We start from the raw sequence: 72089 nt of genomic DNA on the forward strand, positions 1-72089 counted from the left end.
CCTCTGCAGTAAAACAGGAAAGGTGGCTTGCACAGTACCTGCAGTCCTTGTTCTGAAACCCGTGTGTCCTCAGAGGAGAGGTTGAGCTGCAGAAACATTTTTTATTTCAGCTCAGAAGGACCAGATTTGCAGCCTAAGTACAGGCCAAAATTGCAGCTCCCATACTAACATGAAACTTTTCTTTCCTGCTACGTCACTGCAAAAATCAAACTTTTTTATCCAGGGACATTGCAAAAAATAGGCTGCAAACATGGAGGTTTCTGATTGCTTCAAGCATTTTAGGAGATGTTGCTGCAGCTCCAGCTATCTTGCCTTAAATATTGCATTTAAGTGTCCTCCATAAATGACTTTTGTCAAGGGAGAGTCTGAAAGAGATGCCATGGAACTGATCTTAAATTTTCTCTTCAATGTTTATAACCTAAACATAGCAACAGTAGAAGACACATGAAAAGGTCTCTGAATTTTAACCTGCCAGACCCAGGAAAAGCCTCATGCTTACATTCAAAATACTAAACCTGTACTAATTTGCATGCAGGCACAGTGATGACCCCGCCAGCAGGCATCGATACCTCTGCTCTTTGGCAGATGGCACTGAAACCTCCCAGTCTCATGGCAGAAGCCAGGATCTTGGAGTCAACAGCAGATCTTTCCTGAGGGACCACAGAATCATACTTCTCTTCTTTTTCAAATCTCCCAGCTCTAAAACCAAAGCAAAGCAGTTCCCACGTCTAATCTGCTCCCTCACACATCAGCAAACCTTTGGATTTCACCCAGATACTTTGACTTGGAAACCTTCAAGTGACCCAGATATAAAATGCTTTACAACCTGGCGCAATGGCTGAGAGAATATACTCACCCAGTTCATCCGCAGCACAAAGGAAGGGAGAAATCATGTGTTACACCAGCTCATGCATCTGGAAGAAATGAACAAGCTTCAGGGCACACAAACTCTCCATCAGATTGTTTTCAAGCAATTAAAAAGACCAGACAGAGATCAGACCTCCAGTGCTAAGAGCAGAGTCCTCTCTATTACAGCACTGGGAGATTCTGCTCCTTCCACAGAATCACAGAATCACAGAACGACAGGGGTTGGAAGGGACCTCTGGAGATCATCTAGTCCAATCCCCCCCCGCCAGAGCAGGGTCACCTAGAGCAGGTTGCACAGGAATGCATCCAGGTGAGTTTTGAGCATCTCCAGAGACGGAGACTCCACAGCCTCTCTGGGCAGCTTGTTCCAGTGCTCTGCCACCCTCAAAGGAAAGAAGGTCCTCCTCATGTTTAGATGGAACTTCCTATGCCCAAGTTTGTGCCCATCACCTCTCGTCCTGTCACTGGGCACCACTGAAAAAAGACTGGACCCATCCTCCTGGCACCCACCCCTTAAGTATTTAGAAGCATTCATAAGCTCCCCCTCAGTCTTCTCTTCTCCAGACTAAAAAGACCCAAGTCCCTCAGCCTTTCCTCATAAGAAAGATGTTCCAGTCCCCAAATCCTCTTCGTAGCCCTTTGCTGTACCCTCTCCAGCAGCTCCCTGTCCTTCTTGAACCGGGGAGCCCAGAACTGGACACAGTACTCCAGATGTGGCCTCACCAGGGCACAGTAGAGGGGGAGGAAAACTTCCCTTGACCTGCTAGCCACACTCTTCTCGATGCACCCCAGGATGCCTTTGGCCTTCTTGGCCCCAAGGGCACATTGCTGGCTCATGGTCATCCTGTTGTCCCCCAGGACTCCCAGGTCCCTTTCCACAGAGCTGCTCTCCAGCAGGTCAGCCCCTAACCTGGACTGGTGCATGGGGTTATTCCTCCCCAGGTGCAGTACCCTACGCTTGCCTTTGTTGATTTTCATCAGGTTCCTGTCCACCAGCTGAGAGAGGAGGACTAAGTGACATAGCAGGCATGGGAAAAAGAAGCTCTCTTCTCTTGGATAACAGATAACACACCCTCAAAAGCAGAAGAAAGAATAGGATGGGTAGATGACAGCTAGCAGCTGCTGTGCATCCTATTAAATCATTCTTTTTTCTCAGCTCTGTTCTGAATATACTGCTGACCACCTCATAACATCGTAGTGGCAGCTGGCAATAATGGATACTCTCCCAGAGAGTCGTGGAAAAGATCAAGAACGGACAAGTCTTTGGATGATAAACTGAAAGGAGAAAGTGGCAGTTCTGGGCAGCCTGCTTGTGCCACTGCTGCTGCGGTGTATAAATCAGAACCTCCTTCTCCAGAAACACTGACTGAGCACATTTCGCCAGCCTTAAATGACTTACCAAACAATTCTGCTTGAGAAATCTACACACCTGAGCAAGTCATATGCATTATTTATGGCAATTTCTTTGAATTCCAGATGCTCATCACAATTCATTTGCATCTCATTCAGCTCAACTCAAGATAGCCAAAGGCTGCGCAAGGGCTTGAATTTCAACCATATGCCAAGCCATCATGACCAACATGACTCTGCTAGCACCTGGAAAGGTCACTAATGGTTTGCTCTTGCGGCACATTCCTGTACTTCTTGTGAGCCTCATCTGACCTCGCTTGTACAAATACATGCAAGAAAAATGCTGATGACTTCATTTACCCTAGCATGGAGAAGAGAAGAAGCAAAGCCACAGCATCTCATCCATGCTACAGCTTCTCTCACTGCTTTGGGGTGCTTTCAGAGGTGTCTATCAATGACATGGATGACTCTTCCTCCAGGCGTATTGCAATTACATGGGTTTTAGCTTGGGTTCAAGTCACTTCAAATCATGCTACAGCTGAGTCCTGCAACAGGTGAAGACAGCTGAGCTCCCCATAAGCTCAAGGCAGAAGCTTTGAGACTTAGTTGTAGCATGTTAACAGTCACAATATGGAGAGAAAGAGCTTGTTTCATAAACTCTGTATAATCAAGTGACTCTGAGTGTCCAATGCAGCGCCTGTAAGTTGCTCTGTGTCTCAGTTTCCCCATCTCTTAAATGAAGCTGATGTAATTTCTTTTCTCCAAACCAATATCTGCAGGGCTTAACTGTTGTCTGAGACGCTCAGCCTTAGGTCAGCTATGGAGTAAAGAGCCAAGCAGGACTCTCAGTCTTGTCTGAAGCAGGGTAAACCGGGGTAATTTCCTCCTCATAATCTTCTCTGGATTTTCCCTCTCCTTATGAAAAGCAAACAACGTCCTACTTTGCATCAGTACATCTCCTAAATGAGTGAACCACACACAGCTCACAAGGTCCAGACCTCTCCAGGGCTGGTAGGCAGCATCTGTCCGTGACACAGCCCTTTGGACAGTATAGTCCTCTCCTGGCTCTTCCCAGGCTCCCAGATCATGCTGTTACTTGGTTGGGATTTGATCTCTTGCAGCTTTACACAGCCAGATCAGGGAAATGGATTGTGTCTATTGTTTATGCTCAAAAGTGATGGTTTTCTAATAGCTCCAGGATGCCACCTGACATACACAATTTTTCTCCAACGCCTGCTCCTGTGCCTCCCAAAAAAACCAAACACTGAATCACTGTTAATTGAAAGTAAATTGAGTTTGAAAAAGAAGGAAGACATCTGCATATGATGTTGTTTTATTATTACAATTAGGCAAATGAGGTTTTCAAGCAAACTTGAAATAAATTTGGGAGAATTTATGCCAGCATTAGGACAAACATAATAAAAAGCCGTGAGCAGGTTTATTGCAGCAAAGCAAATCCATTTAGTGGTTTACTGGGATAATAATGGTAGAGTCAGGTACTGTCTTCAAACGTTCACAGGGCCAAAAGCCCCTTTACAAAGCTGGGTTTGGTTTGGGAAGATGATGAGTTTTTTGCTGTGTTCATGGTTCTTTGGGAAAGAAAGCCCAGATTCAGGCAGCTTAAATTCCCGGCCTAAATTCCCTGTTAGTTAGAGACTAGGTGATGGTGAGCTCAGCCGCTCAGACAGCCTAAGGAAAGTGCTGCGGAGGGAGCTATCGAGAGCCAGCCCGTAAGGAGCGCTGGGTGTAAGGACTTGTTGGGAAATGAGTCAGGCTGAACCAGGGCTTCAGATGTTTACAAGAAACTGGTGTTATTCTGTGAAATTGTCCCTGAAGGGCTGGAAACTTGCAAACACTAGTAAGATTTTAAAGTAACAACATCTCCCAGCCAAAACCTGTGCCTGCACACATACACAAGCACAAAGTGTGGAACTCTAAATTAAAACCAGAAATGTACTCCAGATATTTGACAGATCTCTGCATAAATAACTGTAAAACCCTCTTAAATTTTATTGTAAATGATCTCCCTGCAGTGACAGTTGTACTTTCCCTTTTTTTGAGACCATCCTGCATTACAGCCAGCCGGGATCGCCCGCCGCTCCAGGGTGGCACCGAAGACCCTGGAGAGCTGCTGAGCTTCCCAGGACAGATCGGGGCTGTTCTCCATATACAAGCCACCATGGCCACTCAACAAGCAGGTGTCAGAGGTTAACAGGAGCCAGGCATTCTGCCTGTGCCTGCTTGATGTCAGCAAGGCTGCCTTTGCATTGTCAGAGCCTGCATCTTTATTTGTGTTGATAACTGGAATGAGCGTGTGCACCAAGGGTCTTAGGGAAGGAGGGGAAATACTGGGAGCGTACGTATCCCGCTTGGTCTGACAGCTCTGCACAACTCCGCATTGCCAATGCTGAGCTCAACCTCGTTTCATGGGGCCGTATTCAGACCATGCCGGACGGTGCAGCTGGCACCAGCTGGAGGCGGCAGCTTGAAGAGAGCGATGCAGGATGCAACCCAAAGCACCCGTCCACATCTTCCTCCGCAGACAGTGTGGAGTCATTGGCAGGGCACTGCGCACTATCTCCCTGCTTTGCCTTGCGTGCCAAATAGCCTGACTTTTACTGCTCTTTTTACCCCTGTACTATAAAAGGTTTCTAAATGGAGCCAACATTTTGGATAGGTTTATATGATAAAATCTAGCCTGGAATAATTCACAGTTTGGTTTTATCTTGTATACGGTCAAGCATCATGGGACTGAGGTTTTTCTTTACTCTAGTGCCACAACACTAAATGTGTAAGCCTTAACACTATTCTCCTCTTCTGTACCATTGCATGTAGCACGTCCTCAGCCTCCACCACTGACAGACTCCCCTGTGGATCTGGAGGAAGGTAGTGGAAAGCTCATGCTATGTAGGAAGATGGATCTGCATGGCACTTCTTTTGACAGGAACCAGGCCTACGTTTGCTGCTAAACTTGGATGGACTTTGACATTAACGAAGCCTACAGTGTAGATCCAGATCAGCATTCCTCATTTCAGGGACTGCTTTGGGTTCAGGAATCACAGAATCACAGAATCACAGAATCACTAAGGTTGGAAAAGACCTGTAAGATCATCAAGTCCAACCTTAAAAAAAAAACAAAAAACAAACAAACAAAAAAAAAACAAACACACCACACAGGAAGTGGGAGCCATGTGAGGGAGAAAGTTATCTGCGGAAGAACATCCTCATAAAAATGTTTAAAAATTAAAGAAACATGGAAACATTATAAAATCAAACATGCTGACTGCTAGTATCCACAGTTGTACTTACCAGGCTGCCTTTTCCAGCTCACTTATACCTGTCCTTTCAACTACGATTTACAGGGTAAACAGTCTAATGACGCAGAGCAGAAAGTATAGTTCAGGATGCTCTGCCAGCACTGTCTCTAACAACATCTGTGCATTTTGAGATGGTCACAGATACCTGCCAGGCTGGGTTTCATGCCACCTAACACAGTTTACTTGATCCGTTTTAGATGTAGATTTGGACTGAATCACGCCCTGGGTGTGCCTGTTTCCCTCCAGCGACAGTAAAAGGGTCGAGGCTTTGGCGTGCATAGGTAAAGATGTCTCATTCAAGACAGTTGGATCCAAATGGAAAAGCTGAGCTATCCACAGGGCATGACACTGACCTATATCTCATGCCCCACTCTCCCTGTCACTTGTTGAGTGAACTTCAGGGGCTTATTTTATTTCTGCCTCTTTCTCCTCCAACTCTTAGAGTATCTCTTCTTCAGCAGATGTTCCCCAGGGTTGACTAGAAAACGTGTGTGAATACCCAAGCAAAAATTAAAAAAAAAGAGCGGGCACAAAGAGGGACAGAAAAGGTTTGGGAAGAATGGCCATTCCCAACAGAAAGCACGGACCAAGTCACTGTGGTCTGGGGACGAGAGAGCTCAGTATGGGTGCAAGCCATGCTGTGCCAGCCGGCTTCAGGATCAGAGAACTGGGTTGTTTTGTTTCTAGCTCAGTCTAGTGGTATGCTTCACAGACCCAGAGCTACTCATTAGCCACCTTCGTTCAGAGCACCACATTGCCCTCCTTAGAAAAGTGCTCACAGGAGGCTGCAGCTCCTCCTTTTGCACTGCAGCCTGGTATTTACAAAGGTTTTCTGAGAGGCAGATGTAATCTCTCTTCTGGCTTCCCAGGAGAGCTCCCAGCTAGCAGATCTATGGCAAGGCCACAACACAGACCTTTTGCTACCTCTATCTACCCAAACAGAATTTGTGAGCAGAGAAAAAGCCAGAGTGAGCCTTATTCTTTAGCCTAAGGATACAGGAGTCCTAGTTTCTTGCAGCTTGGTCATATGAGAGTGAAACTGTGGCCTGAGGAACAGCAGCAGCTTCACAGCTAACAGGGTTTTGCTGCAACCTTAAAAAAGAAAAAAGAAAAAAAGCTGGATTGTTTACTGTTTGGGGATGGAAAAAAGCAACTTTCTGTCATTTTGACAAGGTCACATGAGAGAGGCCCCTGAAAAATATTTGCAAAGTTGCAGCTAGCAAACCTTCCGAGTGACGAAGCCATAGCAACCCATGCCAGAGACCAAAGGGTATGATCAATGTTTGCAATTAAAATCTCTTTTGTTTTGTGCTATTCACATACAGAGACCCTTACATTTTGGTCAATAGAGCGTACTCCATGAAATGTTCAGCTCAGGCTTTGTTCTGTGCCGTGTTCATTCTCTTAAGGCAGGAAACAAGAGCCATCCCAGACAGAATATAGTCTGAACCCTGCTTGCTATTGTTTGCAGCACCAGCAGTGAACACAAGGTCCCCCTGCCTTTATTTTTTAATTCCCCACAATACACCCTTCAAGATGAAATTAGCAATGTATACTCTAATTGTGTTTTCAGAGTCATAACAATACGAGCACACGGAGACAACAATGCAACGACTCATTATTAAGGAAAAAAATAATTAAAATCTCAACAGAAAAGATACTTGGGTTGGAAAAAAAAAAGTAAGACTTTGTGCTTATTTTTATTTCCCAGCTAGCCTTTTGTAACAGCTTTTCCTAATAACAGGTTGGTTTGATTTAAACACAAATGAACAAGTAGTATGTTCTCCAGCACTCTAGCTGCGAAAGCCACAGGGAAACTATACCAAGCAGAGCTCCTCAGCTTGTAGCAGACTTGCCCCAGTTAGCTTTACGATGTAGCAACCATAACCACTATATCTTTATATGACGTTTTGCCCTTCCTCTCCCACATCCCACAGGGAAGGAAGGACCTTCAGCACTGCAGAGTAACCCTCTGTCATTTGAACCATACGATCTGGTAGAAATGCAAAGCTATTAGCACCTAGCAAATACATCATCCTCCTGAAAAAGAGTAAAAAGAAAGAAGAGTCTGGGGAATTCGGGACATACCAGCTTGACTTCAATGCTCAGAAAAATCTTGGAATGAAGTCAAGCAATCTGACTCTCAGCACCTAGAAAATAACAAGGGGATAAACAGCATCCGGCCTCAATTTCCCAGGAACAAATCACGTCCAACCAACCTAATTTCCTCCTATGACAATGTAATGATCCTTGTGGGTCAGGGGAGCAGCAGCTGATGTAAGACAGTTTAACCTCAGTAAAGCTCTTGACATGCTCACGCAACATCCTCTCCATCAATAAATACCTTAGCTACTTGATCACCCTAGGCTGGCAATTGATCTGATCAAGTATCAGACAAATAATTGGGTTTAGTTGGCTACGGTCCATTTGGGGGTCCCTATCTACCACATTTCATCTTGCTTTGTCAAATATTTCAGGGACCCGCTGAGGGAGAGCAGAAAGGCAAAGAAAGAGTGAGATAGAGCCAGCGAAGGAGTTGGAGACTTGGCTGGACTCTGGAACAGAACCAGTGCTAGGAAAGACGTGAGGGGCATCACCTCAAACCAGTGGTCAGAAGCACTGACCATACACAGATCTTTCCCCCAGAGTGCTGGTGTTGAGATGCAGATGCTCAGGGAAGCCTCCAAAGTATCAAAAATACCCCCAAAACCATGTTAAATGTCTGTTCTGACACCTGCAGTTCTTCCTGTTGAAGCTACACGATGGAGCTGAAGACACTGGTTAGGTCAAGGATAACAGGTAACAGACAAGTGCTCAGGAGCTTGAAGCTACATCCTGCTGGTTATCGTCCCTTGGTGGAATGCGGGACAACTGATCCTGGCTTGCTGCTTAAATGGAAAAAACAGGAAGACTCAAATCACTGACTAAAAGTGCAGTGCAGACTTCTGCAAGCTTTTGCAACCCCACACATCAGCCTTGGGACTGATGGAGAAAAATCACTGCTGGATTGGGGGAAAAAAAAAAAAGATTAAAAAAAAAAAGATCTTTCACATCTGGCTTCAAGACACATTTAAAAATAAAATTTGAAACCCCAGACATTGAAGTAAAATACCAACTCCCTTCCCTCCTGCACTCAAATCGGGAGCTATTGATGGCTTAAAGACCTTGTCTTAATTTTCTCCATGACTAATCTATTCAGTTTTCACTTAAGGAACCCTCAATGGTATAATGAGACAGCTGTTGCCTTCTATCCCTCCCCCAACCCCCCCAGCTAGGAAATTAAATTTAAAACCACTGCTTTAAATAGGCCTGGCACTGTCTCATCTCTTGAGTTGCTCTGGGAGCATCTTACCCGTAAGTGCAGGTGTCAGGTCAATCAGAATTCACCCAGCTCTTCGGGTCTGCCTGAGTTGGTAGTTTGCAAGGAAATAGAGATGTAAAACTTCTAGATCCTACTCCTGTGTGCTGTGGGTTGAGCTGGGCTTTTTTTGTTTATTTGTTTGTCTGTTTGTAAGTGGCAGATGGGCTTCTGTTGGGATTTTAAGATAGATTATGGGATATTGGAGCACGAAACTGCCATGGGCTTCATGGGGGCAGGTTATTTAGAACCTGGCAAGTTAAATGGGATTTGAGGTGTGAATGCTGTGTACCATCCTGGAGAAAACTGAAGAGTGAGACATGAGTGGGAACTGAGGACAGATCCTGCCTCAGTGCTGAGCTTTACATGTTCTGGATCTGGCCCTAATATAGTGTCTGGGGGTCTTTTCTAAGCCAACACAACAGCATCTACATTCCTGTATGGTCAAACTCCTTGTGGTCCCCTTTTCCCTGTGTAAAGCATGGATGTAAGTACTGGCAACCTTGATGGGGTGATGTGAGTCAAAAAGCTCATGGGGTTTGAGTTCTGCCCACTGAATACTGGAGAAGGAAGCACATACAAAAGAAAGGCTTTGCTTTGTGAGAGACCCCACTTTTGACCCTGCCACCTGTATGGCCTTGGATAGGCTATTTCCCCGCTCCTGAGCTCTTTCTCTTCTTTGCTGGACATGGAGACATGGCAACAAAGCCATGGTAATACCTACCAGAGGGAGACAGGGCTCACCTGTGAAACCAGGGGTGAAGGAATAAGCCCCAAAAGTAAGGTGAAAGTGCAAGGCATTATCCAGGAGTCATGAAGTTGCCTCTCCTTAGTTATTCCAAGCTGCTGCGGACTAAAGGCTTGTGCTTTGCTGTTGTTTCACAGGGCCTCCAGAATGGGGTCTGCTGGCTGAGAGTGGAATCCTGCACTCCCATGGCCATCAGAGAGGGTGCAAAAGCTGTCCTCACCCTGTAGTTTTTGAGAGCTGGCCTCAGAAAAGCAATTCAGTCAAATGTGCCTTGGCAATTGCTCCCCTAATGACTCTGAAATTAGTAACTTCAGACAGAAAATGATAGACGTTTTAATGCAACATGGGGAAAATATTCCTCTGCTTCTTGCTTCTATGCTCTGATTAGGAGACAATTACATGAACAATAACACAGTTTCTGCAGATTTCACCTTTTACATGAGCAATGTGTTTTACACTCTCACCCTGGCTCCCCCTTTCATGCTGCTCCCCTCTCTTCCTCATGCAGTTCCCTTCTTTCACTTATTTTTAACTCCCTTTGATCTCTCTGCACAGTGTCTTGTAGGCTGTTTAGCTCACTTTTCAGCTTAAGTCCAATCAGCTCCATTAAAAGAAATCTTGCTTGAAGGAAAGAGATACAGAGCATGGGGGATTTACACTGTCACAGTCTGTCCCCAGCTTTCTGAGGGGCTGACTGGAGAGCTTCTGGATCAGACTGCCAGGCAGAAGAGCAGTCACGACTAATTGCCATGGCTGGGTTTGCAAAGGGTGTGAAAATGAGCATTGAGTGAGCCCCATGATCATGAAGGATCATTGACTTTGGGGAAGGAACAAGGGAACTTCCCTTCAGGGTTAAGCCAACTGAAGCATCCCCAAGCTGGTTTTACTCATTTGTCCCTTTTCTGTACATACTTCACACAAATTCACATCCCATATTCACCTATCCTTATATTAAGAAGTTCAGAGCATCTCCTGTAGAGGAGGCAAACAAGCATTTATTGCCACTTTCTCATGAAGAGCTTATTCCCATTCATTCTCATGCCTTCATGATCCTTTAGCTAAAGCAAATCCTCACCCTTATTCCTTTGCGGTGTATCTATCTCCAGTGCAAATTCACATCCCCACTCAGTAACTCAAGCGCACCCCAGATCCTCCCAATAACTCCAGCAATACCAGGGGCTGCTTCAGAGACCCCAGGCAGCTGAATAGTCAGCTGTCCCAAAATAAGACATCCTGGAAAAAAAATATATAGACTTCTCACTGACTTTATTGACCTCCCAATTAACTATGTTATATCAAGAAGGGACCCAGATGGTCAGCTCAGCAGATGCCCCAGGTCCATGGACAGCTGTATTCCAAAGGTAAAACAGACATCGCATTGCATATTTTGTGCCATATCCTTACTGACCATTTCCTTCCTTATGCCATATCTTTATGACACATCCTTATGGCATATGGAAGGAGTTGGTCAACGTTACAGAATAACCTACTTTGCAGTCGTATAAATCACTACAGCCACGATTTACCTGGAAGGTCACTATGTCCGCAGAGGGACACAGAAGAGCTTTCAGGGAAGAGTAAGAAGGATTAACTTGCTGAGAAATATATCCTGTAAATAAAGCCTATGAAATTATACTTTGGCATATTAGAAAGGGGAGGAAAGGGCACAGACAAGAGGATGTACGTAAAATAAAGCAGGCAGGCTAAGTACGGCTCTCCTCTCTGTCTTGTACAACAAGAATGAGACAGAGATATTCGATGCAAAGGAAATCTCTTGTCATCCAAAGTGTAATTAGACCGAGGGACTCATTTCCATAAGATGTCAATGAGGCCAGGAACTCAGCCAGACCCAAAGATGGCTTGGACATTTATAAGGATAACCCGAACATCTGAAGTTGTAACAGCTAATGTTAAAAAAACTCTCAAGAGGGATCTAACATCCTATGTTTCAGATTTTAAATTAATCTCTTAGGTATTAGGAGGATACCTCATTATGGGGGAACAGATTCCTTTCCCTCTCTGTCTTGGAGCATACTGACAGTTTTCTTTGAAACTTGTGCCAATGACCACAGCCAGAAATAGTGTACTACATTAGACAGCCCAGATCATTGGGTACTGGGAGAATCCCCGTGTGACAGGGGAGAAGATATCCCTAAACTATGTACACTTGATGTTCTAGCTCAGATGCAAAAGGGAGCAGGAGGCAAATCCTGCACAGGACTGTAAAATCATGCAGCTCCCAACTCATGTTTTTTCTATTGTCATGGGGGTTGCTCACACCTGATTTCCCCACGCGATGAACCCTTAGGTCTTGGCCACGACAGCAAGGATGTATCTGTGCGCCTCAGCCCATGAGGAACCCATCACTTCACCTTGACGATCTTGTGGTCCATCCTGCTTTGGGTGTCCAGGAGCCCTCACTTAACTCAGTCCTTCCAGCCAAGGGGAAACATCAACCTTCTTTGTCTTTATTCTGCTTCGGCGTTACCAGCCCCAGTGCTCTCATGAAAATTTTAGAGGTTTATGGCTTGAGACAGAGCATTACCTGGTGTGGGGGCTGTGGATAAATCAGCCAGTGCAGCATTACACTAAACAGGGGGATTTTACAGCTCAGGAATTTGAAGGCCAATGGCTCTCATTGCAAAAAACTGTATCATACTGAAATCAGCTTCATCATTTCAATGTGTTCAACCAAGCCCGGAGCAGCCCTTTGATCCTGTGACTGAGGTGACCTCTCAGGTCCCCAAAATAAGAGTGTGCATCTGCCTATGGCATCCCTTCCTCGGCAGGAGGGAGCAGTGCGGGAATGGTCATTGCCTGATGTTTGCTGGTCTTCCTCAGGTGGTTTTGAACAGCAAAATATTCCCTGGGATGAGAGCAGTCCGTGGTGAGACTGCTGTAGGCTCAAACATCTCTCGCTCCAGGTATCTCCACCCAGCAAGCCTTAGGACTTCATCCCCCATGTTTCCTCTTGGCCGTCCACTGTCCAAGCACCGTTTCCTCTTCATGGTGCATAAAGAGTCCCTGAGAGCTTTACAGTGCCAAGGAGCAGTTTTTAATGGACTGCCCATTTCCCAGTGGAAAAGGCCAAAAGCCCACAGCTTTGGTTAGGTGATGGGAATCTTTAGGTGTATTCCAGTTACAGAAAAATAAAAATGTCCTTTATATCAGGGTAACTAATCCTGCTTAGGCTGTAAAGCTCCGGACGAACAGTCGATTCTGCTTTCTTGTCAGATCCTAATCTGACATGCTGATAATGAAGAAAGGGAGGAGAAATCACAGGGAGGAAATCAGGAAGAAAGCTGTGTCATGGGGGGGGAGGATTTACAGAGGAGGGGGAGAAGGGGAAGGGGGGAAGAAGGAGGGAGCATGGACAGGCTTTAAAATGAAATTGAATATTAGGAGGTGGAAAATAAAATGGAGACAGGCTGCATTGAAAGCAATACAGGCTGGAGACGGAGAGAGACAAAGAATGACAGCGGATCAGTTTAAGCATGAAAGAATAGAAAGGAAAAGAATAATAATGCTGGCTTGTAAAGCTGAAATCAGATTATAGTTTCCTCCAGTGAATTAACTCTCCTGTAATGTAGTGCAGGGGGCTTTACAGAGCTAGTGTGATTTCCCCATTGGGTGGCACTGGGACATTAAACTGAGACGCGTGTGTGTGTGTTTCATTATAACCCTGCGTATGTATATGTTAAATCTCTCAGAGGGCGCCCGTGCATGAGACATGTTCTATATATTTCTGTGTGGAGCAAGATGTTAAATGTGTTTGGGGTTTGGAGGAAGCCACATAGTGAAATGGGTGTGTGCATATGTGTTTGTGAGAGTGCGACATTAAATTTTGCTGTGTGTTTATATCAGGCAGTAAATCATAGCTTGCAGAGCCCCCCCAAAACCCCAGGGCTTCTCCCCAGGACAGGGCCGACAGGGAACCATCTGCAGCTGGAGGTCCCAAGGACTCAAGAAGCTGCTGGCCCCCTCCCCAGCAGGGGGGATGTCCCAGCGCTGGGATGGAGGAGTCAACTGGTGACCAGGTGGATGGCGAGGGAGCTCACGGCTGTTTCTGTGTTCCCTCACCCAGTAGACTGAACAAGGGTGGAGATGTGGTGGGGGCACTGGGGAATCCAGCTTATAACCACAGCATCCCCTCCCTCATGGAGGTTTGACTGGGAAAGAGGAGCCTGGATGGGAGCCAAACTCCTTTCCTTCTCAACCATACCCGTAAGTCCCAGAGCCAACCAAGTCCGGCCTTTTGGTTCTGGTTTCTCCAGCTCTCTGGGATTCCAGAGCAGGCTGAGTGGGATGAAGCCCAGCTCAACAGGCAGCCCTGAGATCTGCTCCCTCTCCACTACCTCCCTCCTGCCAAATCTTCTCACTTGCTACCTCATGGCCAAAGACATAACCTGTTAATCCTGCCCAAGCAGGCTGCAGGTGCCTACTTTGACATGATCAACGCAAATACCTGATCTCTCCCGGTGGTTATCTGTCACAAGGGGACATGTAGAAGCCCTCATTTTCATGAGACCTATGAGACTCCCTCTCTCTAGGGTTCCCAGTCCATCAGGTGTGAACGGGAAACTGTATAAATCCAAGTGGAAAAGAAGAGAGGGAGTAATGGGACTAAGGGTCAAACAAAGACAAGGGTGCTCAAAGAGCTGAAAGGAACTCTCAGTAATGATAAGAGTATAATCTAGGATGCTAGAGAGATGACCGGGAAGACATACAATGTAGTGTATAAAATCACGAGTGTTAAGGAAAGGATGAGTGGATAATGATTGCTCATGGTCTTTTCCAGCACAAGAAGCTGGTGGTCCCAGAGAAGGTGTAATCAAGCTGTGGAATTTCTTGCCATGGATATATAGTTGGTATTTAAAGTTGACAAGGGTTCAGGGAAGAGCAGAGAAGTTCAAAGAAAAATCCAGTGAGTGTTATTAAATCTGTAGAGAACATATCTAGTCCTGAAAGTCCCCGAGTCTCAAATGGTTGGAGGCAGGGGAAGTACCAGGGAGGAAACACCACAAGCCCTCGCCTTGTCCTTATGCATAATGTATGTGCCTATAGCTACTTTTGGAGACAGTGAGTTAGAAGGAGCGACCTGCGGAGCTGTTGGAAACTGAGTCACACAGATTACAACTACCTGGCATATCTAGGCAGGGCTACCTCCGGATCTAATATGTTCCCCTCCTGCTTTGAGCAGACAGGACCTCACCTGCCCAAGCACACCTGGGGAGGTGTCTGCAAGCTACTCGAGAGGCATAACATGGTCAGAGAGCAGGAAAGACTTGCAGCAAAGTAAATGTAACTGGAGAGGCTGAGGCTGGTGTCTAAGTACTGCATAACCCTGGGAGGTCTGAGAAGGGTTAGAGTCGTAGCTTTTCTTTGTTAAAGCAAGACTGTGCAAGCGTGAGTGGTGTTACAGTATTTGGAACCAGAGCAAGACTTGGCTTTTCCCCACAGAAACACGGTTTGTGGATGGCAAAGAGAAGATTTGACTCTTGCAGCGTTTTGTGTGTGCCTTTTGCTTGGTCCCCATCTCTTCTGTATTCAGGACACAAAGCAAGCCCCAGTGTGCTTTAGATAAGGGCAGGCCCATCCATACCTTTGTGACACTGTGTTGTGATACAATGACATGTCCAATCCAACTTTCTTCAGCAACTCTGCAGGACAGTGTGCCTGAGAAATGTATTGTTCTCTGCAGTAGCCGTGGGATAATTAACCCTGTCATTTGTGGTTATATGGAGTGCTTTGTTCCACCAGCCTGAGGCTCTGGGTTTTGGTATTGCTTCTTTTTCGTAATTTCCTCCCAGATCCCTCTATCTGCTAGGAAACAACGTGATAAATTACTCTCTGCTAACCGCTCTCTGCATTTCTGCAGCACCTTGCGAAAAAGTTATCACTAGAGGAGCTGCAGATGATGCTGAACTTCAATTAGGCCTCAAATTAGTTGTGCAGGGTGACATTTTCCAATCACGCAACATTAGCATCCTCCCTAATTATGAAAATGTAAAGCTAACTTCTGTTTCATAATAAATTAGGCTTGTTCTCTCACTATCTAAAACACACAAGCACGTGCACAGTGCGATTTCAACTGGGTCTTGCTTCCTGTTTTGCCGATGCTCGGGAACAGTCACAACCTCAGTAATCTCCCTTTCCTCTAAAGGTCAGACATGGTGGGAGTGTGTCTGATAACATTGGGCAGGGGAAGGGAAATCAGCAAGAAAGTGCAAAAAGACACTGACGGAATAGGGCTTTATTAGCCCATTTGGGCTGGTGGGCACAGCCTTAGATGTTCTCACCCCAACCAGCACCTTTCTCCAAGGAGGAGGGGGAAGGAACAGGAGGAAATATCCCTTCCTCTCCTTCCTCCATGGAGTTTTTCCACCTCTGGTTTACTCAGCCCACTTGTCCAATCCTGAGAGAGGTATTGGATCCTCCCTTCCATCACAGTGTTGGCATACCCACAACAAAGTAAGATTGCAGGTATGCTACGACATACCTGACCATATGTATATTCCCAACATACCCAGGCGGCAGAGCATACAGGTAGAAGGTTATAAGCAAGAAAGAGGGGACAAGAAGAACAAGCTTTCCTATCAGTTTCTGTAAACATCACAATTACTCAAGAAAAGAAAAAAAAGTCAGATTTTTTTGTACAGTCAGAAGAATAAGAAGAAAGGTCCTTCCTGGAGCCTTTCGATAATGCTTGGGGAATGCCTCTCTCTATTTAAGAGATGACACTTAGAGATGCCTCATTATAGTTTACTGCTGGAAAAGGGATCAGTAACCACCTGGCTCTTGCCAGAGAAGTTTTGCAACTCTGCTGTGTGTTTCATGGAGACCAGAAGAGATTGTATGTTGAAGGCAAGTGTCATGCCTCCTTTGTGCCTGTCTTAAAGCAGGGTCTGAGCCACAGATCCACCCCTTCAACCCTCCACAGCTCCCAAGCTATTCCCTGTCACTAAAAATAACAGGACCTCTACGAACAGCCTGGAAACAGATGGGTTTTCATCCTGGCTGAGTTTGTGTTATTGAATTAGTAGGTTCAAGCAATACTAAAGATGCCTGAAAAACAAGGCATCTAATTATTGCATCTCTGCATCAGAAGTAACGGGGAGCTGCAGACAGTAGCTGACAAGCAGCTAAATAATAGACTAACAAGCAGGATGGCTGGAATCTGTCACGGTGCTAATGAAGGTCAGGATAAGACACCTGCATATTTTAAAGAATGAGATGTGTGCATCTGAAAAAGCCCAGATGTGACATTTAAAGACAGAGATCATAAACTGAGTGCAATCACTGCTAAGAACTGGAGCCTGGGAGTGCACAGGATATATGGATAAAAGAATTAAAAGCAATTAAAGAAGTGAAAGTAGAGAAGGTTTGAGGTCACTGGAGAAATTGGAGAACCAGTAGCCTCTGGAGAGCCAAGAGTAGTCCAAGGGAGAAGCCAATTCTGCTGTCTAGTAGCCCCCACGACGTGATTGACATTTTCCAAAAACTAAAGAAAGACAGACTGGACTCAGCTTGCCATCTATGGAAAGGGGGAACAGCTGAAGCGAGAGAAGGCTATTTGCAGTATACTTTTCTGTAGAGTAATCTAATTCACCATGAGCACACTGCAGAGGCACTTAAATAGGGCAAGGGAAAGGACTGTGTAAGCAAGCTCACTGCAAAGCGCAGGGAACAAAACGGTGGAAAGCACAGGCAGGGCTACACAGAGAGCAAGCTGCAAAGAGCAGCTCCCCTGCTTTCAGCTGCAGTTTACATTTGAAGCCTCATTTATTGCTGCAAAAGGAAAAAAATCAACTTTGGTTCAGTAATCAATTGAAAGCTAAGCCTTTACTTTAGGGGCCTATGATGTTTAAGGGGTAATGTCCTTCCCAAAACTACCTGCATAAGTACAAGAAAGGGTATTGGGCAAACTCCATGGTCATTCTGGTTTTGCTGGGCAATGAAAGTCCAAGTTGTGGGCTGTTCCCAGCACAGCCACAGCTCTCAGTGTTCCTTCTCAATCCCATGTGCTGTGTATATGCAAAAACCTAACAATAACACAATAATGCAATAATAAAGCAAGAAATGGTAGCAGGGAGGGAGGGAACATTTGTTCTCCTCAGACAGCAGGATGTTTCCTCTGCCTGTTCTTTTCCCATGATCTGAAATAATTCGATTTTTATCTGCCACAGTCCTTTTATTTTTGCCAATCAATTCAATTGCAGCAGCAAGCTGACAAGCATTTTGAATAATGAGTTTGTTTTCGGGGTCGAAGGGTTTTGCTTGCTCATCCTGGCTTTGGAAAGAGCTGCCTTTGTGTTAGCAATGCCAAGAGGGAGCCAGAGCTGCAAAGCACACTAGGAAGGATCAATACTTTAAATGCATTAACACTGGTGAGTTGCAAATGAAGTTAGCGGCTGCTGAGCATCACTGATTTCACAGTAAGTCTCAGTTCAGTTGGTTAATTTCTCTGAAGGATCAATGCCACAGCTGATGGTTACTGAAGTTTCTTCCTTCACCAAGCACAAGGGGGTTTTGAAATGAACTCTACAGGGGATCACAAACCAACTCGTCCGTGTAAATAAGAGAAGCATGGGTGTGTAATTCTCTTAATCTGTCAAGACTAGCACAGCAAAGACATGAATCATAAAAGCTGAACTAAACCAGCTTCAAGTTTTGGATCCAAATTTCACAGTTCCTCTCATTATATGGGGTCAATCAAAACTGCCAGACCCAACCTCACCCTAGCTTTCAAGGAAATTGGACTTGAAAGCCATGACTTCTACCCAAGCAGAATGCAAATTTTGTATAAAGTGGGCAACTCTTGCAATATTGCCTCTTTAATGATGTAAAATTTTTTAGGCAGTCTTATGGAGATCCTATAAACTGCTGCCTTTATATACATTGGCTTTTTTTTCAATGGTGTTGAAGTCAAGTCACCCTTACAGAAGCAAGCAGCCTGTAGGCAGAGCATATGACTCCCACTCCAAGCAAGATAGAAAGGGGATAGATACATGGGTGGAAGAATGCAGGCAATGGTCTAAGATGAGATGGAGGAATGTATGTTGGGAGAAGGAGAGAGAGACCCAAAGACTAGAGGGAAGGAAGAAGCAATGACACAACCGAAGTGAAGAAATTTTGCCTGGGAAGACAGCAACTTGGGGAATCATCAGTAGGAAAAAGGGAGAACAGAAGAATTCAACCCGTGCTAAGGATATTGTACGGATATTAGCAAAATAAACTCACCAGTCGAGGCTCAAGGAACCCAGGAACTCGGTGTGATGAATTGCATTTTGAGCTATGTGATAATTAAGCTAGTCTCGACTTTCTGAAGGAGGGTCTAACTCTTGTACTCCCAGTTCAGCCACGAGGGCTTCAGCATAGCTTTGTATTTATCATGGATTTGGGTCTCCGTCATTTAAAGAACAGGAATGCTTAGCACAGGATTCCAGCTGAATTTAGGGCCCTAGAAACTCAAGTCTGCAATCCCCTTACCTCTCCTCTTAGGTACCTGAAGAACTTTTCATCTTACCTTTCGGGCATAAACAGAAGCACATCTACCTAGGAACAGAGCAATGGGAATGTTCATCCAAAGCAGACATAGATACGAGGCCTTGTCATTGTTCTGATTTTATTTTTTAATTTTTTCTGCTAATTGTCACAACTTCAAACAGACAAAATTCCCAGCTTTGCCTGCTGGCAATTACTATCTTTCAGCAGCCTTCATAACACTACCCTGTCACAAGAAATACCTTTGCTTCTTTCTCGTTGATTATTTCCAAGTCCAAAGAAAACAAAAGTTATGGGGCAGACTCCTTCCAAAAAAATACAGATTTAAATAATAACTGAGCTTTCCAAGTTTTGGAAATGGTATTACAAAGCCTTTACTTCCCCATCTCATGAAGGCTTGAAACATACTTGCTTCCTTTTTCAAACATAAGACAAGACTCATGAGTAATCTTGTGATCCCTGTAAAGGTGGTGGATCTTTAAATAGAGTTGCTTGATGCACTTGAAATTTCTTGACTAAAACAAAAAGGAAAAAAGTAGACACTTTTTCATGCATATTTTCACCAAAAAAAAAAAAAATCTTATATTTTGGGATAGGTGGCCTTAGCTTAAAAAAGTATAATGAGACTTGTGATAAAATTGGAGAGCTGTCAACACTGTGTGTTCTTGCTATACGTTAAAAATCACTTAGAAAGGAGAGGGAACTAAGGCTGTTTTCGTGTGTGAACAGAACTGGTGGGAAATTTGCAAATTACTGACAACATTTTCAAATTTTGACACAAAAAAAAAGAAGCAACAGAAAACTTTTGTCCCCCCCAGCAGTTTGTTTTTGCCCTCCCCTTCTTTTTAACTCATCTCTAGATGATGCACTAGGTTATTGTTCTCTCACACTGACAGTAGGAAATTTTCAGTCTGAAGGGGAAAATGCATTGTCATTGCCATCAGCGTCAGCGCTACTAAAGCCTTCACCTCAAATTCCATTGAGCCGTCAGCATAAGAGGTCCTATTCACCTTGTATGGGATCACCCATGGCTCAGATACATCTTCCTATGTTCAGGAGAACAGGGACGGAATGCCTTCAGGGACAGGTGTCCTTTAAGAGAACATGGCCCAGAACTTTTAGCAAGACAAAAATAAGACTTCCTAGTCAAGGGATTTGATTATAGAATAGCTGTAAGAACTGCCAAGCCCCTGGTCCATCCTTTATACCGGGTTGTTTTGCCGGTCATGTCTCCCTGAGAGACACTGTTGGCTGGACCTTTCCATCTACATGACAGGAAGACTTCGGAGCTGATGGTCATGAAACAGTGTTCCCAGAGAATAAAATTCTTCCTAAAGCTCATTAGCTGGACGTTGGCTGAGAACTCTGAGAACAGAGACTGTGTTGGGTTTTCTAATCTCTTTTCTGGATGGCCTCATTGCCCACAGAGATGCACAAGACTTTGGAGAAACACACAGAGGTTCAGGTCACAATGCTGATACTTCCTGGAAACCACAGCCACAGACTAATTGTGTGAGGACATGTTTCCTTTCATCACTTTGGAGTTTAGCACCTGGACACCTCACTGAATGTCTCCCTTCCACTTTTATATCCTTTCTGCAATTGATGCAGGGGAATGAAAAGAAGAAGGTTTGCAGTAGCTACAATTGTGAGAAGAAAGCATGCAGGTAGTTAGAAGATAAGGACTGCAGGGTTTGAAAGGTTTTTAGGTAGCTTAACACTTGCTTAACCAGCTATTAATTAAACAAAGCATGCATATTTTTTACAAAAGTACCTCCAGTGCCCCCTAATGCTCTTCCTAACTATTGGTACAAGTCTGAATCAGGGAACAGGGTATTTTCAAAGTCCCCAGCATCAACTGCTTGATCCTCTGAGGTGTACCAGCCAAGTTCTCAACCTTGTCTGACCCCTCTTAATTAATGGTGTCCAACAATATCATTGCAAAAGGTGGTTGAGGGATTTTTCTCTCAAGAAAAGATCCATCAGTTATTTTTTGATAGGAAACCAGGTAATCCTAATTTCTCTGGGGTAATTATTGCAGACAGGCAGAGGCAAAGAAGTTGAAGTACATTTATTTCATCACAGGAACAATGTTAATTCAAAAGCCTATTAAAAATGACAGAGACAGGAGTAGTTCAGCCTCCTTCATCCTTCACAGCTTTACACTTTCTTAAATTCTTTCCCGTGGGTGTTGTATCTTCTCTCTGAACTAGGTAGCATTTTGTATCAACCCAGTCTGACCAATGCTGAAAAGTCATCCTTCACTCCTCATTTCCCAGGCCACCAGCAAGTGAAGAGATGACCATCTATTTTCTGTTACATGACACCTTCCACGCTCCCACCAGCGCCTCCCTCTAACTTGGTTTAAAGTAAACACCTGCTGAAATGAAGAAGTGCCATAAAGTTAAGAGGTGTACCTATTACAGATTTTAATTTCTTGAATGTCCAGCTCATATTGGAAGGCCCTTTCTCAACTTCCCTGTCAAGAACAGCACTCCTGCTCCTGGGTTAGGAGTCCTTAACGTGCAATGTATTAATGCTGGTAAGTAAAACCAACTGATCTTACCTAGGATCAGTGCCTGACAGAGAAACTAAATAGACCTCTTTAGCAACTGGATGGCCTTATATTTCAGTGGTATTGATCTAGTGAAGCTGAAGTCTTATTCTGGCCATATTTCTGCTTGCAAAAATCTTTGATGCCATGCAAAATTACTCAGCAGACAAGTTGTGAATTACATTAGCAGACTCCAGTGTTAGAAAAGATTCAGTTTAACCCTATAAAAATGGCACATGTGGTCTTGATTCTATGCATATTAATCTAAATCAGGAGAAATTACACTCTCTGTAGAATTTGTTTCTTCAAATGTAAGAATGATTAGAATCAGGCCTCCAACAATAACTCCATGTCATCCAGGATGGGCTTACAAATGTCAGTTCAAGGTACTGGGACATGAAATCTGCACTCATGTGTGGACAGTTTTGGCTTACTGTTACACCAAACACAGGACAATTGTTAGAATACAGTTTGGAAAGAAGCGATATAGGTTTTTATTTCCTACCCAGCACCAGGCATTGAAAAAAGCATGATAACATACAGTGGATGTTCAGTCCTATATGAAATTAATTATTTACAAATTGACTTCTTTGATCCCCATTACCAACGGGTGCGAGCATGTCATACCCTCCCATACCTCCAAACTACCAGCAACTCCCCTACCAGATAATGTTGAACAAGGTTATGCATTCACCTGCCAGGAGTGGCACGTTATCACAAAATCAAAGTTGGCGTAGGTGTTAAATCACCATTCAAAGCCAAGAAGTTCTTTGACTTCTCCAATCCTTTATCATGATCTTTAATATGGAGCCTCCTAAACTCACTGCCACCCTTCACATCTTTGTAATAACCTCTAATATTCATAGTAGCTCTCATCCCTGTGATGTCCTCATATTCAGACCATCTTTAGAAAACATATGTTACGTTCAAAAGCTTGTTTATGGGTAAAGAGGAACAACACCTTGTATATATAAGTAAGTAAAGCCAAGAATTTATTGTTAGTGTAACTGAAATGTTAAGAATATAATCATTATTAGCCCAGAGCTAATTGTTACAGAAGAAACAAAATATTAATGCTGTTAAAACTGTTGTTCAATCACTTATGGGTTTCTCCAATTTTCCTGGTGTTCTGCTCACCCTTCCGTGGCTTCTCTGGCTTGGTGGTTTAAGACTGCTGGTGGTGGGTTGTTACAGCATCTAGAGTCCTTCACTGGGAGGAATATGGTGTTCATGTTCATGTTCAGGTAGTCTACTTAGACTTTAGTAAAGCCTTTGACACCGTTTCCCACAGCATTCTCCTGGAGAAACTGGCTGCTTATGGCTTGCACGGGTGCACTCTTCACTGGGTAAAAAACTGGCTGGATGGCCGGACCCAAAGGGTTGTGGTGAATGGAGTTAAATCCAGTTGGCAGTCGGTCACAAGTGGTGTTCCCCAGGGCTCAGTTTTGGGGCCAGCCTTGTTTAATATATTTATCAATGATCTGGATGAGGGGATCAAGTGCTCCCTAAGTTTGCAGATGACACCAAGTTGGGCGGGAGTGTTGATCTGCTGGAGGGTCAGAAGGCTCTGCAGAGGGATCTGGACAGGCTGGATCGATGGGCCGAGGCCAATTGTATGAGGTTCAACAAGGCCAAGTGCCAGGTCCTGCACTTGGGTCACAACAACCCCAGGAAATGCTACAGGCTTGGGGACGAGTGGCTGGAAAGCTGCCCGCAGAAAAGGACCTGGGGGTGTTGGTTGACAGCCGGCTGAATGTGAGCCAGCAGTGTGCCCAGGTGGCCAAGAAGGCCAATGGCATCCTGGCCTGTATCAGAAACAGTGTGGCCAGCAGGAGCAGGGAGGGGATCGTGCCCCTGTACTCGGCTCTGGTGAGGCCGCACCTCGAATCCTGTGTTCAGTTTTGGGCCCCTCACTCCAAGAAGGACATTGAGGTGCTGGAGCATGTCCAGAGAAGGGCGACGGAGCTGGTGAGGGGTCTGGAGCACAAGTCTGATGAGGAGCGGCTGAGGGAGCTGGGGTTGTTCAGTCTGGAGAAGAGGAGGTGAGGGGAGACCTCATCGCTCTCTGCAACTGCCTGAAAGGGGGTTGTGGTGAGGTGGGTGTTGGTCTCTTCTCCCAAGTGACAAGTGACAGGACAAGAGGAAATGGCCGCAGGTTGCGCCAGGGGAGGTTTAGGCTGGATATTAGGAAAAATTTCTTCACTGAAAGGGTTGTCAGACACTGGAACAGGCTGCCCAGGGAAGTGGTTGAGTCACCATCCCTGGAGGTATTTAAAAGACGTGTGGATGAGGTGCTTAGAGACGGGGTTTAGTGGTGGACTTGGTAGTGTTAGGTTTACTGTTGGACTTGGTGATCTTAAAGGTCTTTTCCAACCTAAATGATTCTATGATTCTATGATTCTATGTTGATGGTTTCTTCTTCTTCCCTCTAGGATCTGTTTGGGATCATTGTTTGCTAACAGACTTTCACACCTCTGTATTTTCTTCACTGCTCCTGTGTCTCTGCGTCTGGATGCCTCCATCATCATACCAAGCCTGTATTTCTCTACCCTTCATTATTGTTTCAGACTTGTAAACATCTCATTCTACATAGAGCAACAGCCTGTTACTGTTATCTGTATAAATATATGAATGTGCCATACAAAGATAAACAGAAGTAAAACAAATTAGCCATAGACACCTGGTCAATTAGAGAAATTTCTGTGGCAGCTAAACCAAGTAAAACAAAGCTACAGACAGGTCAAGAGAAGTTCAGACACCATCTGCCTGTGAGTCCTTAGTCCTGTGAATTTGCAAACTCAATAGATTTTATGGTCTGCTGTGAACAACGGCAATACTGTATTACAGGGCTGCACATTCTTCCTTTGGTCCATCCACCTGCTGTTAATGCCATTATTTGGGGGGCAGAGGGGGTGTGTTCAATTTCTCATCTTACATTAGGAGCCTTTTCCCCTAGGCTCTCAGCACAGTCAATGAAGAGAAGCAGCAGCCAAGAGACACCTGGGCAACCAGAGCACCCAGAGGTGTAATACTGACTCTGGCTGATGCCTGGAGTAAAGCACTTTGAATGCCATCTTCAGTGTATGGGAAACACACGGAACAATTCCCAGCTCTAGAGCTCGTCACTTGTTCAACTAGTGCAACTAACTGCTCTCTGCCCTGAGGTGCTGCTCTACCCATTTTACAGCCAGACAATGTGAGAAAGCCTTTCTGATGGTGGAAGCCTGAGCCATCTACTTGCCAGAGTCTCTACTCAGTATGTCCCCATGCTACTGCCCGTCTCTCATCTAAACACTTCTACACCTCCCTTCCCACGACAGCTGTCAGTGGGCCCTGGTCCACTGGTTAAGGTCCTGCCTGGCTGAGAGGGGAAAAACCAGTTCAATGCTGTGATGCATAGAGGGCAACATATTCTGTAGGCTGGGAAATGGAGGAGAGAAGTAGTTGTGATTCAGAAATGAGAGGGCTTGAGAGCAATGTGGGTGGATGGCAACCTCCTAGTATCTTCCAGACAGCAATCTGGCAGAAGGGAGGGAATTAACCTGAGACACCAGCAGAGCAAGAACCTGTAATCTGGAGCAAGGGACGGACAAACTCAGGCTGCAAAGGAAAAGAAAGCCAGGGAAAGAGAAGGGGTAGATAGAGCTGGAGAATTAAAACAAGCACCTCCAAAAGAAACAAGAGAGCACAGCAGGGAGGGGACAACCCAGGATGGCAGATGGGAAGATGGTGGGTTTGGTCATGTTGTCAGTTCATTGCTTGGACTCACAAGCTGCCAGATAAGAGACGAGCAGTTTTGGTTAGATGTAATCTCACAAAGGGGCTAAGGGAAAGGAAAATCTTAATTTCGTGAACCCTCAACTTCATTTACTCTTTGCTCCATTCTCACTGTGGCAAAGTGCTTCAGGAGTTTGGCTGGATGAAGAAGAAGAGGAAACCCAGCAAATGTCAGGCAAATCTGGCCTCCGGGATGGGGTAACACCATGCTGCTCTCTTTAAAAGGAGGGAGGACAAGAAGAAGGCATAAAGGTGGGAAGCCCCACAGAAACCTTCAGAACTAGTTCAGCCCCTGGAATAAAGTGAGCCCACTGGCCTCATTAAACAGGACCATGCTGTGGGGTGGAAACACCTTTATAAAAAGCAGCGGCTCCTTTCCCACACCTGTGAATAGGGGCAATGGCATTGACCTTCCTTTGGAAATATACACAGGGGTTTAAGGACAGAAAGCGCTGCTTCAGCACTGTTATTTTTATTCAGAGGGAGTGCTTCAGAGGAAGAAGGTTTTTTAGCACTTTTTTAAAATTTTTTTTTTATGGCTGTTCATCCAAGTCCACTAAGGGCATTCAGCTCTCATCCTTTCTGGGCTGTGTAAAAAAGCACATGCCACACCTGTACCTCTGTGTCTCACCTGACAGTGCTTTTGATTCGTGCGAGAAACTACTTAGGAAGTGGGGTAATTAATTAGAAAAGCCCCAGCAGACTTGGCATAGGCTTTCAGGATGGTGCAATGTTGCTTTCCTCTCTTTGAAGGGAGGAGGACGTCCTTTAAAGTGTTTAGAGAAACGAGCTGCTCAGCTGACCCTCAGCAAGGTCCTCCCTGAGTCCTGGCCACTTCTCACTTGGAGATTTCTTGGTTCTGCCCTTTCTGCCAGGGGAGAGGGACTGAAGCCGAGGGACAGAGACATCACAGGAGAGATTGCTCCCTTCAGGTTTCCATCACTATTTTGCTGATTCAGAGATACAGGTATTTTGTTTGGATAATTAGCTGCAGCTTTTATCTGAACTGAGCCTCGGGTGCTCCCAAATTTTTCCCATTGCTGGCTTCTATGCTCCTACTATGGAGTCATGGGATTTATTTATTTCTCCTGTGTCCTGTTACAAATTCAGATCAGATAGCTGGGCTTTTTCCTGAGCTGACCTGAGTTCAGTGCGATTTTGCTTCCTCACTAGAACCAGGTGGATCAGGAAAGCATCACAGGTAGAGACCACACAGGCTAAATATGCAAGGTTCATTCTGCAGAGACCGGGAAAGCAATCGGCTCCTTCAGCCTACAACTGCTTTCTCCTCCCCACCTTATGTGATACCCAAAGCCTGAATTGCTCTTTAAAACATTTAACTGGGGGAAAACATTTGTTTCCCCCGATTTGTTTACAGACAGAAGAGAATATTTTTGAAGACTAGAGAAAACAGCACATTTTGCCCTGCAGCAGCTATGGCGTGCTTTACATTAGAGAGAGATTGATAACTTTATAGCACAGCACTCCCAGCCCATCTCTGAAACACTAAACACCCACTCATTCCAGAGCCAGTCCATCTGCACACTCCCTATATAACAAGGAAAGATTTACAGGGCTGGGGCTGGTGAATCAATACTTCTGGCTGTAGCCAGCACAGGGTTTGCCTTCTCTCACTTGTAGGAGAGTGGAAGAAATGGGTCATGGAGGTTGACTGGGGGATGCATAAAAGGTCATCAAGTTTTGGAGAGATTCTGATAACAGTGAGGATGACCTTTGGGAATATACCTTAATCCATTCAAACAGCCGTGAAATCTGAGGTCTTATCTGAGTACACGGTCCTTCTAGCTAGAATCAAGAATGCTCCTCCAGTTTGACCCCACTGCAAGAGGCTGCGTGCCCAGCCCTCGAGCCAGAGGAGAAGCAGCTTGGGGCAGGATTTGGGCTGCCAAGAAGTTTTATCCTCCTCTTGCATTAGGGTGTTGGTTTGTCGACCAACTCAAATGCATTAAGGATGTTACTGGGAGTACGAGTCCAAGGGAAGGGGAGGACAGGGTGAACTGATGACTATTAAACTCCTGTTGGTCTGAGCAGGAACTGAAATGGTCTGCAAAACATGCAGATTTGGGGAATCCCTGAAAAAAGGGAGGGGATGCAATCCTAGGCTGGAAGCCTCTCAGCATGGGAATGGGCACTGCTAGGACTGTCCATGTACTTGTAGAGAATAAATGGGTGGTTGAGGAGAAAGCTGGAGGGATCTTTGTGTGCAGAGCTGATAGTTTCAACTCATTCCATGGCATATGGGTTCAGAGCATCTCTGCACCAGGGTTTCTGTACCACACCTCCAACATTACAGTGTTACCAAGGGATGGGGAGGAGGGGGAAGAGAGAGAAAATGGAGAGAGAAACACTGTTACCGGAGCTGGCATTTTAATATTGAAAGGTTGTGAAATCTAATAAGAGCTACAAGGGAGGTTGATGTATTTTTTCCTCATGCTAAGATGAAATTGGGATTCAATAAGTAAATGTGACAGAATATGCAATTTCCCATAGATTTCATGCAGCAGGGCGCTTCCTGCGTAATAACCTTAAACCAGCATTTTTTCCCTTACCCCAGCTAAGATCTCTTGCCTCCATCTTATCTGAATAATAGTTCATCCCCATAAAGTGCAGCCTGCCACTTTAGCTGCACCTTATCACTCCCTGATGGTACATGGCGAACAAAAGTAAAAATTTTTCCCCCTTTTTTCCCCATAAATGATATCTTCCTGCTTCTTCCTGTAAGAAATAAGCCTGAGCTGTGAATGCATGAGGGAAGAGTAATTCTCAGTTGGCTTAGGTCTCTTTTATGGTGCTCAGGTGTAAAGGGCCTTTGAAATGTGTTTCATTAAGATCTCTTGGAGATGCCTTTTGCTTTCAAGGCCATATTGACCACTGTAGAGATGATGGGAAAACTGCAGCGAACCTGTTCCCGTCCCCTGGGAAGAACCCCTCACGTAGATGTATTTTTCAAAGTGGCATCACATGTTGGACACAGGCTCATGACCTTGATCCACACAGTCTAACTTTGGAGTTGGATCTGATTTTGAGGTTGGCCTTGCTTTGAATGGGAGGGTTGGACCAGATAACCTTCAGAGTTCACTTGCCACCTCAATTATTTCATGGCTTTGTGCATAGTTATGCTTTAAAACCCCTGGTGTGAAGGGTGAACTGGAGGTGTGCGCAGACAAAGGGCACAGGGACATAATCACAAGTGCTCGAATGCCTGCATTTTCACCCATTATTGCCTGTCAGCAGTAATGGCCTGTTGCTCTAACCCTCCCCTTCCCCAATTTTGCAGAGTGAGCTTCTCCCACGAGCTGTTCATATGCCCTTAACTCCCCCTTCATTGCGAAAAAAAAAAAATGCTCTTGCTTAACCTACTAACTGAGCTTTATTTCTACATGTGCCCCCGCCAGGACCTGAAACATGTTCGCTCAGATTGCTGCCCATTCCTAATCATCTAAAGCAGTGAAGTTAAAAAGGATTATTAATCAATAAACAATCTCACTTTAAGCAAACACGTTTTACTTTGCAGCTGAGGGGAGGTAGGAGCACACAGGCAGCAGTCCAGGTTAACTTCTTGAGCTGCCCAACACTTTGATCGCTTCGCATGGTAAGAGCATCCTTCCTCCTGCCAACCCCAGGAGGTTCTGATTGCCAGCATAGGCAGCACATCCAGAATGAAGGGACACCCAGGGTAGCTAAAAACTACCTCCTTCCCTCTCTGCTCCAGGTACAGCACCAGCATAGCAGAGAATTAAATCCCCATCACTACCAGGTTTGAAAGCCGCAGTAATAAAACGTGCATAATGACACCCTCCCTCCTTCCTCGCCATCAAAAGGCTAGGTCTTTGTTATTGCAGGCAGTTTGATTTTGTCTTATCGCTTTCAAGCTGAGTATATGATGATTTTATTGGTGCACAGTGTTATTCTGCCTGCCCTTGGGAGGCAGAGCTTTAGAAGACGGCGCTGGTGAGACAGGTGAATAGCGTTTTTCAGCTGTCCTCCAGCCACGTTCAATTAAAAAAGAAAACCCACAAAAGAAATTAGCTAATATGCAGCACAAAAGGAAACCTTGCGTAATTAAAACAACGGATAACACCATCTGACATGAGAAGGGTCAGACTTGGATCTGGCACCGCAAGCAACGGTGTCTCTCTCCTGCTAACACTTGGCTTGAATTTCAGCTCGGGATTTGAGTGTCTAAATTTAATGGCCCATCTGATTCAATGGAACTTATTGTCATTGCCAGTTAACTTGAGTTGATATCAAGATAACAGCTTATGAGCAGTTTCTGTGTGGTCCTGATCACTGGTATTGATTTCAATAAGGTATGGGCTGGATCCTTGACACTCTAATTCTGAAATCAATGGAGCTGGGACGATTCACTCCGCCTGAACGCCAGGGAAATCAGGTACATGCCTTTAACAATAAACCAGCCATTTAAATTATTTGTGCAGTTCTATAAGGAGCCCTGGCAGGCAAAGCAGAGACCCTGCAGATGTAGATAATATGCTAGCCAAGTGAAAATTCAGACGTCTTGTGCAGAGGGATGGAAGGATGGGAATTTACTGATTCTCATTCAAAGCACTGTCCGGTGTGTTTATTGAAGGGCAGTGAGTGCGACTCAGGCAATCTCATCCTGGGGGATGTGAGCACTTGGGCAGCAGAGCACTCACATTCATTTGGGAAGGAGGTATTAGATGTAGGGGCAAAGACAAAGTGGCTTTGAGTTGTCAGTCCCGCGTGATTATTCACAGCATATTGGACCTAACACTGATAATGGCTCCGGTTCCTCCATCCCATCCCCAGGCCCAACTTCCCCCACAGTGCAGCAAATAAAGCAAAGCAGTGCAGAAGACATTAAGGAGAGGGCAGAGCAGGTAAGGAAGGAGCTGGAGATCCATCTGCCATTCCTGGTGGAGCACTGTGGAGCAGTGCATACTGCAGCTGTGATGAAAATACATGACTCCTAATTATTCAGAGCCCTGGATGAGTGGCACCAAGGAAGAGTTCTCTCCATAAAGACTAAAAATGCTCTTTTCCCTTTCATCTGATTCAGGAGAAAGTGTGATGCCTCCGGATGAGAGTCTGAGAGCCTTCTCCATGGGCAAGATGGAAGTAAACTTATTTGGGTGTGGTGCCTGGCTTAGGGCTGGCACTTGTTACCAGAGCAATAGCGCTTCTGGAGGACACCTAGCCAGCACTCCCCAGAAAATGACCCTTTAGTGAGGGCTGCAGCACAATAAAGAGAAAAATCTCCTGCAATGAGGCCTCTGAGATGTTTCTTTTCTGCCACCCCAGCAGACAGTGATGGTTACACACTGAGGAAATACCTTGCTACAATCAAACGACTCTCTTGTACCCTCTAAACAGGTGTTAGCTCAGAGGTCACTCTTAATGCTTTTTCCCCACTTTTTTAAGAGGATGAACAGAAGACGTACACTGATTGCTGCAAGTCTTGGATGCACTAAAGAAACTCAAACTCCAGCAAGCCCAATGGCCTCAATCAATACCTCCAACCTCATTTCTCCTTGCATTTAAGCACTGGCCATTTCTTGCAAGCATGAAAGCCACACACAGATCATGTAGGCAGTGATGCTCCTTGACCCTGCCTAATTCTTTCTGGACTTGCTGAGTACCAGATGTGAGCCATCCCAGTGCACAGTTCCTCAAAGGGGATGCTGTAAGTGTTATCACCTACTGGTACCCCGCCACATCTCTCCTTATATAAAACTTATTTTACTCTGCCACTCCTCCTCAATGTCAAGATCTTAATTAGATTAATTTGGGAGCTGAATTCCAAAATAAAGGATGCCAGACTTTTCACGTGTTTGGCTGGTACTCTGGTAATCAGAAGGCTTCCTCAAAGTTTGGTCCATCACTCTGAGCTCTGGACATGGATTTCATCAGATGGAGATCTCACTGCCATGCCTGTGCCAGTGCTGTAGCCTAATAAATAAAGCTGGATTTCCCTGCTGTTTGCTTTTTTCCTCCCTCTCTCTAGGAAACTTGAAATAACTCAGACGGTGTGGCCCATGCTGGTCCTGAGGCCAGTATTGATTTATTCAGGTGGGAGATAACAATTGTTTTTTAAGGCAATGGCAGTAGTCCAATAGCTGTGAGCATGTGGGAATGACAGACGGTCATGCTCCATATTTATTTTCTCTCAGTGGCTTCCAGATCAGCTCAGTTCTCTTTGGAAAGCAAAAGAAGGGGTTGCTTTTGCCTTACTCTCCATGCTGGGAATGGCACCTGGCATGTGAATAATCCATCTGTCTGTCATTCAGCATCCATCAAGGGAAGAGGTTCTGCAGCAGGGACTTCAGCTGCAGCTTGGAGGATAATGTAGAGGCAGTATCGTGGGTTATGGTTCTCCCCTGCCTTCCCAGCTGCACAGAGAATGCAAGTGAAGCAGAGGACTTGGGGGGTGAAGGAAGAACAAATTAATGACCGCCTGAGTGCGCCCAGCTCACTGGATCGTCTTTCCCCTGAGTCTGCACTGCAGAAACGTTTACTGAGCTTTCTACCTGTGATCTACAGCTGGACACAAGCATAGTACTGCAATCTCTCTCTTTCTCTCAGTGACTGAATGCGGCTCCTTTATAAACTCCCAGTTTGTTTCGCTGGGCCTGTGCTTGCTCTAATAAATGTTCTCCTTTGTTGAGGAACCTGAAATACTTAACCCACTCTATTTCCATCCGCCTTGAAGGTTTACACATTGTTTGCAAATGAAATTTCCTTTTCCGCTGCCAAAGTAGTGTCTTTTTCCCAAAGCATCAGACAAGGTGATGCGCAGGGAGAGGTGGAGCAACACAGCTAACCACCTTGCCTAGCTCTCTCTGTTCCCTATGGATATGGGAAGTGACACATTTCCACTAGGTAATTACATGTTGTTATTTCACTGTGCACCATGCGACACTTTGTGGGAAACTCTGAAGTCCTGTGAAACATATTTGAGAGAACTAAGCTAAGGTGATAGCTGTGAAGACAGATTATTCCCCTGTAACCTAGGAGTGACCTTCAGAAGTGTTACTCGGGCAATCCATAGCATTTTCTTCAAGGTCCCTCAAAAGATGCAATTTAGGCAAGCAGAGCTAGGAGCAAAACTCCTTTGTATTTAAAATTAAACTTGATCCAACAGTTAGACCCTAAACCCCATATTTCATGGGACATGATGCAAATCCTGATGTTGGCCATGATTCCCAAGTGGTCCAGGCCATGCCTGGGCTGAACCTTGGCTCCAGATGTTCATCCTCACATCCGCAGCTGATGTTTGTTACCAGATCTCCACAACCCCCTCCAAATTCCCCAGCGAGAGGAAACAGAGTGGAGGTGAATGGCTGCTCTTTAGAGGAGGAGCAGCAGATGAATAGCAGGAAAGCTGAAGTATTTGAAATGAGACTTGCCATTTTCACACATCCTTTCTGAATCCCATGCAGCTGTTATGGGTGACAGTGTCCATGTCCCTTGTCATTTGCTATTCAGGAACATTCCCACAAAAGGATGCTTGTTCACACTAGCGTTCAAAGAATGCCCATTTTTCCAGCAAACATGCACATACGCATAAGAACAAAGGTAGCAGTGTGAAAAAAAACTGTAATTCCCTGTTTCTCCTTTGCTTCCCATCTTTCATCTTCCCTCTCTGGACTTTCAGCCACCCATTTGGTAGCAAAAGCACTTGCCACCACCAGCCCTGGGGTGAGGAACAGCAAGGAACTATTTGGAAACAGTCCGCTGGTTTGAAGTTGTTTATCCAAACTAGCCGGAGAATAGTTATGAATAACAATAAGCATTCACTGAGATCAGAATCCGTTCAGGGACAGATGAAAAGAGTTACGTTCTCTGCAATGAATAATTCAGCCCTCCTGAACTTGGAAAATAGGCTATTTAGTGTGCTTTACAGAGGAGGAGGATGGAGATCAGAGGAACTGAGGAGTTTGTAGATGCCACTAGGATGGTTTAGGCAGCCAAGCTAAAGGCAATTGGGAGACGGTTTGGAGGGGTGTTAAATGCACGATCCTAATGTTCTCAGGATGCAGTTGGCCCATTCCAGCATGAGCAAGTATAATAAAGCAGAAAGCCCCAGCTAAAGCAATCTGAACTGGCTTGCACATGGTGAATCAGAGGGAAAAGGTTTTAGAGCTGGAGTTGCTGTGCTGCAATCAGTCCAATAAAGATTGTGCCAGAGGAGACAAGAAAAATTTTTTCTGGCTTTTAAGTTAAGGGGAAAGCACAGATCTATGAAAGACATGTAGGACAGGTTTCTGAAGACAGAAAACAGTATGTTTTCAGTAGCTCTGTTGCTCACATCTTTAAGCACAGAATTTCAGCCATCCCTTTTTTCATTAAACAAGCGAGCATTATTTCTAGTGGTGACAGCTTCAAATTCCCTAATTTTCTTTTGGACCTGGAATTCCCTTCTCTGCCTGAGCTCGATTCTGTTTCACAGCGCCAGACTCATCACCTCAGTTCTCCTGAGCTTTGACAGATGGAATTAGGATATAGCAGTACTGCAGCAAGACTGCAGATGGTGAGTTTCAAACCACTGACTCCAGCACCAAAATGCTTGTAATTCCCATTTTAAATGGATCTGGCTTCCCTGGGGAAAGTGCCAGGCTCTCCTAGGTGTTGCAATGAGCTGCAAGAGGGAGACACCCTCTAACAGCCCAGCGCAATGCTAATAAAGGGGATTACGAGCAACTTGCCCTTTCTTTGGACTAAAGCCACGAAGGGTGAGAAAATGGCATGAGGTTTCTTCATCTGCAAATTTCACGGAACTGCACCCAAACTGTTGGGTGTTTCCAAAGGCAGAAGTATCCTTATATGTGTTTTTGCACAAAATAGAGCTGTCATAAATTTCCTCACTGAAAGCCAGGTAGGAATAGTAGCAATAATAACACTAATAGCAAAAGAAAAGTAGCAATTGTAGCAGCAATAATAATGCAATGGGTTGGCCTCAAACTAGAGTCTTTGTTCAGGGAACCGATTCAGGTTGCAGGGGGAAGAGATGGGACTTTTTCTTTAAGCTGGATTCATTATTGATCAAACTCACTGCAGCTGCATGAGTGTTTATCCTGACACAAGAAAGGGGCCAGGGCATTACTGGGACCATTCTGGGAAGAAGGTGAGAGCTGTTTCCATGAGCAGCAGTGTATTATAAACTGAACTGAAACCTATTGTAGCAATGCTTTGTTTAAAAAGACATAGAGGTACATAAATTAAATATACAGGAATAAGGAAAATCCCCCAAAGTTTCCCAAAAAAGACAGCACAAACCATAACAACCAGCCAATGTGTTCATGAATCAGAAAATGTACTTTGGGAAACTTTTTTTTGATTCTGTGATTCTGTCATACGTTTCCCACACAGTTAAGGGGGGTGGTGAGGAGCTCCCTTTGCCTGTGGCTGCGGGGAGCTGCCAGCCACCTATGGGATCATGGTGGGGTACAGACTGGGGCTGTGCATCTTTCCTTACCCTTAGCTCAATGTCCTTGTAGAAAGTTGCTGCCTGCTGTGACATGGCCATGGCATCACCAGGGCTGGTGCATTCCTGTGACACAGCTATTCTCTTCCACCTTTCAAGCAAGAAGAAACAAATAACAATAATAAAAAATAACTGATAATGCTGGGGAGTGAAATTAAGTAGCTGTAGAAGCAATTTAAAGAACAGAAGCTCATCAAAGGTTAAAAGAGAATTAAAAGCAGCAGCTCCTACCCACCACCCAATTTTAAAGATTTGTGCTGCTGCTCGCTGCTGAGACTTGTGGGTTTCAAGGCTAAATTCTGGAAGAAAAATACTTGTCAAGTTGATCCAAAGTAATATTTCACACCTTTGGAATTAAAGACATGTCCAGTGTCAAACCCTGCGTCCACAAGCAGCTGGCAGTGCTGAGGACATTTCAGCATGAACTGCAAGACTTGTGTCTTTCTTTCCCTGAAATGCCACAGGTTGCCCAGAGAGGTTGTGGGGTCTCCATCCTTGGAGATACTCAAAAGCCGTGTGGACACGGTCCTGGGCAACCAGCTCTGGGTGGCCCTGTATGAGCACTGGGTTTGGACCAGATGACCTCCGGAGGTCCCTGACAACATCAGCCAACCTGTGATTTGGTAAAGCTGGGTGGGAAACGATTTTATAGCCTGCAAGAATTCAAAAGCAGTTCTGGTTTATGTGGGGATGAATTCAAATTCTTTAAGTTTTGTTCCTGAAATGCACATGAGAGAAAGAAAAAAAATTTCTCTCTTTTCTCCATTGGTGTTCAGGTGTTCTCCTGGCATTTGCAACGCCAAATGTCATGCCCCTGCTGTGCCAGATACAGAACAAGGAAATTTTCCCATCCTAGGCATGGCCTGGGGATTGATGTCTCCAGCTGGGGCCATTCACTTCTGCAGGAATTAGCAAAGGTATCTGCTGGTTCATACCCTGAATCTCCATCATCACAGGTGAGTGGGTTTATGAGCCTGTTGGCTCTCCTGGCCATCTCTGTGAGCAGAAATTCCCTGTTGGTGCAATAGTGGGTCCTTCCCTGCAAATGAGAGCTGAGATAAACTGGATGGTTTTAAAGCAAAATCATTTCCCTGAAATGATCCTTCCCTGAAATGATCCTACACATCCTTGTGTAGCTGCTGTGCTCTGTGGGGGCTGCAGCAGAGAAGGAGGAGGTGCCCAGAGAAGAAAGGAAAGGGCTCTTAGCCTGGGTGGGAACACCACAGAACCACAGAATCACAAAGGTTGGAAAAGACCTGTAAGATCATCAAAGTCTAACCACCAACCAACACCACCATGCCCATTAAACCATGTCCCATTGCGAGATTCTGGGAAAGGCAGTTCTTCCCTGGGCAATAAACTGATCAAAATGTGCAGAGAAAAGACTTACAGAAAAGTACGCCACTGCCCAAGGGTTTTGGGGCAGGCATCCTGGTGATTCCTGATGCATCCTGATGATGCCACCCTGCCACCCTTCACTGCTCCCTCTGCTCCTTCCCACACCTACAAATCCACAGCTGGCTCTCTGCTTCCTGCTATCAGTGCTGATATCAGACCACAGAGATGATTTTGTAAGTAAAATCTACACGGGCACCCCTTCCCAGGACACGAGACACCCACCGCTGATGGAGGATGCTGCATTGGCAGCAAATAACTTGGGCACAGTGAGGCTGGGGAATAACCCTCAGACATAAGACCCCTCTTGACTTCTGGAGGCTGAGGAGCTCTGACTTGCTGCAGCAGCTTGAAACAGTGTAAAACTCAAGCGTCCGGAGCAGATGCTGTGCAAAGATACCAAAGTTATTGAGGCCACAAGACAGAGCAATAAATCACAGTGCGGTACGGGGATGATTTCGTTATCTTTATGATGCAAAATCCACCCCCCCCGCTCCTGTCCACATGACTTGAGGCAGAAGCAGCCCACTGCATTTTTGCAAATGAAATCATCAGGGACAGGAGCAATTCAGATCTTGAAGCAGACGGAGGGGAGAGTTGCCTATCTAGAGCATACGGGCATACTCCTGGTTTGCTTTTGCAGGCACAAGGTGTTGCAATGTACCCTTTCCTCCCTCTTCTGGCATTCAGCTCATGAGGGGAAAAAAAAAAAAAAGCTTTGGATCTGATTTTGTTAGCCCTTTTCCCTGCCAAGAGCTCACCCTCATGGGTCTGAAATGGATGTCAGCAATGCTTGCAAGAGCTAGGCGCTCCCCAAAAGAACCTCTGTGCTGCAGACTGCTTCCCAGAGTACTTTGAAGAGTCAGTACTTGCTCCAGAGTCCATTAAGACCCACAGAAATCTTCCCATCATTTCCTGTGAGTTTTAGGTCAGAGCTGAAAATAAATAATCACCGGGGAAGAAGTTTATGGGGCGAAGGCAAGTCACCCTGGTAGGTGGCTTGGCAGAGCAGACGCTGCAGACAGGCCCACAGGCGAGTGGTGAGAGAAAGGGAGAACACGGGAATTGCATTTACTAGAGCTGAATGAAATTTGGGCAATAAAACTAAATATTCTTGAAATGTGAAGCACGCTTTTATTTTTTTCCACAGTCTGTGGTGAAACCGCCTTATGTTTGCAAATGTTCTTCAGTGGAAAGAGGCCGTTTTCAGCAGAGTAGGAGGGTTTCAGCAGCAACATAGCAAAATGTGAATGGGAATAAAGACAAGAGCAGGACCACCAGCAGACTCCTTCCCACTTACTCACACATTTGCAGCAGGAACAGGTGAAAACATGAACACTTCTCCCAGGCAAAATCATTCCTTTTCACAAAAGTTGGTTATTGCATCACAAGCCATTAGTTCTCCAAAACCGAACTGGTGAAACTTCCATATAGTCAGAAGTTCTCACAAATTCATCTATTACCTCATATTACCTCATGGCCAGGTTCTTTGTCAGGACCCCCCTCTTCACTCCTTCCACAGTGAACAAGAATAGGGCTGGCTTCTGGCGACAGCTAGAGTTGATGTTATTTAAACATTTCACTATTACATTTCCATTGTAATTTTTTCATTACCTTTTGGCTGTAATTCTCCAGGCCTGGCCAGCTCAAAGTAAATAGTCTGAGGAAATGAGTACCAAAAAAAAATCCCAAACTACTAATTTTTTTGGAATGATATGATTACAAAATTAAATAAAAGCCTACATTTCCTCTTCCAAATAAATGATTATGATTTAAACAAACAGACACGGAGGGGGAGACCTGCAGTTTTGAAAAGAGCTTAGATGGAGAATTACATTTTTCCGAGGAAAATGGGCCTGACCTGGCCAATGCTTCTAGTGAAAAGGTCATCCCACAAGGACACAACCATTGTGCCCGTTTCGAAAAAGAGATGAAGGGTAATAATAAAGATATACTAAAGAATAATAAAGATACAGCTTTTGTCCCAATGAAGCATGGCTAAATAATTACTCAGAAATGAGAAAGTGAAAGAGATAAAGTATCCCATATCACTTTTTCTCTGCCTTATTATGGGAGTCTACCTCATACTGGAGATACAGACATCAGGTATGACGACAGCTTATGGAAACATGGTCAGCAGGTCATGTTATAGATGGTTTGAGAAAGATGTCAGTAAGCCCTACCCTTGCTTTTATGAGCATCTGGGATGCTCATCAACCCTCTGAGCTTATTTACCAGCTGGTGCTCGCAGCTTGTGAGTTCAGCCCTGGAAGTTCAAACGCCTGCCAACTTATTTCCACTCAGGTTCTGCCAGTGGCCGGTTACAGTCCTCTTGACCTCACTGTTAATTATGGAATTACATCCTATAAAAAGGGCATAGTGCCTTGAAGGAGCAAACTGTGCTCTGCAAATTGCTCAAAATGACGCTAAAAGACAGTCGAGATGTTCAGCCTCTGTAGACGTGCCGTTAAAAGGGTTTAGCAATTACCTGATTCTTCCCCGAAACCCACCTGAAGCACCCATCTTTCCTAGCAATCAACCACTCCCATTTTATTAGTATGATAAATGGTAGCAGAGTGGAATGTTGAATGAAAACAATCTCTACTGGAGGAGTCAGGGCAAAGGTTGCCAGGACAAAGGTAATTTGGGCATGTCCTAATTTTTGTGGTATGCCACTTGTAAGGCTCAGGAGTTGACTTCTTGCAGGTACGTGCAGAATCACAGAATCACAGAATGACAGGGGTTGGAAGGGACCTCTAGAGATCATCTAGTCCAACCCCCCCACCAGAGCAGGGTCACCTAGAGCAGGTTGCACAGGAATGTGTCCCGGCGAGTTTTGAGTATCTCCAGAGAAGGAGATTCCACAGCCTCTCTGGGCAGCTTGTTCCAGTGCTCTGCCACCCTCAAAGGAAAGAAGGTCCTCCTCATGTTTAGATGGAACTTCCTATGACCAAGTTTGTGCCCATTACCTCTCGCCCTGTCACTGGGCACCACTGAAAAAAGACTGGCCCCATCCTCCTGGCACCCACCCCTGAAGTATTTAGAAGCATTAACAAGATCCCCCCTCAGTCTTCCCTTCTCCAGACTAAAAAGACCCAAGTCCCTCAGCCTTTCCTCATAAGAAAGATGTTCCAGTCCCCTAATCATCTCCGTAGCCCTTTGCTGTACCCTCTCCAGCAGCTCTCTGTCCTTCTTGAACCGGGGAGCCCAGAACTGGACACAGTGCTCCAGATGTGGCCTCACCAGAGCAGAGTAGAGGGGCTCGACCCCCTTGCCACACTCTTCTTGATGCACCCAGGATGCCATTGGCCTTCTTGGTACCTTCATGGTATGTATCATTGTGCTGTGTTTTGTCCTTTAAGTGCTCTGCCCCTAGCAAGCAGGACAGCACAGTTGAGCGAGATTTGCAGTGGTTCACTTCTCCAGCTGCCACAACCACCCTTCTCTGCTTCTGCTTCTTCCAAGAAGAGCCACAGCTCTGACGAGAGATATCTTCCAGCCCCTTCAAGCCCCAGCTGTAGGCACAGATGGGACAAAGCAGTGCAAGATGTTAAATGTGCCTCCACAGCACACGTGAGAGCACTGTGCTCAAGGCTGTGCTGGCTCCCAGTCCCCTCAAGCCTTCAGCAGCAAATCCCTCCCTGCCTGCCAGAGCGGAGCATCAGCATCCCAGGGTAGGAACCGGAGATGCCAGGAGGTGAAGTGGCTTTGCCAAAGCACCCTGGCAAACCAGTGGCAGCTCCAGGAATGAATTCTGGTTTCATCTCTTGGCTTTTGAGACAGGACAGCCCCTTGAAAATGCAGTGTCCCCTACTCTCACCAACAGATTTGTCTTCCAAAACAGAGGCAGAACACTTCGACCTTCACAGGCAAAACTGGCTCAAAAAGGCAATGATTTAGCTCTCAGCTGAACCAGAGGCTTGCAGAACATGCAAGAACAGGAAATAAACAAAGCCCAGCTGTTGCAACCTTCTTTTGTGAGGAGAAATAAATTTATGTAACGAATGGGCTGGGGAGCAAGTGTTGGGGCATGGACGCGGCTGGCAGAAGGAAGCCGTTTCCTTTGCAAATCCCAAGCAGAGGGTTTCAAGCTTGCTTCAGGGCATGAGCTCTGGTGAAACGGACTTTTCACAGCTACCAAAGCATTTTTATTGTGCCTCTAATTTAGTTTCTAAAATAAAAAAAAAACAGGCGGGGGTACCCTGGGGGAGTATGTGTTTTGTGTGCATGTTTAATATCGGTCCAGATAAACCCCAAAGAGTCCAGCTAACCTTGGAGCTACCACTGTGAGAGAATGAATCTGTCAGCTGCATGTATCGCAAACTTACCCCCCCTGCACATGCACTCGCACACGCACACACACACTCATGCGGCACTTGATGGATGAGATGATTTGAAGTTTTTGACAACAGCATTTTGTTGGGGGGAAAAAATGGTTTTTTAGCAAGTTGCAGATAAATGAGCAGAGTTTACTGGAGTGCAGGGAATGCGGAAGGCAACAGAAAGTCAGTGATTTGTGAGGTGAATGGCAAATGCAAGTGGCCATTTTTAAAATTAAGCCATGGATCCACAGAGCAAATCTGATCTTCACCTCCTTTACCTTTAGTCAGAAGGGAAAAGATGGGACAGGATGAGATGGATAGGACAGGATGGGATAGGATAGGATAGGATAGGATAGGATAGGATAGGATGGGATGGGATGGGATGGGATGGGATGGGATGGGATGGGATGGGATGGGAAGGCAAGGCAAGGCAAGAGGATTGAAGAAAAAGTGAGCTTGTTGTCATGAGATGTCGTCAAAAAATATTGGTTCTATCCCCAGTCTCAGCATCTCCTGCAGGAGCTTTTCTCCTATTTGGCCTCATACTTTCCTTTTTGCTGTCTCCCACTGGCAGGGATGGTTTTTGTCTTGTGGGCATGCTGAGCAGGGCAGTGTGGATCGTGTGGGAGAGGGCTGAGCCGGAGACAGGACCCCTTGGCGGTGGTGACAGAAGACCACCACTTTCCCTTGGGGCATTTTGTCCCAGCCAGAACTGGAAGGGACTCAGCTGCCTTTTGTCCAATGGTGATGGTTGTGTGGTAGCCACATCTCCAGACTGTTGTACAACACTGCACAGACTTTTATTGGTATTATTTGTTATATTCGCAAACATTGGAGTCCATGTGGATGCAGAGCAAATCTGTATAAGCTAGACCTTATGAGCTAGCAGGGCAGGCTGACAGGGGAGGAGCAGACACACAGGCTCTGTCTGCACTAGCAAATAAAACAGATTTTGGCCTGTCTGCTGGCCCTGAGGCAAGCGGCACAGCTCAGCTGTGGTGGTTTCATTCATGACACCTATTGGGCATGGTCACCAGTCTGGGCTAGTCCCTGAATGATGAACAAGTGCTGCTGGGGGAGCACTGGCTGGACTGGACACAAGCAGTTTTATGGTCCATGCCAGCAGTTCAACAACACCACAGACCATTACCGGGCAGTGCTTGGCCTCGTGCCCTGGCCCTGTGTATCAGCAGCATCCTGCTTGTTGATGGCTCAAAAGGAAGACCCTGGGATGCTTCACGAAGACAATTTGACTCAGCAGAGCCACGTAGGTGTGTTACATGGGCATCGTAAAGCAATCTCCAGAGGGGATTGTATAGGGGGGTGGAGACATCATAATCTTTTAATGAGCCCTAGAATAAAGAGGACTACAATGACTGTAGCACTGCCTGCATTTACAGCTGCAAGACAGTCCCACAGCAGCATATATTCCCTGAGCAGGAATCCCCTGCTCCCCTTGTCACCAGTCCCATGTAATGCTGTGCATGGGTGCTGAGGGTGGCACCACACTGTCCGCTCCACCAGCTCTGGAACAGAGCATGGTCCTACCAACCCAAAATCCCTGTCAAGTGAACTTTCACCCACTCAGATGGACTGCTGCCACCTTCAGCAGTGAAATCAAGCTGTTTGTAAGTGAAACTCAAAGGACTGCAGAGTGCTGTGTGAGTCCTGGCTGGACGATGTTCAGCACCACTGTCAGGGCAGCAGAGCCAGTAAGAGAAACCATCATCTTTACGCATGGCAAGGTGGAGCCAGGAGTTTCTTCTGAAGGCAGTAGGGTTTCCCTTTAGAAGTGTGACCTCTAGGGTATGTCCAAGAGTGGCATTCAAAGTAGAAGCAGCCCATCACTGAAACCTCTAGTGCCAGAATTGTTATGCATAACAGGAGGAAGATGAAGAAAGGACACAAAGGACAGCTGAAAAAGGGATGGAAAGGGGAAGAATAATATAGTGGCTTCAGATAAGTATTCCAGGGGTGATGAAAGGAAGGTATTAATGTCATTGTAATACTGACACTGGGTTGAAAATCTAAAAACCAACGTAAGACATTTTATGGTCTGTTAAATCACATGATGAAAAGCATTTTGCACAGAAATTATTTTATATGAATGATCATTATTCTCCAAGAAAACAGACCAATACCAAATGCAATTAATACAACAGAAAGGAAAATTGCTAATAATAATAATAATAATAAATCCTGCAGTTAGACTTTCACAGCCTAATTATTCAGAGTGTTAGTCACTAATGGCCTGAGACATCCCCATCACAGATAATGCAAGTAGTCAGTAGAAATGTGATTGGAGATAAGTGGCCTGAACTACTCGCAAGTAGGAATAATGATAAATAAGAAATATATTTTACAGTTCTTTCATACCCCCAATCTGTGACTCTCAAAGAACTTAATGAATCCATATAACCCTTTGGTGGTAGAAGACTTTGATAACCTGAAAACATGCAATTGTGAATGAATTAGGCAGAATGTCCAATGGTCCTGCAGTTTCTGTCTATTAAGCACCTTGCCCTCCATAATCTCCAGATGAAAATGCCACTATTCACTGACCTTGCACTTGAAACTCCTTGAAGGATCTGACAAACCTTCAGGTTCTAGCAGGTTTTCAGAGCGATGGTTCAAACATTTTCATTGTGTTGACCATAATTCAGCAAAGTGACCCTTCCCATTCCTACACACATAAAGACGTCTCTTGGTCTATCAGTGAACCTCTCTTTACCAGTTGTCACCGAGGAGACCATCTCCCTGCTAATTTGCATTGCTTTCCTCTCACCATTTCCACTCTGATTAGGCAGTGCCTTTCACAGTCCTGTGTGGTTCTTACAAAGGAGTATTACATCACTCATTGTAGTCTACAACACACATTTAAGTTAAACGAGCTTCGGATCTCCAGCAGTTAGCCCAAGTTCTTACTAGCATCAACTGAGAGAGGTAAGTTTCTCCCAAGAGCGATTAACAATATTTAAGACACTTAACAGTGCGGACACGCCCTTCACTATCACCTACATGATTCTTAGCTTTTTAAACTTTTTTTACATACCTTGCTCCATGCAGCCAGACACTTCTCCAGGAGTGCTACTGCTGGTGCTGCTCACAGCATGGCTTGAGGACATTCTCTGGTGTATATTCATGGTAACTGAACTCCCTACACATGGACAGAGTGGTAGCATATGGAGCAGCAGTTAAGTCCAGTGTTCGACCTATTTCACTCTAAATCAGGAGCTCTTTTCAGACTGGAACACAACTCCACCTCTCAGTTCTTCTCTTTCAGCAGTAACCTTTCCAAGGTACTGGTGTAGAAATCCCACTAGCAGACACAAGCACATGTGGTCTGTGGGATGCCTCAGGGGTTTATTCTCTTATTGTTAATTGTGCCTTGGTACTAAATCACACATGTCAGAGTCCATCAAAGTGATTATCCCTTGTCCCTGTGCAAAGGGACACTGACATCCCAGTGGAGCACAGCCCTTGTGCTGGGTATCCCTGTGTGAAATGCACCCTAAAGACTCCCTAAACTTATGTTGAGTCTCTGAAGTTGTTGAGTATATGAGTACTCAGGCTGGTACGGAGGCTTCTTCTGCTTTACTCACAGAAGAAGTGAATGCAGAGTTTGTCACTGTCCTGGAGGGTCCAGGTTCACATCCCTAGACCTGACTCAAGCCCAGACACTTCTTCCATACTTTCCTTTTTGGAAGCTGGACAACTACTGTCCTTACTGTTTCATGTATTGCAATATATATTCTTCTCTTGCTGTGGAGAGTCTCAGAAACAGCTGAAGCTAGACATCAAAATAATGATTGATTTGAGTTATTAATTCACTTGATAACCCAGGTATTTGCCATGAGAAGTTAAAAAATTATCTCTGACCTACAGTAATAAGCTAATAGTGTTTGTGTTCCAACTTTAGAGAAAGAGAAGGGGGGAGGGGAAGATGAGAAATTCATAAATATATTCATGCCTTCAATCCACTCCAAATGATTAAACAACCCCAGGTTTGTAAAAAAGGTGTGCAAAGGAATTCTTGGAGTTCCTGGTAAGCAAATCATTCATTAATAAAGAACACTTCATTGTGGATAGAAACACCTTCTGTTTGATTCTTTACAACACAGAAGCATCATCAACTGCCTGGCATGGAACTTTTGAAAGGTCAAGATTAGCATTTAATCATATTTTGGAATGCTGATAAAGGGTATTTTTGCTGCTAGAAAAAAAAAAAAAAAAAAAATCAAGACTTCATTTTACGTATTCCCAGCACATTATTCAAAGTGAGAGAAAAACAATTTCCAACTGATTTAGAAACTGAAAACTTGATTCTCTGCTGATTGGCAACCAGTTATTATTGCTTTTTATTATTTGTATGCCGGTAGCCTGAGGATGTACCGATGTGGTAAACACTGTGTGCACATACTGGAATGGAAAGTTTCTTGCCTAAATAGTCAAAGCAAATGCTGGGAGGAGAGAGAAGGAGCAGAGGGGTGGAGAGATTTGCTCAAGGTTACTCTACAGGTCAGCAGTAGATGTGACAACACAGTCACAATCTGTACAATACATGTCCAATTGTCATGTTCTTGGACTGTAAGTGAAGGTGTTGACCTCTGCCTCTGGAATACACCCCCTGATTTGGTACTTTATCATATTATTTGTATATTTATTTCTATACTATATCATCCTATTTTGTCCCTGACCAAGAGACCACACAGAGCCAGCAGAAGCAGCAGCTAGAGCTTTGTCACAGCCATCCATATGCAAGGCAGATGTTAATGAAGACAGCGACATTTTGAGACCTAAGCGCTTAGCCTTCTACAGAGCTTGAGTTCCAGCTTTCTCTGTATCATTTACCAGAGAGCTTGTCTTGCCCAGGACAGTTTCCTGGTCCAGACTGAGTCACAGTGGCTCTGCAGTACACTGCGATAGTGAAGTTTGAACTTGGAACATCATTCACAGGGTGAACACAAGATTTGTGGTCAAATGAGAGCTTACCTGAGATGTTAGGAAAAGTGCAAGAGCTCTCAAGGGAGAGAAGAAAAGCAGAGAAAGAGGGAACAGAGCACCAGGAAAGACAGATGGAGCACAGGGAAAGCTTAGGAGATGGCTGATGGTGGTCCCAGGAGTCCCACTGTCCACATAGCCTTTCCCAGCACAGCAGGTATCAAATCTAGGGGTGCCTTGGAGGTCAGTAGCAAATGTTCAACCATAGCACCTGATCATCACCTGTGTATGTCATCACCGAATCTCTGCCTTCCCTCATGGCTGCCTGGTTGGGATGGCTTTTGTATCCATAGCGAAAATCATTCCTGGGTGACCCAAGCATATTTGTAGCTACTGCACCATCAGCAATGATGATAATACAGTAGGTTTGCAGCAAAGCTCGCAGCTTCTGGCTCGCTGATAAATAAGGCAGCATAGAAAAGCTCTACAAGGCAAGAGATCTTACTGAGAGGAGGTTAAGAGAAAGCTGTCTAGGCTGTACTTCAGTGACTAATGGAAAGTCATACATTCATCAGAGCTCTTCTTATCCCTCTGTCCAGTCTCCCAAGTCATGCCTCTTCCACTATGTCCTCCGGAGGAGGCTATTCTGCAACAATGACAACACTTGTGCAAAGGCATGGAAAGAGTTGTTTATCACCTGTAAAGGGAGACTGGTGCAAAAGCCACTGCTGTCACTGCGAAGTGGTGTTTTCCTCTGTCCCACCTGACTGAAGCTGGAAAATCCTCAGAAGGGGACAAGGAGGCGGTGCTGGATTGTTCCATCCCTGGGTTTCTGATAAAAGGGGAGAAACAGGATCTGGGGAGACTTGGAAAAGGCACTTAACTAAAATCCATCCCCCATCAGCAGTTTGTCATTATGCAAAGCCACTTTCTCCAGGTACTCTCTTCATGCAGCTGAATTACAGAAATAAAGCCCGTGGGTAGACAGGGAGATACACTGGTGGATTCATAACAACGAAGCTGGTGAGGGGTCTGGAGCACACGTCTGATGAGGAGAGGCTGAGGGAAATGGGGTTGTTCAGTCTGGAGAAGAGGAGGCTGAGAGGAGACCTCATCGCTTTCTACAATTACCTGAAAGGGGGTTGCAGAGAGGTGGGTGTTGGCCTCTTCTCCCAAGTGACGGGTGACAGGAGAAGAGAAAATGGCCTCAAGTTGCGCCAGGGGAGGTTTAGGCTGGATATTAGGAAAAATTTCTTTACTGAGATAGTAGTGAAACACTGGAACAGGCTGCCCAGGGAGGTGGTGGAGTCACCATCACTGGAGGGGTTCAAGGAACGTGTGGACGAGGCATTGTGGGACATGGTTTAGTGGGCATGGTGGTGTTGGGTTGATGGTTGGACTTGATGATCTTACAGGTCTTTTCCAACTTTAGTGATTCTGTGATTCTGTGACATTGTTCTTTCTGTGCACCAGGACTCTGGAGTGGAGAAGACTTCTGTAAGCCCCCGTGTTATCACTGTATAATGCTGAACTAAAGAGAAGCAACGTGTAAAATAAAATTACCACTTTCTCCTTCCACATTTAGTCCCAGGAAGCTTCGTGCGTCTCCTGCCTCCTCTCCAAAAACCTGGCCACTCTGCACAGCCCATGCAGTCGTGTGTTGGGGAGAGCTTTCACCTTGTGACTGCGTGCAGCCACGGGGCATATTCCCCCTCTCACATGATGGAGACAGCCAGGCAGTATGTTTTCCTCTTATTTTAATGCTAACTTACCCGGGGAGCATGATAACCAGATGTTTTAATTCTGGATAAATTACTTCTTCCTGCAAGAACTGCTGTAAAAAAAGCCTGGAGGGGGAAAAACATAGCACAGCTTGTTCAGTGCTACTTCAAGGAAAGCAGGCATTCTGGGTAATGACTTTTAGAGGAGGATTGCAGGCATGGGGGGGCTGGGGGGGTCCCTAAACGACCTATCCGCTCTGATGAACAAAAGGAGAATTGGAGAAAGCAGCAACCAAGTTGCCAAAGAGATGATAATATATACAACTGCTCTGCAAGAGGCGAGGGGCTGTGGCTCGTGTAGTGTCAAGGTAAATACAGAAGTTGCTCTGCGTGTGCGTGTGATGCCTGTGGGGCAATTTTACAAAGGAAATTAGACAGCTCTGTGGCTGAAATCACGATCACGGTGGGGAGGTGTCCCATTCTGATGTATTGACCGGTCTTTTGGGAGGAAGCTGAGGTTGCTCAGTTTTGCTTCCCATTTCCATTTTTCAGAGAGGAGGGTGTTACCTGGCTTATCACAATCAGATCTGGCCAGGCAGTGAGACCGTCCCTGCTCCTGAAATAGACGATGTATGTGAAAACCACTGAGTGGCTCTGGCTGCCGCTCCATGGATACATTAATTAATGCCTCGCTCTGCCTGACCTATGCAGGATGAGTGTTTTGCTATTGCTCTCAAGAAGAGTACTGAGCCATTTAGTTTGGAACTGCAGGAGCTTATGCTCTTGCTGCTGAAAGTTTGGGGTTCACTTCCCAGCAAATGGAATGATGGCAATGCTTTCAAAATGAAAAATATCCCTATGACTCAAACCGTGGGAGGCATCAGCCCTTGGGCAAAGCCCTAACTTTGGCACATGACTGAAGTGCCTGAATTAGGAGCACTGATGTCCTATTACTCTTAATGTTCAATTAAGGGGAGGGGGACGACTTTCAGAGATGTCTTGAAACATCTTCTCATAGCGCTTTTCTTTCTTTAATGTCACCCGAGGCATCCCAGGGCAGGGTTTCTGCTAATGTTGGTCTGAAAATCTAGGCCTTAGAGCAGTTCAGAATATGTTTCCCAACCTCCATCCCAGATCCCCGGGAAACAAGGCTGTTAGGCTGTCCATACTGGCATCACTCTTTGGAAAGAATGTAATTTGCTGCAGAGCAGTAATGGGAAACAGATGAGCTATATAACCCAATAGGCCATTTATGCCACATTTCTGCAAATGCAGGCTTGAACATACGGTTGTATTTATGTTTTGGGTGTGCAGAAAGAAAAAAAAAGAAAACTAAAAACTCTGTTCTTTATCATCTGAGTGGCCTGGACACTTCAAGTATCAACATTACACTGTGGAGACAACAGGGCAAAATTGCTTTATGTCCTATAGTGTCTAGGCCAAAAGCAATAAATGCTTATGCTGTCCTGTGCACCTCATCATAATGACATTATTCCGGGGAGAACCTGTCAGATGGGTTGAAAAATGGAAGTTTCACCTTTTTAAAACTAATTTGATAACTTCATTATCCCATGAGACAGGGAAATGATTGGAGCCAAGGCGTACACTAATGTCTTGTTGAATGCTCTTTGATTTTTTTTTTACAGCCACTGGAATCTGTCAGGAGTTCTGTATTATCTCATTATAATTGTCCCGGAAGAGGTACTTCGATAATTTTTATTACCGTGGGGAATGAAAATGTATGTTCTATTTGGTAATTTCATAGTAATGGCTCCAACTATGTAACAAACTCTCAATGAGCTGAACAGTGGCCCATCATTATGTACTCTCTTTGAAAACACGGGATACACAGCATGCAGGAGTCAGTCAGCAAATGCACTTACTCACACTGGGGACAGGAGCTGGCAAGTCCCTTGCCATGCAGTTTAAACAGCAGCAGGAGCAAAAAAGGTTGAGAGGAATAACCACGGCAGTGGCAGTGGCCTATTATTCAGCAGTGAAGTCAGGTTCAGCCTCCAAGACCTCTTCCAGCCTGGCATTCCCTAATTTATTCTCCATGGGGGATGGTATCTTAGCCACAGAAAAGGTTATGTCGACCCAAATTTTAGCGCCTCTTGACAGTTCGCTTTCACTTGTTCTGTATATGATTTGCAATTTATCTCAACCCCCAGGTAGTGTCATAGCTAGAAATGGTGTTGAGACGACCTCCTAGCCTCCTGGCTGTGCTCACAAGCAAACCTCACATGAACCTTCATGAATCTTCCTGCCTCTTCTGTTCCTGCGTCTTCAATAGCTCCTCATAGCATCACATATATCCCTATCTTCTGACCAGCCCAACAGCCAAACGCAGTTGCCTCTGAGTACCATTTCCAAACGTCCCTTGAGGCAACACCAGCGCTGGGTAGATACCAACACTGGAGAGCACAGAAAGCACAGATAACAAAAAGAAGGAAAAAGAAGTGTTAATATTTTTTAGGGGGCAAATAATCAAATCAAGCACTAAAGCAACCCCAGTGTGGTCAGTGCCACAATGGATAAGCTGAGGAAGAAATGATGTAAAGCTCTGGGAGGTCTGTAAGAACCACTAAAGGAGGGGCCTGGAGTGTTGTAGACAAGAGTGGAAGAATAAGCACAGGACAAAAATGAGCAGTTTCTGAGCCTCAGAGAAGCAGGAACCTGGAACAGCCGTTACAGCAGCGGTAACAGAGAGCTACTCGAGAAGGAGCTAATACAGATGCACAGCTGTCAGCTTTGACCAAACTCAAGGGATAAATTTTGGAGTGTCCTGCATTCATCCATTGGTCCCAGAATGCTTTGGCTGTTTATATCTTGCTTTTGGCTATATCACCTGTTTAGTATTAGTGCTAGGATCACACTCTAGTCAATTCAATAGCCTCAGTATTGCTGGACCATCACGAAGAAAGTGAACAGAAGGCAATGGTTCATGAGCTCTCATAATACCCAAACCAGGGGGCTTCCAGTGACATTATCAGGCGGACCAGAAGCAAAGGGCATCCACACAGCACGTAGCTACACTGAGGTACTCCTAGGAACTGCAAAAAACAACTCACAGAGGAAAAGTCAATGAAGGGGTTCTAAACTCAAAGATAACAGCTATTGCTCAACCCCCTTATCCTCCCGCTGGAGGCTGGGAGAACATATTGGAGAAGTATCACTGTATGCTGCCATGTGCTTACACTACTCCCCAGGCATCTGCTGTTAGCCACTTTTGGAGGCAGAAAGCTTTGTCTGACCCTCTACAGCCCATCTTATGCTCATATCATTTATGGAGCAACACAGTTTTAAATATGATAGCTAAATGTCTGTCTGCTTCTGCTGCAATGGCAGGCTGCTGCAAGCTTTGAGACCTTGTACTCAAAATCTCCCTGCCTTCAGTCACTGCCTTTATTACTATTCTGTGTGTTCTCTGTGGCAGAAATTATACGGTATGGTTGCCCCCAAAGCAATTTGTATGCTATGACTCAAAAAGAGCCCCAGGCAATAGCTGGCCTGATTTAAGAAAGTGAGAAAAAAATTAAATATCTGAGTCTGTTGAGAACAGTCATCTTCTAGATCCAGAGATCACTTCCCCCAGGTTTTCTTTGTTCACACTCTGCTGGAGGTTACTGCCTCTCAAGAAAGAATCCATTTTCTCATTTCTTGACTTGTTGTGGTCAAAAATACACTTTATTAGTAAAGATCTACTGGTTAAACCATATAAATTATGTTCATTCAATTTTACTGATACAGGTTAGGGGAACCTCACTGGAGAGCTCTCTCAGCTGATAAAAGGAAAAGTCTGTCTTTATGAAAGGACAGGCTACTTTATAGAATAATAGAACATAATAACAGGTTGGCAAAGACCTCATGCTCAAACAGGGCCAGGATCAGGTTGCTCAGAGATTGTCTAGCCAATTTTTTAATATCTCCAAGGATGGAGAGACCACAACATCTCTGGGCTGCCCTTTCCAGTGTTTGAACAGTCACATGGTGATTTTGTTTTGCCGTTATATCTGGTAAGAATTTCACATGTTCCATCATGTGTGCATCTCCTCTCATCCTTCCACTGTGCACCTCTGAAAAGACAGGCTCCACCTTCTCTACAGGCTCCCATTAGGTGTTTGCAGATGGCAATAAGATGCCCCCAAGACTTCTCTTCTGCAGGCTGAGCAGACCCAGCTCTCAGCCTCTCCTCGTATGTCATGTGCTCCCAAATCTCGAACATCTTGGTGACCTTTCACAGGACTCACTCCAGTATGCTCATGTCGTTCTTGTTCTGGGAAGCCCAGAACTGGACACAGTACTCCAGAAGTGGTCTCTCAAGTGCTGATCAGAGAAGACTCACTTCCCTTGAAGAATCTGAGGGATTGAGGGATGCTGAGGGAGCTGGGGTTGTTCAGTCTGGAGAAGAGAAGGCTGAGAGGAGACCTCATCGCTTTCTACAATTACCTGAAAGGGGGTTGCAGAGAGGTGGGTGCTGGTTTCTTCTCCCAAGTGACTAGCGACAGGACAAGAGGAAATGACCTCAAGTTGCGCCAGGGGAGGTTTAGGCTGGATATTAGGAAAAATTTCTTTATTGAGAGAGTGGTGAGACACTGGAACAGGCTGCCCAGGGAGGTCGTGGAGTCACCCTCACTGGAGGTGTTCAAGGAACGTGTGGACGAGGCATTGTGGGACATGGTTTAGTGGGCATGGTGGTGTTGGTTGACGGTTGGACTTGATGATCTTATAGGTCTTTTCCAACCTTAGTGATTCTGTGATTCTGTGATTTTGTGAATCACTTCTTCCCCAGAAGAATCACTGGCTGACACTGCCCTGTATGCAATTTGCCACAAGGATGCACTGCTGACTCATGTGCAACCTGCTGTCTGTCAAAACCCCCAGCTCCTTTAGTGGAAAGCTGCTTCCTAGCCAGTTGGCACCAGCCCACGTCATTGCACAGGGTTATTGAGTACTAGATGCCGAGTTTTAATCATGGCTTGAGTGGTAAGAGCAGTTAAGAACCCTTACATTTCTTTAAGTTCTCTTAATTAAGAGCTAATTTAACTTTCAAAGCTTGCCATCATCTCTTGCGATTACCTAGTGAGCAGTGTGTGCTAAAGCACAGTGGTGCCACCAGACCCTACTTCAGACCCACAGTGCTCACATTAAGTACTGAGGAAACTGCTGATGCAATTCACTTCCCCACCGAACCGCAAGAGGGATCACGAGGGTATACATTCAGGTAATGAGGTCCCTGAAACAGAACACAATTTTCCTTCAGCACAGTAAACCCCATTCCAACTCATTAAGAGGTGCAGACATTCTCCCATATTATCTTCCAACAAGTAGCAATTTTTCACACAGATCCTATCAAGCAGCCTGGTTTCTAGCACATAGATGTATTGCTTGCTCAAACAGCCATAAGTGTCAGGGCTAGAGTTAATTGCAAATTGATTGAATGGGGGTTACATTAAAAAAGATGCCAGAAGTTACAAATTCATTAGCTGGGTTGAGAAAATGTTTTGTGCTTATTCAGCCCCTCCCATCCAACCTCTCTGTAAATATTCATGAACCAACAACTGATGCTGTGTGTTGAGGCATCCCACATTCCCCCTATTTACCAAAGAAAAAAGCTAAGCCACAGGAAAATGTAAAGCCATAATGTTTCCCCAAAAATGTTAAGATATAGTACCTTGTCCCATCTTGAGTACCAGCTACTCACCTACCTGCATAAAGGTGTCCTCTGGCATAACTCACAGAGCTGCCTTTCTTCAACAATATATTAATGCAACTATGTGAAGAATCAAGATCAGTGTTTGCGGATCCTGCGGGATAACAGACAAACTAGACAATCTAAAGGACTGTTATCTTTAGTATGTACGAGCTCTTGAGTTGACTAGTAACTCACTGCTTCTATCTTCTTCCCTTTGCCTGATGTGGCACATCTCCCAAATAATCTCAGTTTTAAATTATGTCCTGAGTTTATTAACCATGACATCAGAGTGAAAACCATCCACTATCATCCTTTTCCTTCCTAAGGCTGAAGATTTCTGCCAAGTCATCTCAAACTCTCTTTTTTTCTGTTAAGAATAAACTCAACTGCATTAACTCTACTCCATTAACCTTTCCTCTTGGTTAAAGGTTTCTAAACTGCTCCAGGGGCTGCTGTTTCCTCTTGTTTCATCCTGTGGTTATTGTGGAGTGGGAAACTGAAACAAGGGCACAGGACAGGGATTGACAGGTTTTTCAAAGTTTATCAGGAAATGCAAAATTTTACAACCTCTCATGCAAGTTCTCAGAGCTAGACCATGAGCTTTTCCTTATCGGGAGTAGGCATTGAATCTGTGCTAGAAGAAAGCAATAAATGGAAATAAAGGTAGGCTGCCATCAGCTAGACCATCACAGCACTGCGGATCAACAAGGGTCAACCCCAAATGCCCACCGTGGGCTGAGGTTCAGCTCCATCAGGTGGTGCTCCTGCCAGTCTCGTACATCTCCTATAACTCTATTCTAGCATAAGCCTTTTCTCAGTTTAAGGGCAAAAGCTGGCTGTTCCTTGTGGGCAATGGAGTTTTAATGCTGTCTCTGTCTTTAGAGTTGGGTTTAGTGCATGGTGTAGAAAGAGCAGCTGTTTTTTGCCAGGGGGATTCAAGGCCTTACCGAGCCATTAATTACAGAACATGCTGTTTCCAGCCCAGATCTGGCCTGATAGGTGTACCTGGAAAATGACCAGGTGCTAAGAGAGACTTGTATTTTATAGGTTTGCAATAGGCTGATGGATTTAACAACTTTAAATTAGCAACCCAGATCCCTGTGTGCAGTTCTGACACTACTTGCTGATGACAGTGGTATAGATTGTGGCATTCTCCTTTGGTTTATGGACAGAGCTACCAAAGAAAAAGGATTCACAGGATTTTATGCTGTACAAATATCATTGTCCTTGAACAAATCACCTCAAGGAAAATTTTACAAATAAGTCCATATTTACTACTGAGAAGGTTTGGTTCAAAGTGTGATGTGGACTGAACTGCTTTGAGAATCCAACCTCAGGTTTCACTAAGCGCTTAGAAAGCTGGACCTCAGCTCTCCGTCAGTAAGAAGAAGAAAGTGATATTGCCTTCCTCTTCATCCATAAACTTTTTTTGCCTAGCCAATTTAACTCAGTCTTACAGGTGTACTCCTCTTTTGCTATGTGTCTGAAGAGCAGCTACCACAATCTGAGCCAGGACTTTTCTCACACACATTTGGTCCAGTAGATTCATACATGCCTGCGTGACACATGGGAACTTGTCAGAACATCTGACACATGCAACCTCTGAGATGATTTCACAGCAGGATGTCCACTTTTCAGTTTTGACCACTGAACACAAAAGAAAGTCATTTCACCTCCCTTTGTACAAAGTAGAAATAGAAACCCTTAATTCCTTATCTGATGTGCAAGACTTCTGACAAAGAAGTGCTGCCACACACAAATACTTAGCATTGCTTCATAGTGTTGCAGCAGGGCTCAAAGTAATTACCATGCAATTTCTTGCTGCATTGCTAATAGGTGCTCACTGCGAGACCACCTGTACCAACCCAGGAGACAAATATCCCCATGCTGCCCTGCTCCTGGTGGCTCTTTGAAACTCTTCTTGGTGATTAAGTCATTCCCCAGTGTTGGAGTGGGAGACGGACCCGGAGTAACGATGGAATCTCAATATGAGTATAGTCGTTCTCCTCTTTATTCAAGCTTACAGAGTATATATAGACACATGCCAAGAACACGCGTCCGCAACAGTTGTATAATTGGCTTACAGCCTCTGTTCACGCGCCAAGGCGGTGAGTGTGATTCTCCTCTTCGTGGATGTAGCTCCTTCTTCTTGTTTACCATTCCACTGTCTCTTATCACAACAGGCTTTCAAGGACAGTTAACGGTTTCCTCTGAGCCTTTCCCCTCATCAGAGACTGGGTTGCTCATGGGAATCAGATCGTGTCCCTTGTTACTAAGCCATTCCTCCACACCCCAGCTCTCTACAGCTGCAGCCCTGCTGACAGAGCTCCGTGATGAAAAATCATTTTGGAAACATTATTGAGGTTTAAGATCAAGACCCAGCAGTTTGGTGTCCAAAGCCATTGAGAGGCTTCATTTGATTTAATGGTAATTTGTTATATTCATTTCAACAGCACAGGCTCCCTAAAGTGTTGACCTCTGTTTTGCCAACAAAAAGGAAGATGTCAATAGACTTTTGGGTCAAAAGCTATCCTTAGACTCAGAGAAAGTTCTGCTGGAAGGTTAATCTTATTTTCAGTTCTTTGGAAAATGAAAGTAACATGTTTTGACTTGCAGTGCGATTGATTTATTTTTTTTCCTCATTAGTTCCTGATCTGCTTGTTAAGTGTTGGGATTCTTCTGTGATAACCCTTGCAGAAATCAATGGCTTGTGGGTTTGGGTTATGGAGTCCTCCCCTCTTGCTTTTACATTTGTGGCTTGAGAGCATCTCTCCCTGGTGATGACTGAAAGATATATTTAGTTTCAGAGATCCTCTCAAAAATGAAACAGCAACTAGGATGGGCAAGAATTTGTAGGAATAAAAGGCATCAGCAGAGGCAGCTCTTTAACTGGCACAGCAGAAAGGCCGACAGCACGTGGCCCACAATGGTTAAAATTTCTTCTCTCCATTCTGAATCAGTAGTCACATCAGGAGAAAGGGTGCAGTGTCAGTGTCTATTCCCTTAAGTTCTTGAGTGAAATATTTTGGCTCCATCATATCCAGTGACAAAATCCCTCCCAACTAGCCTGAAGGAATGTGTTTCACCTCTTCATTCAGTGCTGTTTCCTGGTGTTACCTTTTCCATTAAAGAAATTAACAGCTGGGAAACAAAAAATCTTTCCCGTTTATTAGCAGAAGACTGACCTAAATATGCATTAGTGTATAGAGCAATGAATCCTCACGTAAGAGCCCTTCCGAAACTAGACCCTGTGATAAGTGGCCGGGACATAAGCAACCAGACAGAACATGCAGCATCCTCATTTCACTGGGAAAAGTGTCACCTACAGATACTTCCTATCATCGCTCTTGAGAACCATCAGTCCATGCCATGACATTTATGTTATTGCCAGTGATTAGCTAAAGTTGCAAGATCCTTAGCAAGACATCCACTTTTAAGGTTAGCTGCTGTGAAGATGACTCGTGCCTCCAGCAGAAACAATAAGGATAGTGCTCTCAGACAAGACCTGTAAAGTCCATCCGCCTCTGTTTGGTTTCCAGTCCATCACTCAACAGAATGACATCTCTAAGCTCAGTGTAAAAAGTCAACGATCCTACAAATTTAGATGGCTAAATTTTATGGAATTGCCCAGGTAGCATTAAAGCAACTCAATTACCTGGAAATGTGATTGATGATGGCAGTGTGCCCTCATCACAAACCTATGCCTGCTTCCCATACTGTTTGAAGGGTGGAGGTTTAAAGCTAGGGGGACTCAGCTGCTCTTCTATCCAGAAAATAGGAAGGTCAAATGTTGAATGTTGTGTCCTGGGCTTTCCATGCACACCTGCACTCCAAGCCAACTGCATGCTCTCCTAAGTAGTGGTCAACCACTGCTGAAGATGCTGTACCCTCCCTACCTCTGACCCTGACTTGCTCCCTGACCCAGCTTGCTCCTTGACACAAACGGCTTCATCACTGAAGGAGGCAAAGGTTTGCGTCTTGAGATTGAATGTGCAAGTAAAAGATTTGAAACTTTTGTTGCCTTTTGGAAAGAAAAGATTTCAAGTATGTTCTCAAACAGTCTGGCATACACTGAAGAGACAACTTGCTCACAGCTATGGAGCACTGGTGATCTATATTTCATGCCTCTGATACCCTCTTCAAACAACTGACACGCTCATTTTCTGTCTCCTACAAATAATTATTTCATTCTGGATTCAGCCATTTTCTCTCCTTCTAGCTTACAACAACATTTCTACAAACATGTCAAATTCACAAAATTCTGTAAATTATAAATTACAATGTGGTAACAGTACACAGGTCCATCAATACCAGTGACCTCTTTTTTTTTTTCCACTTTGCTTTCTAAGCTTTTCTTAAGAGATTGCTTACCACCTTTGCAGACACATTCACAGGAATATTGCAAAATATAAGGATGAAGGTCTTACCCAGGTGAAAGTAAACACCCTCCACACTCACAGTCAGTCTTTGCAGTATCTGAATCACAAATTTTCCCTTCTTAGCTTAAAAATTCTTTTCCCTTTCTTCTCTCAAACTTGTAAAAAAGCAAGAGAAAGAACAGACATTGAATGGATGACTATCACAGTCCCTCCAGATGTATATCCAGAAGATTTTGGTGAATTTGGACCACTTGCTTGAGTAACATGTTTCCCAATCTAGACCAGATACTGGCAGGAGGTCCCAGAATATTTATTCAGTGGCCCACATTGAAGATGGGACTGTAATTACCAGAAGAAAAGTTCAGAGGTGTTTCCACTGTTTTCAGAATTGATAATCAGAAAAATCTTATTTTTAAAAATACTTCAAACTTTTTAAGCATCTTCTTTATCTGCTTTATTTTTTCCTCATGCTGTCTCTTGCATTTTATCTTTTGCAACACCTTCTAAAATTGTTAAACATCTCCATCTTTGGAAAAGTTCTAGATTAGAAGACTTGCATGTTTGTTTAGCTATTTCCAATATGGGAAACAGTTTTGGAAAAAAATATGGAAAAGAAAAACTTAATGCAACAAACATTTTAAAAAGGATGTGGAAAGTCAAGACAACATTACTTTTTCTACTAAGCAGGAAGCAGACGATTGAGGAAAGAAAAAAGTCGTTATTCTGAAGGTGAAATAATTTTTAAATATGAAGGCTTTCTGTAATAGGCTCCAGAAGTGTTTGACTTGAAAGGTGATTTTTTGCTTCACCAAAAACAGTGGAAAAGAGAAGTATTAGTGAGCTAGATAGACAGACAGAGTTGATTTGGACTTTATATATACAGTATCATGCAAATTTTGCTGAGGCAAGATGTTCTCTGCCTCTGGGAGAACCAGATTTTGCATTATAAGACAGGAAAAAAACAGGGAATCACAATTAACCAAACTCTTCTGTTGGGTTTCCTTACTGATTTATTTTGCAATTAGCTGCCTTCTGACTCTAGTATTTTATTAGACAAAGCAATAGGTCAGCACCAACTTTTTTGAGCCTGAACTCCCAGATTATATCAGGCAAATATGCTGGCATGTCACTTTAGCCAGTGAGAAATACTACATCTACCCAGGAGACTCAGCCTTTCTTCCTAAAGACCAGCCTCACAAGGCCAAGGAAGATGCAACCGACCAAGAGACCCACCTACTGCTGCAAACACACTTCTTCTGGGTTTGAGGGCTCCAGAAGGCTGAATAAAGAAGCTATTCTTGTTCTCCATTCTGCAACATCTCTGAAAATCAGACCATATGGATAGCATACAGTCCTCCAGACCTGGTCCTAATCTCCCACACAGGACAATGCTAGAGCTCCAGAGGAAATAAGGAAATGCCTAATGCCTTAATGTGAGATACCTGTGTTTAAGGGTGTTGCCTGTTTTCATCCTTCCTGGAAGGCAACCAATGTTCCCGGGTACAGGACAGCAGGCAGAGCATCATATAAGAGCACAAGAGCAGCCATATGGAGCCAGACCCAAGGGCCGTCTTGCCTACTGCCTTCTCTCTGATGCTGGTAAGCAACATATGCCTCAGGAAGGATTTTAAGGACACAGCCCTATAACAGTAGTCTTGAAAGCAGAGCTCCATTACTGTATTTGTGGGAAAAAAAAAAAAAAAAAGGTGTATTTTGAGCCTAGGAGGTCAGTGTTACGGGGGTAGGAAAAGGAAGGGGAGTGAAAAAGAGGCAGCCTTGATTCTCTGATTTCTTGAGGAAGAAGAGCTCAGTTGCCTCTGCATCTTCCTTTCAAATAGCTATGAAAGCCACTGGTTGATTATAACCAAATATTACTGAGATGCAAAGCATCTTAAAGACAAGTTTTAAGGAGAAGGAGCAATCAGGGAGAGGAGAGACTGATAAAAAGTGTTTGGCTCACCCCAAACGAAGTCACGTGGTTCTGCTGGAAACCAAACTCCTTTAGCTGTGGTGTCATGGGACTACTTGTTTTTGATGACAAAAGTGTGATTCATCCGCATGGTCCTGCTCACACTTTTGTATTAGCCAAATGTCCACCCCTCCTCCCACCTCACTTTTGTTTTGCAAGCTCTTCACTTCAGTGTACGTACCATGGTAGATCTCTGGATGTATATTATTGCAATACACTGCTGCTGCTTCTTATCTATTCATCATCCCTTTGCTGAGACTTATCTGGGGATTTAAAGTCTCCTTGACTGTAATGATCTTCAGGAATTAAGGGTATAAAGGAGATCTTAAAGTCCCCTATGCCTTCTAGGCATTTTTATATCTCAAACTAAAAAAGGAGTAAACATCAATTTTGCCAAAGAAAAATATACCATTAACTCTTTAAATGTCCACCCAGACTTTGTTAACCTGGAGTAGAAATCATTGACAATACTGGGAGCTTGGAGGAAATTTTGGTGGCATGTAATTCAGATAATCAAGGATAAAAAGGGGACAGTTTGAACCTTTGCCAAAGGCCTTACTTTGAGATAAACCCTGGCCAAAATCATGAAGTGACTTGGAGACATTTGGCCACATGTCTGTGGGAGGTTTCTTCTAGAAGGAAGCGCACAGATGTGAATGCTGGCTGAGCCTGTCTGTGCCCATAAGCATGGCTGCAGCTCTGCACAGCTACAACATGCCCTGATTTCTAGATTTCAGACAGCCACTTTTACCATCATCATCCAAGCACTGGGCTGGGAGAGGAAGAGCATGTCATACGCTCACTGTCCTGACAAAAAGGCATTGGGGAAAAGCGATCTGCTTGATCAGGTTTGACCTACTGGTTTATGGTGAATCATATGGGGATCCCAGATAAGGAGCAAGGATCAGTGATCATTCACATTCCTCCCCCGCTTCTTGGCTGCCCCAAATAGTTTTCACCCACCTTTTTAGAGCTTACTGCTCCATCCCTAGGTGGGATTTGGAAAACAGAAACCGAGAGTGATTCCTGCTCCCCTGAGTCCTTCAGCCCATAACTCAGACCTACAAAGGTGCCCCTTGCACCATGTATGTGACAGGATCTCAGCATCCAAAACAATCAAATAACATCAGCGTTTTTCCTCCCTCACTCCAGAACAGATGTGCGTGCAGAGCAAGGGCATATCTAGGATGCACCTGCAGAAAAGGAAGCAAGCAGACCCACGACGACATGGAGCTGGGTTGGGAGATGGGGAGGGAAGGGACTATTTCTCTGATTAAATCAGTGGGGAAGCTCTGTCTGAGAAAACCCTGAGCTGAAATGGAAATGCCAAGTATCTGTTTATCACTTTTTTAGATATACCCCTGCTCCTTTCTTCCCCCTAGGGAAAAACAAATAATAACAAACCCAAAACAACCAATAACCTCAGGTTTAACACGAGAAGATAGAGAGTTCATAATTCCTGCCAGATGCTTCAGTGACAGGGTCAGAGATGAGCAGACTTGCTCTCAGCCCAGACAGAGTGGAAAAAATTGCTTTCTGAGTTGGCGGGGCCTGGAGTCCCATAAAAGACCATATGCTCAGACAGCCACAGTACAAGGCACACGACTGTTGTCTGGGGGTGTCTCTAATTCCTCTCTCTCACTTTTTTTCCTGTTGCTCAATCCAGAAAAATAGCATCACCAAAGATTTTTTCCCTATTAGCAGACTGAGCCATGGCATGCTGAGTCAGCCAGTTTACACTACGATAATAATTAGCATACACTGTGCGTTAGTAATGCATGTCTAGGTGTGCTAGGAGGGCTTTCTCTTGAAGACCTCTCAAAAAATACTGGGTATACAAACACTTTAATGCAAAGAAGAGGTCTCTTGAGGGACCCATATAAAAAAGGAAGGCTTTCTGGAAGAGGACTGGTTGGTGGCTGTCCAAAGAGGAGGGCTGGTTACAGGTGGTGACTCACAGAAATGTTAATTATTCAGCATGTGTTAGGGCTGAGTTAGAGCAAGAGGTAGATTTGGCACATACAGAGGTGACTGATTGCCATGGAGGAGCTCAGCTCCCAGCCCTAATTTCAGGAGAGGTGCCAGTCCAGGAGCTCAACTTTTGGGAGGGTAAAGGTAGGTCCTCCCATGCTTTCCAGTCCTTGCAAGATCACGTTTGGGAGGAGATGAGCCAAAGTGCAGCTTTCTCAGAAATAAACCATCACAATTTAAACAAGCATTTTCACATGCCTTTCCCTCCAGCCCCCCAGAACTGTGAAAAAGCCCACAACTCCCTCAAAAGCCCAAAGACATGGTTCGTTAGTTTGAACTCCAGGCTATGAAGGACCAAGCCCCCACCAGGAAAGTCTCCCCATCTCCCGATCCGGAGCCCTCATAAGATGCAAAGGCCAGCAATGGGTCGGATTGTGAAGGTGCAGGAGATCTGTAGCCACTTCCCTGCATGGCCCCAATTTCTCAGCATAATTTTGGTTAGACTGAAAAAAGGGGATGAAATTGCCCCTGTGCCTGCCCTATTTATTTAGGCAGTTGTCTCCAGCTATCTCCTCCCACAGGGACAAACAACACCCATCACGCCATGCACCCAGACCCAGCCAAGCTCTCAATCCACCACCGTAACACTGAAGTAAATGGGAATAAATGATGAGGTTAGTGCCAGGGTGGACTGTAATATTCCAGCTCACCACACCTAATCCTTAACACTACTTAATAAAAGCTTCCAGGGTTCCCTTTAGGCTGGATTTTTCTTCCTCCCCAGGGGCACCTCCTTATACTTTTTTTTTTCCTCCCCACACTGCAAGGGTTTCTTTACAATGAGGTAAGGAGAGAAGAGGATATTTAACTATTGCTTACTTTACAGACCATTTCTCATTCTTCCTAGTGCTCCCAGTAATACTTACTGAAAGACAAAGCTATTCATCTTAGCACATTCCCAGCCAAGTGTGGTTTGAAGCAGTTCACTAGCACTGTCAGAAGAGATATTACTCGCTATAAAAAGCTGCCTTATTCCCTCAAGTTGCCGTACTCAACGCGTGACCCTTTTTTGCTGAAAGATTGGCACAATGATTGCTTACTTCTAGTCACCTGGAACTTTTCTGGCTTGAAGACATTTTATTGAAAATCACATTGTACCAGTCAATCACCCTCCCACCACCATATGTTGTTATAGCAGGAGGGAGCCCAGTGAGTCTGTTCATTATGCTTGTTAAACTGCAGGCTGGATGACCTTATGAGAAACATCACCACCACGTTCCGCAGAGTGGTGGTGGGAGCAGCTGGGACAGCTTGCGTTTGTCTTGAATGGTTTTGCTTGCAACCTACAGGCTCCTTCCTCTTCGCCCTCTCCCCAGGCAGATCTCTTCTGGCTCACGCTTGTTATCTGACAACCAAAAGCTTTTGTGGTCATTTCCAATGGGGTGGCACTTGGGAGACAGTGGGACAGCAGAGAAAACAGCCTGGAGGTAACAGTCCCGAAGCTAGGTGAGCACTCACTTTGGAGCCAGCAACCAGAAGTGATGAAGTGGGCGAAGACCAGTCCAGTGAGCACTTCAACCCACTTTGGAGCAGCAAAGAGAAATGCGGAGGGGGGGAGATCACAAGCTGCCAACTGAACATCTTCCACCTGGCCAGGATAAGGCTCTTGCTGGAGCAGTGTGAATACCTGTGGCAGCCTTAAGGTCCTGGAGAGAAGAGCTGCCACAACAAGTTACGTGTGCCTGTTCTTCAGAGAGGAGAGACACTTTCTGAAGTACTTCTGTCACCCAGGAGTTTTATAATAAACCCACTCAGTTTATCTCCAAGACAGCTTGAATATGACAGCAATTTTCCTTGCCTTGATGCAGATTGCAAAGACGTTGGTGGGACCTTCCTGTTTCAGATAAGCAGTCTCCAGCCTAGAAACCAGGACAGCTTCTCCATGCACACCCTGCAGGGACGAGGGTCCTGTGGGGCTGTCTGTAGTGAAGGCTCTTGGTTTGCAGTAGTCACTACAGATACAATTTGTAAGATCCACCATGATCTTTACAAGGGGAGTAGGAGTCATAATTTTTTGTATACGGCAACATCTCAGCATGTAGTTTGGGTAAATCCACACACCTTTATTTACTTCCATTTAGTCTAGCTTAGGTCTAAGGAAGATTCAGGGAAGAAACTGTAAACGTCCATTGACCGGGGTCCTAGATACAACTATATGTGAGAATCCTGCCTGAATCCTGCCACAGCCTCTGCTGAATAAGTCTTGTTCATCATGCGTCATCCCTGTCTCTCTCTGCCCCGTCTCTCCTCCCCTCTACCCTCTGAGATCCCCCCTCCCATTTAAGTTCCTGCAGATGTTTTTACCTATTGCCTAGGGATCACCAGCTCAGTCCTACCCTCTTGCATTCATCACCTCTTGCCCTGAGGCTGTTCCTGAGCCTTGAGAGAGCAGCTGCCTCTGGAGAGGTTGGAAACCAGCCTGGGGACAGCCACAGTCAGTGCTTCTTTGCTGGTTTTACATGCACAGTCGCAGAGAAAACTGACAGCCTTTGCTACATGCAAATCACATATGCACATGCATGTACAAGGAGCCTAAGCAGGCAAGTAATTACCTGCAGAAGGGAATGGGGATTTATTTTTGTGCCTGTAGAAAATGGATCTGAGCACCCATGGGCTTTGGAAGGATTTAATAACTCCTCCTAGCTATAGGAATACACTCCCTGTAATGCCAGCAGTTGTATGAGCTGAGCAGTCACACAGTCAGTGTGACTTGATTACTGTATGCCCTGACTTCCCAGGGTGAGTGCACATACATTATCAGACTATGTCTGTGCTACTAAATAAAGCAGTCCAAAGATCATCTCCTGGCCCAGGGGGCACAACTCTCTTCCATACAACTAAACTTTTTTCCCCACACCAGAACCAGGCAGACTTGCCCATCCAGACTGTTGGGATGCCCTTGGCCTGTCTTATCCCTTGAACCATGTTTTGACATTGACCATGACAGTGCCTAGTTGATCCTGGTCAAAAACAGTGCCAACAAGCACACTAGGAAAGCCTGTGGGGGATTGTAAAGAGCACTTGGACCATGCTCTGGCCCTGTTTTAGTTGGCTGGTACAGGAATAGCTTCGGTGTACACTAGCTCTGCCCTGCTTTCCTGCCCATCCCGATCTGGCTGTCCCCAGCCTTGGGCTTTCCTCAGCTACAGAGCTCCAGTTGTGCCCCCAGATGGGCTTGGACACCCATCTGCACCTCTCAGCACAGCACCACTATCTATGGGGGAGCAAGCACACTTGGAGGGACTAGCCCTGGATCTGAGCAACCCTTACTTTTTACTGACCTCCAGACTCAGGTCAGCTCTCTAAAAGGCCTTTGGACAACAGGGAGTCAGCAGCCATCAGGTCCTATTATACTGCAGTCAAAAGTTGTGACCCTTTCCTGCCTTGAAAGAGCAACAGGCTCCCCAAAAACCTTTCCACAGATCGATTTGGGATGTAGTAACACAGCATCTTTACCAGGGGGAAGGAACCATGTCCTTTCCTTTGAATTCCACTGAACCTGTTACTTGGAAGGTCCAAAGAGTTGAATCACCTGCCACCACCCCCTCCTGCTGCCCAGAGAGGTAAGTCTTGTACACTGCTGCCAGCATGAGGCACTGTTCACATCTCAGTTCTGCTGTGGACCTTCTGAGGAAGCTTTGGAAAACAAATCCTTTCCCCTGGCTTTGCCTAGCTTAATTGCTAAGATAACCCTTGCCCTGACGCACTCACAGTCTTTGGTTACTCTTCAAATAGCACCCAGCACCCAGCTTTGGTGCCTAGAGACTCCCCCACTAGGTTTTGTGCCTAAGGTTCCTCCACTTTTCTGCTATCAGAACAGATCAGTTTTTCCTGATTGACACTAGTTGGGAATTGTTTAGTTTCTATTTGTTCTTGTTTTTTCATATCTTTGCAGTGGATTTTATTTCCCAGTTCTAAAACCCGTATAAGAACTTCCAATTCTTATTCTCCAGCACCTTGTGTGTGTATCCCTCTCGTTCCAGTTCTGTTGTTATTTCCAGACTTTCAAAAAGTGACTGAAATAAGAAAAGTATTTGCCTGGTACTAAAAGCAACTGCACCATCCTCACATTTTTTGATAGGAAAGTGCAAACAGACCCGAGCAGCAATGCTCAGAGGCAGGTGTGGGTCTGGAGTCCCTCAAGGATGGGAGAAGCTGTCTCAGGTGTCCTCACTCACATCTGCTACATGGAAATTGAGCCAAAGCATGAGCCTGGCCACTAGCTTCATTAACTGCTCAAATGCTGGGTGATGTAAACGCACAAACAGGTTCATCATGGGGGTTTTGTACTTGGAGCCTGAGTCTGTGCTATTTGGGAGGGTCCCTTTAACGAGTTATGGACCAGCTTTGGGGCTGGACCAAGGAAGGTCAGTGAAGGGAGAGAATGACATTATCTGAAAGTGGCAGCTAAAAGAGCCTCTAAACAATGGGCATGAATCCAGCCCACAGCGCTGACCTTCCTGCCCAAGAGAGGCAGGGAGCTTGGCCCCGAGCAAAGCAGGAACTGTGGAGGCACATTTATTATTTTATTGCTTCACAAGAAATGAAAATATTATTAATGAGCGTAATTTATAAGCAGGGGAGCAGACAAAACCACGCTTTTCACGAGCTGCTGTGCACTGCCTCGGGAGGGCAAGGGAGGAAGCGATGGGTAGATACCGGCTATTGTGTCTGGTTTGCAAGGTTACTTGTTCTGATAGAGCTTCATTTCACATCTATCTTGGAAAACAAATTCCCTTTCAGGCCCTTTCATAATGAAGAATAAAGAGGCTATTGTTACAGAAAGCTAATTGTGCTTTTAAGCCATTTTCTGCAGCTAAGCTCCGTGTCACTTTGGAGAAGCCGGTGAGCTCAGGCTGCTGCAGAAGAGGCAACGCAAGCCTCCAGCGTACACCTGCGACTACCAAAGGAGAGATCTATTTGCCCAGGACTGAGAAATCACTGTCTGTGACAACTCTTACTTTTGTTTCAGGAAGCTGCCTTGATTTTTTCCATGGGAGTGTGGGTGGGGTTTCTGTTATTGTCACAGTGCAGAGGTTCACACTATCTATGGAGATACAGTCTGCAGGGAAACCATGCACTGCTGCAGACAGGTGAACTTCCACTCCAGCTAACACGCCAGTTTTGTCTCCCTTGTTTACCCAAATTCATGCACCATTTGGCCTCCTCTGAATGACATGTAATGGTTAAAAGACTTACTGCGCTTGATTTTCTTTCCTGAAATTCCATTATATTCTTTAACATTAGTTGAGCTGAATTATATTTAGAAATGTTTCAGCCGTGTTAGAGTGGTTTTAAGACAATTTAGAGTCAGGAAATGTTACCCAGAGGGAATACAGGAAGAGCAATCATCAAGGATGCTTGTCATTAGACTTTTAACCTTCATGCTTTCCCTGTCTCCCCCTACCAGGCAGCTCCAGCGAGGATCATGCTTTCTACAACTTGTTCATTTATCTCTATCTTTCTGGTCTGACTAAAGTCAAACACCAATTAATGCTATTAAAGCAGAGTTGTTATGTAGATATCTTCAACGGAAGCATCTTCTCCCTGCTGTCTTTACCCTTTTTCTCTGTCTCTTAAACTCCCATCAGCTCTCTCCAGACAATAGCATTTTCCCAGACTACATCAGGCAGCCTGGCTGTGTTTTGCTCTTCCTGGTGACCCGGTGTCACAAGTCAGTCTGCTGCCAACGGAGCAAACAGGCCAACTGCCAACTCCTCCACCTTCAGTAGTCTGGACAAAGTCCTAAACTAAGGGTCAGATTCCTCAACATCAAAAGACTGGCTTAAAATTGAATAAATAAAGATTCAAAACGATAACATGGGCTTGTTTTATTTGCATCCAGAGATTTCACCATTAGGCTACATAGGATAAATATTTTCTGGCTTCTAGAAACTGGGCAGGGCAGACCATGAATCATGGAGATATCCTTAAAATCTCTGTCGATTTGAATATTTTTTGGTTGTTGGGGTTTTTTCCTTCTTATGCAAGGATTAGCCTTGAACCACAGGGACCTTCAGAATAAAAGAGCAAGTGTTGCAATAATCATGAGAAAGTCAGTGACAGCAACAAGCGCGTATTGACAGATACATGTGCTTGATTATTCTCCTTGCTTCAGTTTCCTCTCCTACACCATGGCCATCAGCAAGCTCTTAGATAGGTATGAGAACTCCCCACATCATCCCCTGGCAGCACTGTGCAAGACTCATCTCCCCGGAGAGCAGAACCAGGATCTCGGCTGCACCGTGCACCCCTGTGAACCAGGACCAGCCCCACTGTCCCCATCACTGGGCATTTGCACACCATCTGTGGTAGAAGAGCAGCCCTGCACAAGAAGCAGTCCCTGATGACAAGAGACAGGATAAAGATGGGGGTGGCATCACTGCCCTGGGAATTTCTCCAAGGATTTCTACCACACTGTGGTCCCTATTCTTCTTCCCCTTCATGCATGATCCAAAAGATGCTTTAGCTGCCAAGACATGTATTTCAGGACCGGATGGTCAGGTTGAATGGGTGGCAATCCATCTGATGACAAAGCTGAGGTTGTCCCTCAGTTTTGAAAAGTCCATCTGACTCTTTCAGGCCTTTTCAATCCCTGCTGGTCTCTCTGAGTGGTGGCCAAGCCAATAAACATGACTCTGCTGGAACCGTCTCTATCTCACCTCAAAATTGGAATCTTACAAATCTCCAGGGTTTATCCCATCAAGTACCTAGGGCAACATCATTTAGCCAAGATGCGTGCTAGCACCAAAGGTGCTGCTTAGTGCCTCGCTCAGGACTGGATCCAGTCTGGACTCAGACTCGGCATCCTTTTGCAATTGCACTGCTGCCAGGGGCAGGTCCCTATTTCCTCAGCTTGGCTAAGGCTGGAGCAGGATGCCTGTTTCACTACGACATAAGTACTCCATGAAAGCACTGTTAGAAACAGCGTTACCTCCCTCTGCTAAGGGTCTATATGGCATAGTGACAGTCAAAGGGCTTGAACTATATAATATGTCTAAATGAGGTCTCAAAGAAAGTGTGTGCTACAAGTTTCTGTGGCAATAATCGCTTTATGGAGAAATCCAGTTACTCTCAAATCACAATCCACCTCCATAATCCATTTAATGCTCAAAGGTTTTTTTTCTCTACTCTGGTTCTTCCCTCACATCCAGACAACATCAAGTCTCGGGAGCTATTCTGACATCTCTGCAGTCTGCTGTTGTTTCACATCTACTCCAGCCTGCAGCCAGTCATATCTTCCAGCTGGGGTCATGTCCCAGAGGAGCTACAAAATGTAGCAGTGGGAAAAATCATGGACTGGGAAAAAGTTTCTTAGAGAAAAACTTTACTCCTGTGACTGTCTCTAAGAGACCCTCTGCACTCAGGGAGAGGTGATGAAGGGGCCTTTCAGGGTGGAGGACTAACATCATCAGAGAAGCTGAGACCTTTGTGGAGAATGGTGTTGACATTGCTGGAGGAGGGGGCACACCACCAATGAAAGAATTTTCTTCAGGGAGCCATGTCTCCCGTCCAAGCCTCAAGACCAAAGGGAGACCGGACATCAATTGTAGCAGGTCTCAAAACCTAACGTGCATCTGCTGGCTTTCAGCTTAGTTTGTTTCACTGCAGTAGGGCACCTTCATAAGTGACCAAGTTGAGTTCATTGAAGAAGTGAGTGTGGCTCAGACCAATGTACCTAAATGAGACACAATAACTGACTGCATGCAGGCACTCCTCCATGACATGGCTTTAACCACCATCAGGAGCAGACCAGGATTGTCCAGGGATGGCAGTGACCCTGTTTTATTTCTCACTGCCACAGACTGAGGCCAATTTCATGGCTTCATCTCACCTGAGAGGCAGCTGCTTCCAACAGTGGGTGCTACTTCTTCTTAAACCACTCTAGCTTGCCTGTCGGTGATCAGATGCGCTCTGTCTAAGGCTCATCAAAGTCAAGAGAATTGCTTTCCCTTTGCTGAAGATGAGCCATTCTGCATGAGCCACCACACAGGCACAAGGGAGAGTGACAGGAATTAGGGGCAGTTGGAACCTTCCTTGCTCCAGATCACATAGTCACCAAGCATCACCCTCAAGCCGTAAATCCCAGGACGTCTTTGTGCTAGGCTGTTCATCCCAACAGATATTTAGCCCCACCAAGTCCTTGCCCCAACAGCTTTCCAGTCTTCTTCCCAAATCCCATTTGCAGAGAGGTGAAAAGCAAGTCTACTTTTCATGTGCTTTTCAGAGCAAGTCTGCTCTGACATGTGAAAAGCACGTGTCTTCAAGATTTTTATTTAATTTGGGAGCTGCAGGAGCAACCACAGGAAGAGAAACAGGAACTGGCAAACTTTTCCCAGCTGAGGTTTCATCTGAGATTTAAACAGCTCTGCTAGACGAAAGTCTCCATTATATGAGGGAATGGATCTGTCTCCAGATAAGAGAAAAACTCATGCTACAAATTATGTTTATCCCCTGATGATTTTGGGCCTTGTGCTATTCCCATCTCTGCTATCAATACAGACAAATCCTTTAAGGCTTTTCCCAGCTCCCACCAACATCAACATAGAGATTTGCAGGGATTTCAAGGGTCATCAGAAACACTGCTGAACCTCCTTGGGACTTCATTTCTTTATCAATACTGCTTATCTCACAGAGGATCTTCATTCCTTATTCCAGGCAAGCAATATTATATCATCGGAGAGATGGCATGAGCAAAGGCCAAAGTCATCATGCTCATGCAGGTGCCATTAACAGGCACAGACTGAAAACTCAATGCACCACACTTCATGCCTTTAAGCTCCAGATCCACACTGACCCCCGCTACCTGCCACACCCTTTATAACACACTCTGCTCCCTGCAAATAGCATTGGACACCTTCCAGTAAACTGGATACCCCTTCCCATAGCCCTATTCCTGTGAAATAGCCAGTTCTAAAAGAAAAGAAATCAGGTTTGTAAACACCAATATGTCTGTAAGATGAGAAGGAAGGAGGCAGAGGCTTATTTAAAATTAATGTCAGCCCCAAAGGATGGTTCTCCGGTCTCTGTGGTTCAGACTTATTGCGGCGACGCTGTGGTTCCCATAGCCTCTTGGAGTCAAAGGGGACAGAGCTACTAGCAGGACTTTATTGTCTTCCCATGGCTGAACATAGGGGTTGTAATTAGAGCAGCTACTGATGTTAATCTGACTGCAAAGGGTGTCAGAGCTGCCAGCTGATCTCCACCTTGAGTGCTGCCACAGCTTGGTACATGAGATTTGCGGCCGAGCTGGAACGAGGAGAACACATAAGATGCAGATGGTAAGGGGATTTCAGTATTTCCTTTGCCCTTGTTGTGGATGGACAGGTTTTCCTTTTTGATGATAGTCTGGTTCCAGTCACTGGACCACTGTAACTCCTCCCGTGTCCTGGATGACCTCTGGGGTATGACAGCCTGCAGGAATTGGGTGAATTTCAGGATGAATGCGTTGCCAACGCCATTGTTGGTCACAGAAACCAGCAGGTGTAAAAGGACATAATCCCACTGGCACCAGTGGTTGAGGCAGTCTATCACCTACAAGGACATGATGAGTTCTGGGCTTGCCAAACCTCACAAGCAAAGGTGGGTTGGAGGTGGTCACCAATCATCCTTCCATACATGCATGCATCTTAGGCACTCCACTACCCCTTTTCACAGGCACTACTGCTTCTACAAAACTAGGGGTTTATTGACTCTAGAACCGTTTGAGCATGAGTCTGATGGTCTCCTTCATGCTGTCTGGTCTCAGAGCCACTTAAATCACCTGATGGCTCCATTTTGGACCATGAAAATCCCTTTTACTCAGTGAATTTTGGCTGCTTTGTGAGGGATGATTCTGGATCTTTCAGGAGGCTCTTCCTAAGGGTCTTTTTCATCCCAGATCCCTGTGCAATATCTTTCCATTGTTTAATTGATATCCTCCCAAAATCAGCTGTTCATCTTTAGAGCAAATCACTGTCTTTTCCCATTTTCCTTTTCTTCTTTGTCCCTTCTCATGGCAGGAAAAAGAGACAATGCTTCATCTTTCCCTCCTAGGTTTCATTTTTGCACAGAGTGAAGTGCTCTTCAGATTTCTCTCTCAATGTTTTGTAGTTAGCCTCTTCTGCCTGAGCTAACTGAAAACCATTAAAAGTATCAAGTGATTCACAACCAGCAGTTGACAGAAATAAAGCCCTCCTGACTGCCTTCTATTTTCTGCTGGCATATATGGTTTGCAGGTGCAGGCAAAGTGCTGCTTAACGTCTCTCTCTCTCTCTCTCTCTCCCGCATTTTCCAAGAGTTTTGATTCTGGTGGGTCTCTCAGACGTTCCACTCTTCACCACAAAGTGTTTATTTCTTTTGCTTTGCTCTAAGTATCACGAGCTGCTCAGAAATCTCTCAAATGTGAATAGTTTGACACAGGTTAGACTTTTTCCTTAGTGTCCAGACTCTCAGTTCTGCAAAGGGAAGGGGACAACATGATTTAACAAACCCATCACAGATCTGTGTGAGGGTACAAGTCACCACAGCTGATGAGGAGGCAGGCACAGAGAGAGAGAAGTCTGCTGGGGAAGGAGTTGTGAGTGTTTGTTTTGGGAAGTCGAGTTGTGTTTCAGCAGGAATAGGAAAGCAGATGGTCCTGCCCTCTTCATTTAAGGAATACTTCTAAAAGGAGATACTGTCCTGAAGTGTCAC

The sequence above is a fragment of the Gavia stellata genome, chromosome 4 (genome assembly GCF_030936135.1).
Source record: "Gavia stellata isolate bGavSte3 chromosome 4, bGavSte3.hap2, whole genome shotgun sequence".
NCBI classification, from domain to species: Eukaryota; Metazoa; Chordata; class Aves; order Gaviiformes; family Gaviidae; genus Gavia; species Gavia stellata.